This window comes from Glycine soja, chromosome 12 (genome assembly GCF_004193775.1).
Source record: "Glycine soja cultivar W05 chromosome 12, ASM419377v2, whole genome shotgun sequence".
Taxonomy (NCBI): Eukaryota; Viridiplantae; Streptophyta; class Magnoliopsida; order Fabales; family Fabaceae; genus Glycine; species Glycine soja.
This window is the reverse complement of record NC_041013.1, coordinates 6,440,797-6,501,744: the sequence shown is the minus strand read 5'-3', so window position 1 is coordinate 6,501,744 and position 60,948 is coordinate 6,440,797. Positions and strand designations below refer to the sequence as shown.

Here is a 60,948-nt window from a genome sequence, read left to right as displayed (position 1 = left end):
AATTGCAACATGCTAAGCTTTGGGACTATTTACATGAGTTAATAAGAAGCAATGAAGGATCAACTGTGAAAATAAATTGCATTCCCATACTTAGATCTTCTCCATAATTCCATCGAATTTATATATGTTTAGATGCAAGCAAGAAAGGATTCAAGGTTAGCTGCAGACCTTTCATTGGTCTTGATAGTTGTTTCCTGAAAGGGTACTATGGCGGTCATTTGCTTGCAATAGGAAGATAAAGATAACTGGAAGTGGTTCCTCCCTTTGTTACATGAAGACATAGGAGACTACAAGCAATATGACTGGAATTTCATGTCAGACATCCAAAAGGTGCAATTCAATATAGAAAGTTGATTTCATGCATGCATATGTGATAGTTTTGTGTCATGCTAGCAATATGATATAATGTATCATGGACATTTTTTGTGAGCAAGTATAATAATTTAAGGATACAAATGTCAACAAGTTATAAACATAAGGGTTATTTTTGACTCTGTAGTAATTTAGTCTGTGATTTCATTCAAATCATACTAATGTGTCATGCTAGCAATATAATTTGTTCTGTCTGCATTTAATTTTCCTTGCCTTTACCTGTTTTGATATTTAACATGTAATGTTTATTTATATGCTATGTGTAAGGGTTGTTTCCTGCAATGCAGGAAGTTATGCCAGGTGTGAAACACAAGTATTGTGTTATGCACTTATGGAGGAATTTCTCAAAGCACTGGAAGTGTGCACGATCTACTATTAAAGCAAAATTTAAGATTAGTATGGAAGCTGTAAAAAGGAAGAATGAAAAAACATGGTATATTTAGACAAGTGGCTTCGTGAATCATGGACCAAAGCTTACTTCAGTAAAAATTGTAAAGTTGACAGTATAACCAACAACAATTTGTGAGTCTTTTAATGCAAAAATTTTAAAGTTCAGAAATAAGCCAATTTTGAGTCTGTGTGAGGATATAAGGACGTATATAATGCACAAGAAGACAAGTGCAAAATTGAAAATGGCTGCAAGATTAGGCCCATTGGTACCTATACAACAATCAAGGCTAGAAAAAGAGAAAGTTGAATCCAACAAGTGGACTGCAAACTGGGTTGGTGATCCTGATGGAACTAGATTTGAGGTCTGCCATCATGAAACAAGAATTGATGTCAATCTACAAAACTAGTCATGCACATGTAGGATGTGGCAACTTATAGGTATACCACTGCATGACTTAAATTTGTCAATTATGGATTTTATGTATTGCATCTCTATGAAAATTGTGTTTATGCGATTGTTACCATCAGATACAATAACCACAGACCAAGGACTACACTGATGGTATCCTGACCATTGGATCTTACAATGCAACCTATGAAAATTACATATGTCCTACCAGGAGTCAACAATATTGGGAAACTACACCGTTTGATAGGCCGACACCACCTCATATTAAAAAAAGACTTGATCGACTCAAAAAATGTAGAAGAAAAGATCAGAATAAGGGCCAAGTCAATAACAGTAGACTGAAAAAATCCTACAAAGAGGTTACTTGTACTACATGTGATCTCAATGGTCATAATAGTAGAGGATGCATTAATGGTAGTGTTCCACTAAGACAAAAAAGTGGAAACCAACTGTTGAAGAAGATAATAACTCAAATGCAACCACAACAACACCAGTAAGATATTTCTAAACATATGATCAATTTTTTTATTGTTCTTAGGGCATGGTTGTAACAGATTAAGCACTGATTACTTGCTATCAATTGATTTACTTGTTGTCCACTTTTATTTTGTGTATTATGTGAATTGATTACTGTTGTAAATCCACTTGTATTCTGTGTATGCATTTCTGTCGACACCTTTTGATAAGATGACTACTCACTGTCAATTGATCTACTTGCTATAAATCTACTTTTATTTTGTGTATGTTGTGAATTGATCTACTACTACCATCGGATACAATAACCATATGACTTAAATTTGTCAATTATTTTGTGTATGCTGTGAATTGATCTACTGCTGTTAATCCACTAAGTATGCAATTCTATTAATCCAGTACATGATTAGTTTCTGTTGGATTTGATGCAGGTCTGTTATTGTTAAATGTAGTTTGTGTTGTACAGTGCTTTAGAATTTTGTTAGCAAACATTAGTTCTTAAATGTAGTTTGTGTTGTATAAGAAGGGACTAATCATGTATATTGTTAGCAACCATTTGGCTACTCTGTTTTGTTGGAAAAGGTTACCTTTAAAGACTAAATTTTCATGATCACTCCTTTCGGAGGATGCCACGTGGAATGTTAGTTGCTAATGATTACTTACTAAAATTAGTTCTCAATAATCTATTTATCTATAGTTATATTAAATTTGTGCAGATGCTAATGACTATTTTATATATATGTAGGATGAGATTAACTGCTCTCAATTTGCTCCACAAGTTGAACAACCTTCAACTAATTTTGGAAATTACTCCAACTCATAATGCTGAAAATGCTTCAACTCAAAATGTTTCAACTCCAAATCATGTGGGTGATTTTTACATTTTATTGATTAGTTATTGTTAAATTATGTTATGCATAACTAATCACTATTTACTACTGTTGTAGGAAACAATCTTCATACCTCTACCGACGTCAACTGCGTTTAGACCACCTCCACTTAGGCCTCCAGCACCAATTTGAATTATAATGCCAGATGGAGTATCTCATAACAAAAATCAACCGAATTACATGAGCTTCATACCTACACCAGGAATGCCTATCCGCCAAGATTTGAAGAACTAAAATATGAGATAAATTAATCTTTTATTTATAGTAGATAGTGACTAATTATTATAATTTGAATAAATTTGTAATGATTGATACATTGATACAATATTTATTTTGGTATTTTGATACAATATTTATTTTGGATAATTTATGTTGTGACAGAAAAATTATGATTCATAATCAATATTATTGATATTATGTTTGTTATAAATTATTTTTTCAAGTGATTATTGTGACGTTGTACTTGTAACGATAAAAAATGACGAAAATTTATTATAAAATTATATTTTACCCATAAAAAATGAAATTACTGACATTATTGTCCAAGATTGGTGACATTTTGGTCCACAAGAAGGTACTGACATTTAGGTCCAAATAAAATTACTAACAATTTTCTCTAAGAAAAAAATTACTAACAATTTTCTTCAAGAAAAAAATTACTAACAATTTGGTCCATAAGAAATTTATTGACATTTACGTCCAAAAATAATTTCTTATTGATATTTTCGTCCAATTTAGTCAGTATGACCACATTGACAATCAATTTTGTGATAAATTTATCCCTTTTGATATTTTTGTCGTTCTTTTAATACTTTCAAGGATTAAATTTTGCATTTACATATTTCAAGAACACATTTATCAGTTAATTATACTTTCAGGGATAAAAGTAATTATTTATCCTAGTTTTATTTTATTCATTCTGGAACTTATAAGTATAATATTTCTATTTTTTTCTTCAATATTTTTAGTATAATGGTTAATTAAAAATTATAAATAAAATTATAAAAATTAAAATTATAACATTTTGATTAACACACATGTCCTATACCCTTTATTATTTAAATTTATAATATAAGAGTAGATTTTATTGAAATAGAAATCAATTTCTTAGTAATTGACAAATTAGTAACTACGTTCATATCTAACAACAAAAATATTAGCCGTTTAGTAATTTATTAAATGAAAAATGAAATATTATTGAACGATTACTTTTGATATATATATCAAGCATATTAAATAAGTAAAAATTAATTTCTTTAAAGTAAAAATAAATAAGAACGGTGTACCTAAAGTGAATATAGAGTATATATATTTTTAATTAATGAAAAAATAATTATTAAGAATTTACTATTTTATACTTTACTAACTTTAAAGTAGGTTCAAAATGTTGAAATTTTAATTTTATAATTTTCAATTAATAATTATATTCTTTATTTTTAATTTTTAATTAACAATTATAACGAAAATATTAAAAAATGAAGTATTAATGTATTATACTTATAAGTCGTATTAATAAAAAAAATGTGTGATAAAAGAATATATATGACATATGTTATAGGTATCATGTAATATATAAACTTAAAAATTTTAACTTTTACACATAAATGGCACGAGGGAGAAAAAATAGTGTATTAAATATGATAATAATTACGAAATATTCAAAATAAAATAATTGTCTAAATTTTATTGATTATAAAAGATGGACCGGGATTGTTTAATTTCATTTTTTACTTGGAATCAATTAAACAAAGTTATTTATTATTATCAATTAAATTAATTATTTTTTTTATTTTGATCGATAATTGAATCTTATAAATAAAAATTTAAATCAATCCAATCTCATGAACTCATCTATTTATATATCCTTCACATATAAAGCACTATTATTTAGTCCTTAACATATTCAGTGATCGATATTCTTCCCTTTTCAATACACATACTTACATGGGGTCACATTTGTTGATAAAAAAAACTTAAATGAGTCAAATAAACAACATTTCACAATATCATCGCAGTCTAGTCGATCGGTACAAAATACCACAAAGAAATTAAAGAAAAAGAAAGAAAGCCAGATATTGAGAATGGTAAAGGCGCAGATTAATTTGAAGAGAATATTGCCAAGGAAGTGATACCAGGAACAATATAATGCACAATATTGCTATGGTCGTTCGCAACCATGCACAAAATCACACTCCCAAACGTACTGCACCTAAAAAAAAAACAGAGACAAAAATGTTAGCACAAGAACTCCAGATATAAAACCAAGAATTAATTAGGTAATTAATATTTCAGGAGAAGAATATTCCTTTCACTCGAAAATTAACATATATATTCCCATCGCTTAGCATTTTTCATACATTTTGTTATATGATGCTGAATGCATATAATTGATTAATGACAATATAGTATAAAAATTGAAGCTGGAAAGAGCACCTCTTCATAATCAATCTTCAAAGACATACCATCCTGAAACACTCACTGCAACACATAACACATGTAATTTTTAACAACATTTTTTTACTAATATATTTTTATAATATTTTATCAAATATTATATATAATCTATGCTATTAAAGGTTTTTAGTAATATAGATTATACCTAATATTTGATAAAATATTATAAAAATATATTAATAATATTTATTTATATTTGACAATATTTTTTTAAATATTATTAAAAAACTTTAATAATATTTTTACTAAATGTTAAATAAAAAAATATTATTAAAGTTCGCACGTGTAGCAATGACCAACAATGTTACAGTTGTTCTGATTTTCCTGAGTATGATGACAAGCCACTAGTAACTGGGGTGTGCCCTACGAACAAAGCAACATGGCCCATAAGCTTGTCCTTCCTTGAAAACGTAGTGCCACACGAGCACAGCCACTTGGGGTCCCCACAGTGCTTCTCGTGTGTCCTCAAATCAGAAATCACCGAGAAATGTTTCTGGTTGCACCTATTGCACACGTACATCTTCGGGCAGTGGCTCCTCTTGTAATGGTTCTTGGCACAAATCATTGACTTCAAGGGTTGAAACTTGGCATGCCTTTGGTTCCACCTACACCCTTGTTGAGGGCACGAGTATCTCTTTGTGGCACCACTTCCTTCTTCTGCACCTAATAACAACAAATTACTGTTCTCCTTGTTGTTTTTCATTGGGTTGCACAAGGCTGAACTTGTTTTGTACTCTTCCCCATGAGCTCTCATGTGCATCCTCAAATTGGCGTCACGCTTAAACCCTTTCCCACACACTTGGCAAAAATATGAGTACTTTGCCAACAAATCCGCAGCATCCAATTCAATTATGTCACTCATCTCCCCCATGATGTTGCTAATAATGTTGGCTGCTTCATCATCTTTAGGGTTACAATAATTACCACTATTTCTATTATTATTGTAGCTTTCAGCAAACCAATCCAATGCCTCTCCCTCAATACTAGATGATAATAAGAAACTTTGCCCTCTATTTATATCTGAGACTATGTTAATGTTGTTACTAGCCACACCCCTATTGTTGTGTACAAAGTTTGATTCATGATGTGGTGGTAATAATCTACCATGATCAATTTGTTGCTGCTGCAATTCATTAGTAGTATTAGTACCTGAAGAGGAACTAGGAATCATTTGTTGGCAGGTGAATCTCATTGAAGTGGCTGCCATTATGATTTCTTGGATTGCGTTGTTGATTGTGGAGATTGCCGTTGGAGTTGACTCGGGTAGGTTTTGTTGAGGGGAGACAAGAACATCAACTAGGTTTTGGAGTTGACCTAGCTTGTCCTTGAGAAGTAAGAGGTGGAAGAGGAGAGAGTTTGAAGAGTGTGAAGCTGAGGAAGAGCTTGCTTCAAGAGAAGGTGAAACCAAATATTCATTCACTGCCACAGGAAACATGTGCAGTTCTTGAAAATCATTTGTGGAGCTAGATATTGTGGCCTCATTAATTGGCATCATTGTTGAAATTGAAAATCCTCCTCCAATACTAAACTTGTAAGCTATGTATCTAAGTTTTCTGTGTGAAGATTGGCTTTGACTTGGATCATAGATGTATAGATATATGGAAGGTGAATGTGGAGAGGGACGTTCTTTATATTAAGTGGCAGAAGCAGCCACATTATAACTTTGGATTTTTCTATGTTATGACTTATGGATGGCAATAGATTAATCTTTGCATATACTGAGTTTACCACTTTATAAAATCCTAGCTTTTTAATAAATTTTATTAATGCAATATATTCTTATTATAAAATTGATGAAATTCTAAAATGTAAATGGTAAGATCTTGATATATTTGATATATATGGTCAAGTTTTATTTTTTGCCCCTACATAAAATGATCCATTTCCCTTATGGATAGGTTTAGGAGTTTAAAAAGGTAAATGATGAATGTAAACTCCAATTTAGTGTGGATTGCAAGAAGAGAGATAGAAAGAAAAAAAATATAAAACATAAAACAAAAGATGTGATAAGTGTATGAATATTATTATCTTAAATAAAATAAAACCTGATTTGAACTAGAGAAATAATAATATTTGTATATAATTATCTTTATTTTGTATTTTTTTTCTATATATGCATATTTTAAAAATATATTTCAAAATTAAAGAGCACAATTTTTTGTTATCTCTTTTAATGTTAAAAAAAACACTTTCTTAATTATCTTTAACTTAATTTAAGTATTTTTTTAAGATCAAGACTAGACACCATTTATGACATTTTTAAAATAAATTTTACATCTTAAGTATTGTAAAAGATGATTTTTAAATAATTTTAATAAATTTTAAATTTAAAAAGGTTTCATTTAAAATTGTTTTTAAATCTAGACAACAAGTCAACTGGGAAGGTATAACCTAGAAAGTAGAAACTCGTCCCCACTTAAGACCTCCCTCGTATGAACCCAATATCACACATAGCAAATGAGAGAGATAATCCAGTTTCAGTTACAACTTTCATTGGACTGCGCTCATCATTATATTTTTTGCACGTTAATTATTATATTAAATCCTTCTGTGGACCTTTACTATTTTTTGGTTTTATATATATATATATATATTGTCTTGTCTAGACTTAATTTTCAGGCTGTGTTGTCATGTATGCCCAAGGTTTGAACTTTGAAGGGTTCGCATGGACAATCTTTGTTCGTGCATGTGACAGCGTCAATGCGTTTTGTTAATTTGATTTGAATTTATGAAGAATAAGTTTATTAAATCTTCTTTTATTATTTCTCTTATTAGTTAAGTATAAATATTAAATATGTGTATATATATATATATATATATATATATATATATATATATATATTAAATCTATTTAGATTTTATTTAACAGTACATTCTTTTGTGTAAATTATTAAAATATTTATAAGAAGATTGAGATTATAAAATTGCTCATCTATAATCTATTAAATTAAACATCTAGGGTGGCATATATATGCATGACATCACTTGACAGGAACACAATGACCAACAACCTATACTCATGCAGCCTTGGCTTTTTGCTTGGAAATGGGAGTGTGATTCTTTTAATTTCCGAAATCCTGACATTGCACTAATATATACTAAGTCAATTTTTTATTTTGTTAGGATAATGGCCTTATGAAGCACCTCAGTAAGAGCGTGATTGGACGAGGAAAGAGAATGGTGATCCTTGTTGCAAAACACGCACTAATCAAAATGTTATACTTCTTTAAGTAATTATTCTAATAGTCGGTTTTAATCAAATTTTAAACTGACTTGTATTAGTGTAATGTCAGTATTTAACCTAACTACTCATTAATAATATAAGTAAAATCCTTTTTCTATGCATTAAAATAATAGATAACTTGAAAATTAAAGATTATCCCTTGCGAAGGATAAATATGACTATGGAACGAGTTGATGACAAGTTTAACTTATTTCACTTCAGAAAAGCAAAGCAAGCCAAGTTCACACTTGAGTTTTGAGTTTAAAAGAGATGGTTTCAAAAATTTTAAACTCAACCTCATCCCTATATATTCAGTTATATCAGTTTTGGGAAACCGGTGCATTACGTCTTATTTTTAACCATTTTAATTTGTTTATACATTTTTAGATAAATTATGAATTAAGTTATTAAATATATTTTATTCCAGATAATATATAAAAATAAAAAAAAGAATAATGAACTTACAAATAATTTTTTCAAAATCAAATTACATTTTTAGTAAAACCTATAATTTTGAGTTTGTTATTTAATTATTATTATTATTATATGAATTAGTTACCAATTTAAAGAATTAATTTATATTTTTAATAATTATAAAATAAAAAGAATTCTAACTCTAATTATTTCACTGTAAGTATCCGTTTGATTCTCAAAATTCCAAGGGATAGGACATGACAAAAATAATTGTGCTTGTGTTTGATTTCCAAAATGGATGTGGTACAAAACAAAAAGAAGAAACAAGAACAAAACAAAAATTTTAAATTTTGTTACTCACTGTATCATGAGTACCTTTTTGTTCTAAGTACAAAATACTCGAAAGATATCCATACCCTCTCTTATTTTTCGCCCATATTTTCTCTCCCCCTCATGTATCGTCCAATATCTCTCTCTTACACAACTGTATCAAAACCATGCTTTTGCTTTTCTACTCGTTTTTCTCTATGATTTGAAAAATTGGAAGAGCTGCATGTTTTCCACCGTCAACCTCTCTCTATGCCAATAAAGTGAAGCAATAGAAGGATTCAAATTAAATATTCAATTGAATGGGGTATTGGAGTTTTTTCAATTGCAAATAAGTGATACTGGTACCAATTCTTCAATTGGAATTGAAATCCTCTCACGTTAATTTCTTATATCTCTTTCCTATTCATGGTAATTGAATTTCTTGAATTCAAATTAACCCGAACATTAAATTAGTGAATCCAAATGCTAATGATATATATTATTTTACAATATATAATAATAATGTTAAAATAAAATTATATTTAATTAAATAATTAATATTAAAATAGATATTTTAGTAAATTTTATATTATTTTATTTGTGATTTCCATTATTTATCAAACAATGCACAACATAAAAAAGTGTTCTATAATTCAAGGGTTTGTCCTGTAATGTTCTTCTTGTACTGTAACATGTATAACTTCTCTTTGTAATAACAGTAATTATCTATTATATTAACAATAAAAAAATAATTAAAAAAGAAAAAAAATCTCTTTCACAAGAATTTTTACATAGTAGATGTCACAGATGATGAATTTTTTTTTAAATTGTGTCATTCTATTTCCCTTTTTTTCACTTGTCTATAATAATTTATTGATGAATCATGAATCTCTAATTTTCAATTGTATCCTTTAAGTAATATTTTTTCTTATCTTCTTTTTTTTTTCTCAAAAATGGAAATTTGTGGAAGTACTTTATAAACATAACATATTTCATTTAGCTTCTATATGCTTACCACAACTAGTTATTTCAATTTTTTACTATCTGTTTTAATTATAACTTCATCTCTATTTATTGGTGTGAGTAAAATACGGCTTATTTGATTTGTAATTTTGAAAGGAATAGTAAATTTTGGAATAAGACTTTCTATAGTTTCTTACTATGTCAATTTACAATTCTTGGTCATTGAGATTCATGATCAATACACATTAATGGTTAAGGAAAGATATAGCTTTCTTTTTACCTTTCAAACAAATAAAAATGATTGAAAATTTTCTATTTGGAATGTGTTAGGTTTAATTTCCATTACTTTGGCTGGATTATTTGTACCTGTGTATTTACAATACCTACAAAGTGATTAGTTGAATTTTTGATTAATTAATGTCTCTTTTTTTGTGGATTTCCTATTTATTTTGTTTTAATCCTAATCTACAAGGATTAAATTCAGACTTTTTAATGTTCAATTATTTCATTGTAATTATCATTTGAACAATACAAGAATCATGTTGTGTAGGATTTGAATCATCACACTATGTAGGATTTAAACCTACAACATTGGAGACCCACATTCTATTGAATTGAAAGTGGACCTACTTTGCTATCAGGAAGGATATGAAATAGATAGTTGAGCTTGTCTTTGCTTAGAAACTCTATGCCCCCTATATATATATATATAGTAAGGCATGCTCTCAAAACTAGATTCACTCGTTCTTGACCTTGGCCATTAACCATCTTAGACTCCAAGTTCGCTCCCTTTCCAAAAAAAAAAAAACAATACACCTATGATTACACTAAGATTTATTGGTTTTGTTGCTAAAATATAGGTATTAAATCCAAAACTTTCAATGACCAGATCAAAATACTAGTTTTATTGTTCATATGTTATGATTTGAATATATCACACCAATTTGTTATGTATGAATGATGAGATTCTATTGGTATAGAGTTACTCTTTTTTTTTTCTCTGACAAATGGTCAGAACTTCATTTGAAACCTTTTCCAAATATGATTTCTATATTATATATTGTTGTGCCTAAGGGTATATATGTTGGTTGAAATAGATTTTTCTTTTTTTATCAATCAAAATCTCTTCCCAAACAACCACTCAGTCATCTCTCTAAAAGCTAATTTATATTTTCTTTATTCCACTAAATAGAACATAAACATATAAATTGATATCCTTTATATTATCTATCCAAGGTAAAGATATCCCACGTGAATCTGTTTGTTGAGTTCTTTATCTGGTATGTATATTGGTGAATAATCTAGCATGACTTTTGTGAGGTAAAAAAAGTACCCATTTTTAAGCTGTTTATGGCCAAAATCCCGAGAGTTCTCTGGACCTAGCTCCACTTCCAGCTACTCACAACTTTAGTGGAGATGCTGGAGAAGAAAATTAAGAAGTTGCATGAGCGCAACACACCCTAAGTGTGTGTGAAAGACAAGGGCGGGGTAGGTCATATACATGTGTAATGGATTCAATGACTTTGGATTTGTTGATTTTGGTGACCTTCACTTATTTTGAACTAATAGATTAATCTAATGGTTCAATTTTTTTACTTGTTATAAAGGTATTTTAATTTAATTATTAATTTAAAATTTTGTATTATTTTAACTTTAAAATCATAAAAATATTACTAAACGTAAGGATTAACTTATACAAAATATTATTGGGAAAAAAATTTACTATTCATAGTTATCCTACTATCTCAAGCGAGATTTGTCTCTCATAAAAGATATCAATGGTTAATTTGTATAAGAAAATCCGTCAAACAATTTGTAATAATTCTTAATCTGTTAAAAATTCTATCACTAATAAATTTTCGAAATTTCTGACAATTTTATACTGTGATTTCCTCCCTCTCCTTACAACAAATTAAATGACAATTTGGACAATATTTGAGATTCCTGATTAAAGTGAAATAACTTTGTATCAGTCCATCTACATGCTCAATAATATTTTTTATAGTTTTATAATAAAAAATAAATTATTAACTACATTAAAAATATCTTTTATAACAAGTGAGAAAATTCAGACTATTAGATGATTTTAATGGTCCAAAATAAGAAAAAGTCCCAAGAGTTACCAAATCTAAAGTCACCGAATCCAAATCCATGTATATGATCCCGACTTAAGTTAAACTGAGGTTTATTTATTAAAATCAAGTCAAGGTCGCTTAAATATTACGAGTTTAGATTTACTTATCATACTACATGTCATCTCTAAAAAATATAATAATTAGTAAATAAATCGATAATGATATTCCAATCATTTAAAACAATGTTTCAAGAATCGAGAGTGAGAGTAATTATCCAACCGATGGAGACATTGAGTTAATGAATCACCGATCGAATTGAAGTTTCATTGGTCAAATTGGTTTGAGTGAGTGTATTTTTAAAAAATAACTAAGCAACTAACCTAATTTAATCATTCAATATCCTAAATTTAAAATAATTGTCATTATAAAATACTTAATATCCTAAATAATAACCAATGTTCATATCAATACAAGTCCATAAATAAGTTTCAAACACAAACAAATATCCAATATCTTAAAAATAATCAAAAGTTCACAAAAAATAGCATAAAAATAATTCATAATTTTTTATTTTTTTAAAAGAACACTATTTGGTTCAACCAAAGATCCACCATGTTTTAACCAAAAACTCGTTCAGTTCAACCAAAGATCTATTCCAATTCAACTTAGACACATTTGTTCTGATCCATTTCTTATCCGCTTAGCAAACTGAACTGGTATGGTTCCAATCAAACCAGTCAGACCAATCAATTCGATTCAATTCTTAAAACACTAATTTTTTTTAAAAGAAGGTATAATGATAAACAAAAATCAAATTAATTGTTGATCCGATCGTGACAATGAGTTAATGTTTGTTTGGTGGAAGTAGTAAATAAATAGTTGAATCATATGAATCAATATAAATAACATAAAATATAAGTATATTAAGTATGTTATAAATTTAATAATTAATGATGAGAATTTGGTGGTAAGTTGATTCACTAATTAAATTTGAGGTCTTGGTTTAAATTTTGAGTGTATAATTTTTTTTTATAAAATAATTAAGTTTACCTTTTACATTATTTATTTATTGATCATTCTAAAATCTAAAAAGTTCTCATTTAATAATTTACTGCGTGTAACACCGGAAAGAGATAAGAAACACAGAACGTTGTGCTTGTTCGCAAAACCATCAATGGCGTCAGCATTATCTTCTCTCTCTTCCACGTCTTCTTCACTGTTGCAGCACAGTTTCACCGGTAACTCGAAGGCTCCTATTACTCAATTCCCCAACAAAAGTGCGCGCTTTTCGGTCTTCGCTCAAAAGAAGGCAAAGAAACTTCGGAAGGTTGCATCAACATTCTATCCTCTAACGCCATAAATCAAACATTTTCCGTGTTTTTCATCATTACTTGGATGTAAATTTTGAATTTTGTAGCTTCACAGCAAGTGGGTACACTTGGTTTTTTCTATGGTGTAATGTATTTGCACTTTGCAGCATGTATGTGTGTATATATTCACTTGGTTTAACTATCTGTGAAATCAGATAATTTTGAAGGAAGATGTGACTGATGTAGGAAAGCAAGGGCAACTTCTTGATGTGAGGGCTGGCTTTTTCAGAAATTACCTGCTTCCCATGGGAAAGGCACAACTTGTTACTCCCCAGCTACTCAAGTAATGTATAATTAAACCATCTAGGTTTTATATAACTTTAATTTTTATATAAATACTTTTTACATTTCAATATTTTTGGACCAGTGTTTGGAATTTGCATTTACATGACCCTGTTAGTGGTAGAAATAATGGTTTTGAAACCCGAGTAGGTTGCTTGGATAAGTTACTGTGAGGGCTTATATGTCATTGTAGTGACATGGAAAGTAAACTTTGTCTCTGTGAAGAGCTCGTTTGAACATATGATTTATATGTGTGTATAATCTGAGGAAACTTTTAAGACCTTGTGGATTTGATTGGAGATGAACAGAAAGATGGCTTAGAGTTATTCATTAAGAATAAATAGGAAGTTATTTTTATTCCATCCATGGGCTTTGATGTTTTGGGTTGGACAGGGTTTTTGTGTTTTCTGTTAAGTGTGGTGGTTCCTGTTGTATGAGTTCAATAATAAATGCTCATGGATTACCAAAAGAAAAATTTGTTGTTCTCTTTCACATGAGATTGCTTTTGTGCGTTTTTGATGATGAAATAATAAAAGTTCCATATTCGTGAGTGTGACAAATCTTTCTTTTAGTAATTCCTGCGTTTCTTTGTTTCAGACTCTTTCTGTCTGTTTCTATTAGAGAGATGATAGTTGGAAATTCAGGACTAGCTATTTCTATGTGCAGTGAGTGACATATAAAACTTGTTGTTTGCCACAGTTTTGGACTGAGTTTCCCTTGCATTGTCTTTTGAACTCTTCATTTTAACCTTCTCTCCCCAGGGAAATGAAGATAGAAGAGGAAAGAATTGAGGCTGAGAAAAGACGGGTAATTTTTCCTTTCCCCCCAATCCCTACTTGGGTAAAATTTGTCCTCTGGTAATGTGCAGATAAGGTTGTCATCAGTGAATAGGATTAGGAATGAATGCTATGCTGCTAAGCTCCATGTGTAAGCCTTACATCAAATTCTGTAAGCTTGTAACAATGAGTTCAATATTGGAGAATGTAAATTCCTTTCAATGGTTATCCCCTTAGTAAATTTGCATTTAGTAAATTGCTTTCTTTTTCATATTGGGTTATCTGCCTAAATTTAGGTCTACTTTCATACTATCTTCTGAATCTATTAAAGTATTTTTCCTTCTACACAATTTTTGTAGTCATATCATGGTAACTAGGTTTACGTTTCTGTAGGTAAAAGAAGAGGCACAACAACTTGCTCTAATTTTTGAAACTGTTGGGGCTTTCAAGGTGAAGCGTAAAGGTGGTAAAGGAAAACAAATTTTTGGAAGGTAAGATTGTCTTGCACAATTATTAAAAGTCAATTTATGTCCTTGTATGGATTTTGTGTCTAATGTTTGCTTGATTTTTAGTGTAACTGCTCAAGATCTTGTTGACATAATCAAGGCACAACTTCAAAGGTACAATCTTTTCTATGTACAGAAATCTTTTACTATCCTGTACAATTACAGTTTATGCCTTTTCTCTAATGTGGCTAAAATATGTTGAGTTTCTACAGTTTGTGACAAATTTCAGTTAGATGTTTATCATTTCAACTGGCTAAATGCAGTATGCTTAATGCGGATGATTATTTTTTATTCTATTCTACAGCCTTTTAAGATTTTTGAAGGTTAATATTGAGATATTGTCTTGGATTGAGTATTTGATATGATTTATTTATGGAATATGAACCAAATTGCCAAAATATTAATGCACTCATCCAATATCAGATGCTAAATTTAGTGAAATTCCTATTATTTTGGAGCATAATATGCTCTACATGATACGTTGGTATCCTCTCTGTCATTATTGAAAATGCATTTCAGTACTGTCTATGATGTTACTTTTTCTTTTCCCTTTCAAATTGCTAGCACAAAATACAACATAATTGAACTTCATACATGTAAGTGATCCTTGCATAATTCTATGGATTCCTTTGGATGCATTTCAATTTATACAATTTTCTGAAATTTTAGAAGAAATTTGGAAAGCTTTTTAGCTAATTTCCAAACTGGCTGGACTCTTCAATTCGTAAGCTACTTGATTGCCTTTTAGGTGATATCACTTGAGCACATCTGATTTATCATGAACTTATACGTGGTTCAATGTTCACATGTGAAATGATCATCCTAGTTCTCCGAACCTGTTGTCGGAGCCCTTATAAGTACATTCCACAAACCAAAATGAGGGAAATGAATTGTTTTTCCCATATTTATTTCATATCTGTGATTTGAAGTCTGATTGATTAATTGCTCTATGATATATTGTCCATTTTCTGTGATTCATTTCTAGGGAGGTGGACAAGAGAATTGTTGATCTTCCAGAGATCAGGGAAACAGGAGAATATATTGCAGAGTTAAAGCTTCACCCAGAAGTTACAGCTAGAGTGAGGGTGAATGTTTTTGCTAACTAAGCATTATTATGTTCTAAAGTTCCTATATTAAATGGACAGTTTGGAGCTAGCAACTTGCATTGGTTCAAGATGCATAACATCTTATGATAAATCTTCAGACTTCAAGCTTCAAGCAGTCTGTATCCTGTAGTCTTGTAATCATACCCCAGGCTCGGATGAGGAAGGATTCCTAATGGGAACTGTTGCTTATTTGAACATTTTTGTTTTGTTCATACCCAATTCTTGAATATCTATTCAATTTTTAGGACAATGTTTGTAATGTACTATGTTGGTGGTAAAAGATTTTTTTTCTTTTCTTTTGTCCTTCATTGGCCTGGTGAGTAGAAAAACGGAATATAAAATTAACCTATGGTTTTCCTGCATCTTGATAAAATGATTAGATTTACATAAAATTGTGAAGGCCTTTGATAGACTCAACATTTTTGCCCGTTGTTGGAGAATGGAGATTAACAAACATGCTGAAGATTGACATTGAGTGAATGACTGGTTAAACTATGCATTACCACAGCGATTGTCTATGTTGTTATGCTCATCCGAAAAAGAAATTTCTCTTTGAAATTGCATCGTTTTCCTTTCAATCCGGGTGATTTGGAGCAAGGAACAGGGACACCATTTAGTTGGTCATTTTATTAAGCAACCAATTCATTTGATTAGAAAAATAAGAACGCTGATTACTGAGGTAAATTCCTATTTTTGTTGGAGAACAGTATCGATGTAGCATTGAACTAAAGCGCCAAATATGTGTATAGCAATGAAAACAAAACAAAGTAAAGAAAGCATTTACAAAATATGTATAGAAATGAAACAAAAAATAATAAAAAAACAGATATGTTGCTGCCCAGGATCGAACTGGGGACCTTCAGTGTGTAAGACTGACGTGATAACCACTACACCACAGCAACTTCGTTGAAGGTAAACATTTTTTTTTAGTTTTTAAACTTAAATAAAAAAATTCATTGTTTCGAGGTCTTAGGATCCCTAATGAGACCATGAAATATTTTTATAAGTTTTGATTTTTGTACTAACTTAGGAACTAATTCTCATTCTAGTTTGAAACTAATCACACTTAAAACTCATTTTCCTACAAACTCAACATATATTATCATAAATATTTGATAAAGGTTGTTGTGTTGAATTTAAACATTAATTTTCAAAACGAATAACTTATATATCCTTCAAGAATGACAACAAGTATATTTAAGATCCATATTTTTAACACTTGCTAGCAATTTTTTATGTATGTCCTTATTCATTATTTAATCAGCACTTGACATGTTTTTCTTTGATTTTTACCGCCACAAATATCTCAATGCGTACATTCTTTCTTCTTCAAATCTTATCCAAATTTTGCCCAACTCTAAGAAAACTACTTTATGTTGTTGGTATATCCATAATTTTGTCAGCAATGTCAAAAACTACGTACTCAACAGTCATCTCACTTCTGGTAACTACCTTATAAAAGCTAACCAAACCCCAAACCAAGGAAGTGGATCTTTAGTATCACATATTCCACAAAGAAACACCACCAACTTAATGAAAAAGAATGGAAATTAGATTCACATTTATTGTTCCGTCATGGCATACCAAACACCGATTGGCATCTTAATGAATGGTTTTGGTTGTGATATTTGGAAACTATAAAACCTTATTGATGGTCAAGACTGAACACCAATAGGGGATTTGATTAAGCAAGTGAATTGAAGCAATTGATTGGTCTAGTGGAAACTAATTTAACGCTAGCAACGACACATAGAATTTAAGGCCGGCCAAATGTCTACTTTTTCTGGTTATGGGGTTACAAGTAGGGACAACAAGGCCACATAGTAAACCAACTCATGCATTTGAGGCATTTGTCTCTATCACCAAAACGTGAACAATGCTATCGCAACACGTACACATCTTGTCCAAGAGAAAATGATATCAACTTCACATAAATAACACAATGCATAATTGAGTCTCTAGTTCAGTTAATTTCCTTCACAACTGGATCTGTTAATTCCATCACAGCCATCCAGCTGCACGTGTAGTTTGGAAAGCATGCAGGCCAAGTCATTTAGATAAAAAATATTCTTAAATCTTACCAATATACTGTACATCAAATTCTACAATAAAAAGTTATTTAAGTTTAATTAGAGTTTTGAATTCAAGTCTCAAATATATATACAAGTATATCTACCGGCAAAGAACTTTACTACTGAGGCACTCATAAAATCTCATCCGACTCAAATAAGATTGTGTTTCATAATAAATATCAGATATATATTATAATCTTCTTTTGTATTAATTATTTTTTATTATCAAAATATCTTTATTTTTTTTACAATAAATGTTATAAGTTAAAAAGATAAACACATTCTCTCTTCTAAGGATTGAAGTAAAAAACTAACACATGTTAATCAATTAGGTAAAAATAATTAAATAAAAAAAGAGAGATGATATAAGGAGTTCTAATCATTTTAACGGTAATTTTAAAAGAATAATATAAATTGCTAATATTATTAAACATGTGATTTTTAATCATATATTTATATCTAACATTTGATAAAAATGTCATCAAATATAAATAAATATTATTAATATGTTTTTATGACATTTTATTAAGTTTAATAGTGTAACAAATAAAGTTACTAATTAAATTAATTATCTTTTTTAAAGAAAAAAAGAATATAAATTAGTTAATATATATATACATATATATACACACACGGGAGAAAAGTAGTACATGGTGTCTATTAAAAGAGAGTAAGTAGCAATGTACACACTCTACAAAATTAATAAAACTAATAATCCTCATTCTTTTTCATCAAAAGGACACTGACATCTCAGCAGATACCATGGCCTTGTCTCGTCGTGCCTGGTATTTGAGTATGGCCTATTAGAGTTTAGGAAATTATCTCTTATATACAGAAGAAAAATCGTAGTTTTCTTCATTGAGAAAAAAGGGGGAAAACGGTGGGTCCTATTAATTAAGATAAGGTTCATGCGATTACCGCTAAGATAACATGAATTGTTGAAATGAAGATTACTATTATAAGTTGCGTGGCCAGAAATTAAAACTGGCCTTTTAGACTGCAATCAAAGTAATGCTTTGTGATATTTGAGAATAATTAATATGATAAATAAAGTACAATTTATATAAAGGAGAATACAAATATAAAATGGCAGGTTACAGGACATAAAGGGAACCTCCCCAACTACATGTGCTAATGTCAATGGGTGATATCTTCTCTCATATTTCTTATGCATTCGAACACCTCACGCAATATACGTGTCCACATGCTTCGCTTACCAGAATTCACAAAAACGTGCACATAACTAACTTTAGATAAGTGGCCACTGCATGTGACTTTAAAGTCTTCCATCTCTCTCCCTCTCTCTGCTTAATTTAAGTTTTATCTCTCGCTCACTCATTAATATATATATATATATATATATATATATATGCCCCTCTCTTTCAAACTATAATACAAATTAGACAAATACCAATCAATATGCTTATTAAGAATTAAAAATATTATCAATAAATATACTAACATGATATAATTATAGATAACTTGTCCTTTAAATATGTGATCATAATTTTAATCTATCACTTATGCGTATGGTAAAACATTTCATTTCTTGGGGAGGTCAATCCCTTGAATAAATCTTAGTATTTGAAAAATTAATCATTTACTCTTGACTTTCAATCCAGAGAATCATTTAATTCATAAAAGAAAAAATATATTATCAATATAATTTTTTTAATAAAATGTTTTATTATTCTTGTTTTTTTTTTCGCTATACTACTGTAGGCAGTCAAAAAGATCATTTATTTATTCTTTAACCAATGTCTTAAATACATTATACAATTTAATAGTAGAACTATTTATGTATTTCATTTCTCATTAATTATTATTTTCTGTGGAAGAAAGAAAATGAAATTGATGCTACTGATACTGTCCTCTTCTCATCTTTCGTTATGTGAACTACATAAATAAGGGTCATGAAGTTTATAGCTACAAAAAAGAGTAGATAAACAGTACTAAACGAGTGGGTGATGGGTCCATCTCTAAGCAGTGGACCATTCGTATAAGTCCAAATCAAATACGCTTGTGGCTTGAAAGTTAATACTGTAGTATATATCTTTCTTGAGAGCATCAACTTTGTATTGGCTGGAACTAGTTCCCATCAGATAATCCCAAAGCTAACTATTGATTAATCATTATATACGCATACGCAAATAAAAAAAAAGGTGTAATAATTTATTAAATTAAATTTGATTCAGTTTATAGTAGTATATCAATATATTGAGTTTAGTGACATGCAAAAGTAAGAGCAAGTTAGTTTGTTAATTAGGTGAAACTAATTAGTTCAAAAGCTAAAACTAATGAGAATAAGGTGGTGTGAAGTAGGAAACATATATAGTAAGATATATATACTTGGCTTATTCATTAATGTATTTTTTTTAAAAAATAATAATAGTAATTAAGAGACAGAGAGGCAGCCTTATAAATTGAAAGATACATGGTAATGGGTATGCATATGGCAGTGGCATATTTATCGAAGCCAGTTTTGTCAAATCCTTTATTCTCGTCATTAATGAAAGGAGTGGGAATGTGGTAGCAGTGTGAGTGAGAAAGAGATTTTTAGCTTTATTATAATAAAATCGAAAGCACACAAAGGGAACCTAATCCACGACTTATGGTTGTGGTCGTGGTGCTGCCAAACCCAAACCCTAGCTAGCCATGCCATATTGCCATTGCACTCTCTCTCTCTCTCTCTCTCTCTCAGCACATCACTCTCGGTTCTCCTCTTAGAACAAAAAACTAGAACTCCACACTCCACAGTGTGCACACATAGACCCAAAAAAGAAAACGAATAAAAATAAATCAAAAAGGAAAAAAGAAAAACGAAAGATGCCCTATGAACTATCACTCACTTTTCGTGAATGAAAGGCAACCATGAACACTAACCACTTACTTACTCAAAGTATTCCAACTGGAACAAGTAGATCGATCACATATATCATCAAAATGGCAATTATTAATAACCCGAAGGAATAGTCAATAATCCAAAGAATCAATAATTACGAATAATTGTAAATTAAAAATAACGCTAATAATTCACATTGATGAGATATCAAAATAATAATAATAATTCTTTGAAATTAATTCCAATTCCCACCCTGGCTTAATAATGACAATCCACCAAAGCCGGAGTACCAACCAGCACCTGACTTGTTGCTGTAAATTGGAATTTAGCCTCTCGGAGATCATCCTCCGGTGCCGGGAGGTTAAGATCCAATTGCAAAATATTCCTCGGTGGAACCGCGGTAATGGTGGTGGTGATGACAGTGTTACATCTTGTTGTGTCAACAACATTGTTGGCGTTTGTGGATGCCCTATGCCTCCTCATGTGTCCACCCAATGCTTGTCCTGATGTGAATTCAGAGCCACAAATGGAACACTCGTGAATCTTACCCTTGTTGTTGTTTCCATTATTACCCAATTGAAGGGAAATTGGAGGACCACTTTTAACGCTACCCTCCTCAAACCGATCATAATTGGTAACAATCATGTGTTGCAATTGAGACGGTGTTGGCGGTGGTAGCGGTGACGGTGGCAGTGGTTGTTTTTTCTCTTCAGCCGCGAGTTTGGGCTTCTTGTGACTCGCCCTATGTCCACCCAGTGCTTGAAACGAAGGGAAGGTTCGGTTACACGTTTTGCACTCATAAATATAGAAACCAACTTTGGTATTATTATTAGCAGCAGTTGTTGTTGCGGCGGTGGTAGTGTTAACGTTGCTGCTGTTACCCTTTTCTTCTGTCTTGATGGCACCATCATCACAATTCTCAAGACCATGATCTTCAACTTGTTGCTTGTCGTGACGAGGATGATGACGAGATTCCCCTCCTTGGGCCAAGAGAATCAAACAATTCGCCATGTCCTCCTCTTCGCTCTCGTAGGTTGTGGTGGACGAGGCACCCGAATTAGCACTCGAAGTGCTCGAGGTGACGGTGGTGGTGGTGGTGGTGATGGCAGCAACGATGACACCGCAAGGGGACAAAAGCCTCATCCTCTTAGTGCGTTTGCCCTTGGCTATGCTGTTGTGGGTAGAATTATTAGAATCCAACCCTTCCATCTCTATATCTCACACAAACAAAGGTTGAGCACGAAACGATTTTATATGTGAATTAAAACAATGCTAGTTAAGGTAATTGAGAGAAATAGAGATGCTCATATACGTAACTATGATGAAGTGAATTGAAGTAGTTAAATATATATATATATATATATATATATATACATGTGTATGTCTATGTGTAATTTGGTAGTGAATGGCAACAAAGGACTTCGAAGCCGTCTTATAACATGCCCAAGTGGTTCTGCCACCCAAAATCTTCCTTGCGTTTCCAACCTTCGAAGTGTTACTAACAAGAAAACTAACTTCTTTCGCTTTCTCACGCGCCTCATTAAGCACTTCTCTCTACGCTTCCATCATGGCCACACTTTTTGCTCTCTTTCTGTTTTACTTCTACTACTACTCCTACACTACTTTTTTATATTTTATTTTATAATAATAATAATATTGTTGCTCAGGGTGTTACTTTTATGAATGAATATTTTATTATCCCATGGTATTGCGTATGCCCATGTTGGGTTGGATGTTGTTCTATATACTTCTATTATTCTTCCATGATTAACATGGTTTTTATTTCGTAATTAATAATTTGTTGAGTTTAATTAGTATGAGTGTAGTTAACATATTGTGTATAACTTAAAGTTTCGCTTGCTAGTATTAAAGCATGTATATGTTAGTGTAAAGGAAAATTAGGTTGGAATTAGAGATGGAGATTGATCTAAAAGGTAACTGATAAAGTATGGAGGAGTTAAAAAAGAAAGGAAGGTTGGCGTTAACGTTCAGAGTTGGTTTCAACGCTCTCTTTTGTTCACACCTTTATGCCAACCTAATTAAGGGGGGGTAACTATTTACACTAACCCATTCAAGCAAAGTGAGATTGCACGTTAAAAGTATGTCAACTTTCATAAGTGATCACATCCTTAGCCTGTTTCAAGAAAAGTACTAATCCAAGTGTGATAGAGATTCGGGTGGCTTTCAAGCAATACCCCCCTTGATCGCAAAGAAGAGAAACTTAGGTAGTATTTGGTAAGCATGTCACAATGGAAAAGAATGTGACAAATGGATCTTATTTTATGTTTACTGCATTTTAATTAAAATGAATCAGAATATAATATTGAATTGAAAAATTGTCCATTTTAGTTTCATTAATGAGAATAAAAAAGAAAAAAATGTTTCAATTGGGGCAAGCTTTAGGTGTAAGGCAACTAATTAAGGTATATGCTTAGGTCCTGCGGAAAAGAAAAAAGCATATGCATATACTATACATATTTTTAAAAAAATGAAGTTTAATATAGTAAGTTTATAGAAATACATTATTACTTTTAAAAATTAAATTTTAGAATTTTAAGTAACTTTTAAGTGTAACTTAAAATAATAGTTATTGCTATTAATTTAATAAGTATTGTATATGTTTTCAACAAAAAAACAATAATTGTTTTAATAATAGCTATAATTAAATTTTCTAACAAATTTTCATCGACAAAAAATGTAATGCGAAGAAATTTACTAGTATTACTTGAGTAAAAGATTATTATTTTATTACTATTATTATATCTTTTTGTTCGCAGCAAAATGAATTTCATTAAAAGGTAGGTATAAGTGGTACTATTATTATATCTTGGTTGTGGGAATAAGAATTTGTGTATACAGTAGTATAGTATATGGCAGTAAGTGAGCAATCCAAACAAGAAAAGAAAGGGACATAACATAATAAGTGGTTGCCTATAGGATTCGGTTAATGTGTGTGTATATACATGGACTAAGGAAGGCACATGTAGCATACAAGTATACGATGTAAGAACTTTAGGACGGTTCCTACTAAAGAGTACGATTCCTTATATTTATTCCTTTTGGTTAAACTTCATCTTCTGCTTAAAGGTACATTGTGCTAGCAGCTCATCTGTCACGATAATAAATTATTATTAAACTTGTTAATGATTTCATGTTTCCAAACGGGAGTTTAAAACATTTTGACAAAGATAATTTTTGATGAGTTTTAATTAAAAACTAATCATCATCATTGATTTGATTTAGCTTATAAAGAAGTCCTTTTTAGTTTCATTTTCAACGCACTACAATATTTTTTGAATTATACCATTTATTTACTGACAATATAAGTATAAATGTTAAATTTGTCTCTAATAGTATAATTTTTAAAATTAATTAAAATGATGGTACAGTGTAAAGATTTTTTTTATTGTCATCAAATTATAAATTATCAATGTAACTTAATTTTAAAAGTTATTGGGGTAATTTCTAATTAATTTATAATATAATTTTTTTTTACAAAGGTAGAGTACTAGACTCTCAGTTTGACACCATACTATTAGTATACGACATTTATTAATAAACAAATGCTTTTTAAAATACGCACCCAAATGCATTTGAAAATGTCATCATAATGCAAGAATATAAGCACCCAAATCATAATTAACTAGCAATATTAGTGAGTAAAATGGACCAAAAGATGCCACATGGTGATGCCACCGTAGGTCTATAATAGAAACTGACACTAATTTTAGTTATATAATTGGATATGTTAATTAAATGAAAGATGAGCACTAAAGAAGACCAAGGGGATCGCGGAAAAGCAAACTGCAGAGCAATTAGGAAGCAACGGTGGTTAAGAAGGCAATTGAGATGTATATTATTTTGATATTATCAGAGAGAGAGAGAGAGATTGAAGCATTCCATTCTCATGCTGTGGTCCTATAAAATTGATTAATAAAATGTTAATTACTGATTAGATAAAATCATTGACTTAATCGATCGTCCACTAGTAGGTGAGGTATATATTACCCATTAATCTATAATATATACCAATCAAAATAACAGTTGAACAATATGTAATCTAGAACACTAACTGTGAAAAAAATATACTCTACCAAAAATAATAAAATAAAAAGTCTCGGTGGTTGTTGCATAGGGTTCTAAAAATGAATTTCTACTTTACTGTTATCGAAATCGCAAATCTCGTTTAATTACAATATGCATACGGTTTCTGTTACTTTCGTGTATGTATTATAAGTTAATATATACATTATTATTTATACTAACACTAAAAATTAACAATTAATAATTAATATTTGTAAGAAAAACACAGATACTATATGTGGGTGTCATTATTCTAATTGAAAAAACATCCAAGACCCATTTCTCTCTTTACATTTTGACCACCATTCTAGCTACAACCCTTCTTTTGGTACGTACGTGACTCGTTTTTTCTTTTTACTGTTTTTGGCTTAGATCAAAAGTAGTCCATTTTCTGGTTCATGCATCGTTGACTCACCTCTTACGGTACCATATATTAGGGGTAGTAGGTATGGGTGGATTTAATTCGTGAATTTTTTTAAATCAGAATTGATTAATTTTAATTATTTTAATCTAGATAGGATTTTTTTAGTTTGAATCACCAACTCAAATTGAATAAATCTAATTATGATTAAATTTGTTCAAATTGGGTGATTACATTTATTATTAAAATAATAAAAATTGAAAAAAATGAAATAAATTAGGAAATTGACTATGAAGGATGAAAAAAAATAAATGGCTTAGTCAAAAGCCTAAAAGCTAAAACCCAAAACTCTAACAGATTAATAAAAAAAATTATTTTAACAAAATATTACGCAATTGTGTGGATCGTATCGGATCATATCAAGTCTTTAAACTCAAAATTCAAGACCCGAGCCGAACTTATCGAATTTACATTTTTTAATCCGATTTGAATCAATTCAAAATTTTCCGTTTGATTGAATTGTGTTATCGAATTGATTCACGTTCATGATCAACCAGTCCACCCCTACCATATATATCAATCTACATATTGAATAATAGTTTGTTTTAAAGAAATAATCAACTATTATTACTAATTTTTAATAAAATATTCAAAAACAAATTATTATTTCTCTAAATGTAAAAGTTAATAAAAACATGCTATTAATATGCATTTGGAACCCATTTTTTTCCTTTGGAAAAAAAAGTTGTTTACCTTGAAAAAGTTGTTACAAACACTGTTTAATTATTTGATATGTTTTAAAAATAATGGATTAAAATTAAGCTTAAATTATTTTCGCAATTCGATCACGGGGCAGTTTTCTTAAGGTAAAAGTTGAGCATTTTTTTATAGTGATTCTGAGTTAATGTTAATTACCTTGAAGCGATGTTACCATCTCCTCATCCTTTACGTTTTGTTTGGTTGTGAGAAAGAAATAGAATGAATAAAAATAGAAGAGGATAACTAGAGTAAAAGGACATATAAAATGAAAATAAAATAAAATGTTGAGTTATTTGATTTAAGGAAAAAAATGTAAGAAATAAAATAAAACAAAATAATGAAATTATAAAAATGCTGATATATCCTTATTAATATGTGTGGGGTTTTTTTTTTTTATCAAATGTGGATAAGCTTTATTTGTTAAATAGGCAAAAGAATGATGTAAACATAAATGAATGCTTCTCACCTTTAAGAAGGATATCGGAATTTTAAACCTGGAACAGAACCCATCTTCACTCAAATTAAATTCCTCACAAATTAACTTTAACAAACCTCCTAAAGAAATCTATCGTTGCTCATTGCCCCAAAATCATCACTTACAAACACGTTACTTTTCAAACAAAAATAAATATCCTTTTTCATAAATTAACATATAAAAGTATTTTTTTACAATACAAACAAAATATGTTTTTTTTAGAGGTACAAACAGAATTGTTAAAATAACTTTTTAGTTATATCCAAGTTAATATCAAATTGATTTTATTATAGTCGAATTTTAAACCAATTATACATATAAATTAATTATTGAAATAATTTTTTGATAATTAATCCAAACATATATCAATTAATTTGTGTGATATATTAAACACGTATTTTCTACATGTATGGTTTGATATGTTTGAGATCTCAATGTGTTTGGAATGCGTTAGTGCATTACTAATGTGTTTAAGGTGGCTAGCTAGTTGGTTAGGATTTAATTTTTTTTAATGTTATTTTTAACGTACTCTAAATGGACAAAAAATCAAGATATTTTTTTATCATACTTTGTGTTAACACCCAAAATTTTGCAGCAAAATTCTTCAACAACATAATAATTATCGACTAAGGTGAAATTCATTTAATTTTTATGTTAGCTGAATGAGGTGAAGACTAGTCTTATTGAATATGAAATTGATGACTTATCAATATTAGTTAAACAAAAAGGTTAACCGAACATGAACAAAGTTAATATGCTATCTACAATGTTAGTCAAATGTTAACTGAATGGGAAGGAAGTCAATTCATTTGAATGTGAAGTTAATTAATCTTCAATATTTGTTGAACATGAAGGTTAACTAAATATGGATAAGATCAATATGATTACCTACAATATTAGGTGAATTGGTAGAATTCGACTAATTTTAAGGTTAATTGAATGAGTAGAAGATCAATTCAGGTACGTTTAATATTAGCTGAGTGTAAAATTTAACTAACTTTAGTATTAGTTGAATATGAATAAGGTCATTTCGCCTACTTACAATGTTAGTCGAATGAAAAATTTCGACTTACTTTAAACATAAGAAAATTAGTTGAATTAAGTCATATTTAATTTAATAAAAGATAATGTGACATTTTTTATAATTTTCTAATATTCAAATGACTTATAACGATTAAAACTAATTAATGATAATACTCCATAAAAATAAGTGGTAGTTGTCATCTTCTTCAACGTTTAAAATAATTGATCAATTAGCTTGTAGAAAATGAAAACATGCTTAGATTTTTGGAGCAGTGATCAAAAGATAAATCTGCCTCAAAATTATTCAACTGTCAAAATTAGTTGAATTGGTATAATATTAACCAAATAATCCCCAAAATTAACTTTAGGAAGTTATCAAGTAAAAAAATATGATTCAAAAAGGGATGGGAGTTTGCAACCTATAAATAGGTCTTTACTTCAAATTTTAGAGAAACAAGCTTATTTTATCTTTAACATTTTTAGCCTTTATTGCTTTTTTACAGTCTTTTGTTTACCACTTTGATTTATTGCTTTTATAGTCTTTCGTTTACATCTTTCATTCTTTGTTTTTCACACAAAATCTTATCTTCTTCTTTCTTCATTCACTTATATCAAATGTTTCTCAGAGTAATTTGAGAACTCATAGTCAAGAAGTAGATTCCTTTTCTTGACACAAATAATTTGATTATTTTGAAATTTTATTAAAATAAGACTAATCAAAACGTATTTTAATTGACTTTAAATTTGTATCGATAACACTTTAATTAACAGGATTGAGATGTCATAAAAAATGAATGAATACTTTGAAAAGATATTTTGACACACAAGTTGTTTTCACACACAAGTTAGTAGAAATTCTACTGGAGTAACGATGTATATTAAATACATATCTAATACGTTGATATTGGTTTTATTTGTATGAGTCAGACATAGAGTGAAGCCTCTAATATGGAACCCAAGACCTCTTGAAGACAGTTTAAGCATTTATCTTAAGCATATGGATTCGGGTTAACTTTGGTTAACACTTGAAATTTTGAGTCGGAATATTCTGAACTGAAATAAGCTTTTATACGAGTTGGGCACATGGTAGTCCAATTCAGAACACGTTTGATATGGCAGAGAAGTTAAATGAAACTATATGGAGAGTTATTAACAATTGGCTAACTGAAAAATTCATGAGCTCAAAAACCAAATTAACAAATAACTAGTAAAATTCACTCGTTGTCACACTTTTGCAATTTTGCTTTAGAATCTTTAGATACATCAATCTGTACGCTACCCACATATTCCTTTCGTAGTTACGTAACGTATATATTGATTATATCAAACAAAGAAAATGGGTTATACATGTAAAATTGAAGGCTGAGCATAAACCACACTCCAAATTAGGCTGACGAAACTTTTTTGCCATAGGAATATGCTATCCAATTTGACTCGGTTCAGTTAGGCACCAAATATGATATTTCAGTATTGGTAATCTTAGACCAAAAATTAGGCTAGTGAAGTTTAGCCTGCCAATCTCAAAATTTTCTCTATCTAAACATGTCATAAGGTTTAACCGTTAATACAATTAGAGATTCATGGTTTGTTAGGAGAAGTTTTATATATCCACCTCCATCGTAAACTTTTACCCTTACATTACACGGATGAAATTGAATATGTAAATTTTATAAGATTTTAACATTGACACTATAAAATAGTTTTACGCTAGTACATTATTATTTAAATTACTTTAAAATAATTATTTCAAAAATTAATAAACTTATCATATATAATGAATTATGATTAAATAACTGTAAAAAATTTTATATTGTCAATATATAATAATTTTTCCCATTTTATAATTTAATTTATTATAAGAAAGTAAGTTTGTTTTTCCACATCATATAAATAAAGTAAATATATATCAAATTATTTCAATAAAATTTAATATATTTATTTTAAAAAATATTAAAAACATCTAAATATAATAATTGCAACATAATAAATTGAAATAATTTAAATTAGACTAATAAAGTTTAATATGCCAATCTCAATTTTTTTTCTAGCTAAAATAACACGTGTCATGAGATTTAATCGTTAATACAATCAAGGATTCATGCTCTGTTTTTTATCCACCTCCATCTCAAAAAGATGTTAGTTTTGAATTGTCAACAAATCTTTTATGTGTGTGTATATATATATATATATATATATATTTTAAACTTCTGAAGATTTTGTTTTTGTCAAGGTCTAACGTGCCACTTAATTCATATGCAAAAGTCATTTGGTCTTTAATTGAAGGATAGGTGATATAAAGGATCAAATTCTTAAATTATTTTGGCCATCAAAATTCTAATAACATGTAATCATAACTCTCCTAAAACCTAAGCTGTTGCGTAAAAGTATTAAAAAATTAGAGAAGTGACATAGATACAATGATTAGAGAAGTGATTTTAATTACAAGCTTGATGATTAGAGTAGTTAATTACACAAACAAATGGTTGTTTTACAACAACAAAAAATAAAAGTTACATAGCTTGATTTTTTTTTTGCACAGATCTCATTTTTTAGAAACAATCTTATTTCAGAGACAATTATATATATATATATATATATATATATATATATATATATATATATATATATATATATATATATATATATATATATATATATATATATATATATATATATATATATATAATGTTGACACCTCGATCTCTCCTAACATAAATTCAAACATTAATCTACGTAAGAGACAATTCATTCCATTAGATCCAAATCACGTTAGTATTATTATACAAATTTATTTATTAAATATATAAAATTATTTATTAGTTAAATCATATAATATTTTATAAATTTATTTATCAAATTTGATTTCAATATAACTACCCACAAAAAAGGTAGAAGATGTATAAATAATTTATAAATAATAAATAATTTTTGTAATTGAATAAAATATATTTTTATAATTAAAGTAAAAATATTTAATAAATCAATTTATAATCTTAATTTTAATATTTTTCATAAAAATATAATTATGCAGTTAGCGAAGCAAAAGAGTAATCAAGCAAGTCCAATGACTTAGACGCCTTTGGTTGTATAGAAAGAAGAGGTCAAGGTTTGGATCCCACCTCAAATATTTTTATCCTTTTCAAAACGCTTAATTAATTGCACTTAGAGGCAAAATGCATGAAATTATGTAAGTTTGGATTAAAAAATGTGCGAGAAAAATACTTTATGGGCATAATTTGTTAAATTTTAAAAGTTAGGAAAATGTGTAATTATGTATTTAAATTTTCCCAACAACTATAAGGATTTAACAATAATAAACTAAATTAGACTGCTTTAATCTCGAGGAATTAATTAATTTGACCAACTATTATGATTTAAAGGACCAAATCTATAGATAATATATATCTTATAATATTTTGTGTTTAATTATTAAAGGCTTACTTAAGTTCTTCATATCTAAAATATAGGTCATTTTTAGATTATTGCTTAACATTTATAATTTTTCAATCAATTACTTAAAAAAAATTTCAATTTCATTCTATTACCTATCGTTAATTTCATTCTATATATGATTTAAATAATTTTTTATGTCATATATTAAATAAGTTTTTCATACTTGAAATATAGGTCGTTATTATATTACTATCTAAAAATTTATTTTTTTTGTCAAATATCTACTTTTAAAAAAATAGTTTTATTTTACTAATTGTTAGTAGTCACCTTCCGTTAAGTGATGACGTGATAACACAGAGTGTTATGTCATCATCCACAATTGTTGACACGTCAATGTCATGTCATTGAAGATGATGACGTGACAATGAGGTGTCCGTGATAAAGCGTGATGACGTGACACTCCGTCTGTTACGTCATCACTTAATGGAAGTTTACCAACAATAAATAATAGAATGAAACGAAATATTTTTTCAAACACTTAGTTGAAAAAAATATTAAATAGTAATTTAAAAACGACCTATATTACACACGTATGAAAAAGTTAATTAAACCTTTATTATATAAGTAAATTAAGCCCAAATGACCGGCATTCAAAATACTTCCCCATTATAATTGCTATTTTAATTCCAATTAAACTCAGCTACATGTGCCAATAAGTGGCAATAAAGATTTAGCCATTTAACCGAGGGATATATAAATATGCAACATGCTTTTCAGCAGCCAGCTTAAGGTTCAATGTACAGTCTGACCGCTGAGGACTGAGGAGTGATGAATAAAAAGAAGAAATAAAATGACGGCAGATTCTTAGCGTATCAAATTAAATGTGGTAAGTTGTGTGGTGTGAGGCACGTATTGTAATTATGTAAGGATTGGAAGTTGTCATAATTCTGATGAGATATAAGATGAATTAGATGGTTAAAAAAATTATGAATTTAATTAGTTTTACTAATAAAAGTTAATAAATTAACAATTCATATATCGATAAAAAAAAATGCAAACCTCATGTCTCTACATATATAAATTGCTCTCCTCTACCCTTGTTACGTAGTGTCCCATCCCTTCGAAATTTTCTCTAGAAAATGAAATGGGAAAAATACTATTAATTAGGAATAACCAAAAAAAGAAAGAGATAAGAAGGGTAAGAGGATGGTGGATCAGAAAAATACAGCATTTATCACTTTATCCCATATAAACCCAATGTGAATACGCAGCCTTTTTCCAACCAAGGCCACGCTACAATATTTACTTTATTCGACTTCTCAAAGACGTTACTTGAATAAATGTTGGTCTGTGGTTGCATTTATTCTTCTGAAAACTATATATGCACATTTTCCCTCGCCATAAGAAAAAATATACCTTTGAATGTAAAATAAGTATGTTTGCAGCTTATAATTACAATATATGAACAAACGGTAGGATTAGGACATAATCCTTATTAAGGAAAGGGAAATAAATAAAGGAACCCACCAAATGCAAATGCAAGAAATTAACCAATCAAAACCAGTTATTAAAAAAAAGGGAAAAAGTCCATCTTATATATATATATATATATATATATATATATATTATCTCGGATCCTCCTAGCAAGCTAGTTACCTAATTAGATGATAAGGACTGCTCAATTGTCAAAGAGAGAGTTCTCATTTCCTGAGAAAAAGAAAGATGACAAGAATCTCATACTGCACTTAGATCACATATTCAAAACTAATTACATGCGGTTATAAAATAAAATAGATCTTATCTCAAGTCCGCTTCATTGTTAGATTCAACACATTTGAATTATTGTTTGTTTAATCTTTTGTATGAGCACCAATATATTGTAAGTTTAAGTAAAACTAAATTTGAATTTTTTTAAACAAAATCTAAGATTCAAATTTTGTGGATAAAAAAAAGGAGAAACTCCATACACTAAAGATAATAAATCAGATTGCTAATTAAAATTAATTATTTATAAAATTGATGAACAATTTGCATAAAAAATAAAACTAATGTGTACAAGCTTTAACTGATTTGTCCAGACACTTAGTAGGTTAAAAGAGAAAAGTGTTTATAAACCATCCTTAATTTCAATTGCTGAACAATGTAAGATATTTGGGTATATTAGAATAGATGGATTTCATTTATTTTGTTAATTTGCAATAAGACAATAGTTAAGGATATTTGAGAGCACGCTCTGGAGAAGGGAGTGGGGGACTATATGCCGGTGTTTGAAGGTTATGCGGAGTATATTATAGTAAGTGATAAACTAGCTAGAGACACTAACCCACACTAGTAATCAGCACAGAGACACTGAAAGTAGTGGAATTAATACTCCAACTCCACTTTAAGTCTTTAACAGTTCACACGTCACTGAGTGAGAGAAGCTTGTGAACCACTCATGAGAACAAACAAGTTAATTGGTTGCAGCTAAAGCACCTACATGTATACATAACATTATCACAAACAAAACATATTTATATATTTCGTTATTTTTCCTTGGTCAGAAGTGAACGGAACTGCCTCTGAAAACGAAAATTTTCATACCATCCACAATAATAATATTAGTTAACCATGCCAATCCCATGCGGTCCAAGACAGTGACATGCCCTAAGAAAAAAAAAAAAAAACCACTTTATTTTCTAGTTGGGAAAATTCCCACTTCACTGGCATATAGTAGCTTTGTTCTTTTTCCTCTCACCAATTTTTCCGGGGCAACCAGAACGATGCTGTTTTTTGCTACTTGCTTAACTCAATTGCTTGTATACAGAATTCTTGCACTATTTAGGTCTAGATAGCAGGTATTTTTTATGGAAGACAATCATATAAGTTGGATAAGACTATTGTGAACTTTAAAATTCTTTATTAAGTATTTAATATAATTGTATATTTATAATTTGATCCGAGATTTCTGATCAAGCCAAAACAACTTTACACCAGTTGATAAGGTGCTTGGGTATTCTTGCACTTATTTAATTAATGAGTTTAGTTTTTCTATAAAGATAAATAATGTAAAAAAATACACAATATATGACAACTAATAACAAACTATAATAAACCTGACTTTTAAATAATTTTCATAAACATCCATAAACATATATATATATATATAATGATTTCTATTAAATTTATAGTACAGCAAAGACATTTGAAAGATTCCCTTAAAAAGGGATTCATAATTGAGTGACTTATCCAGTTATATAAGCACTTATCAAGTTTGTTAAACATCCGATATGAGACTATTCTTAACAATTCCTGATTAAACAATTAATCACAGTGTAAAAACTCTTTTTATTAATTGTTAGGTTATGAGACTACTATTTTTATTTGCTGGTGCTGCAGATGGGTGAAGAAAAGGGTAAATGAGAAGACGGAAGGGTCGATAAAGAAGCAGATTACAGCTTTCAACAAAGGGGAAAGTCAAGTTAGCCAATACTTTCCTTCTCTAGTGGCTAAGAAAAATATAACAACCTAGCTAGAATGATGAAACTATTAAAAAAAATGTTCATATATATATATATATACATATATTAATTTAGATATATCCTCAATATGATTGGATTTGGAGGAATAATCTAAAAACAAATTAACAATTCCAGCACTGACAAACATATATATAAGCAAATATTATATTTAATTACGTGCTAAATAAGGTGTGTGCAACTCATGAAAAGTGTACTTGATTGATAGCTAGCTAGGTACTAGTTGTGCAAGGGCAGGTACAATGGAAGCAGCTTGGCATTGCTTATAACCAAAGTCAAATTGAACAGCACACAGAAAACTGGTAAGTAAACCTAACACTCACTCCACCTCCTGACGAAAAAGACAAATGGTTCGTTGCAACTAAGCATACTACACCACTATTTTACATTATTAATTATTAATTATAACAAACTAAAACTATGCATTATTCACTTTGTTTTTATTTCACAATTCCTATATTCCCGGTTGCACTCAATAATTTCATAACATCATTTCACGGTAGAAGTATACAATAATGTTAAAAGTTTTTTATGAGTTCTGAAATTGCTGTACGTTTTGAGAAAGATTTTAGCTAATCACTATTCTCACTCAAAATTATGTGAATAATTAAACATAACACAATAATGTTCTCGGTTGTCTGTGAAGCAACCGGCTTCGACGGCAAAATTGTAATTTACTTAAGACATTCTATATATGTATATGTGCATATAAAGAATATAGCAACAGGCCAACAGCTGCCAAAACAAATATAAAAATAAATTATACATGCATAAAGTATTATTTTTGTCATCAAAAGTTACTTCTAATTTATTTGTTATAAAAATATTGCTATATAATCCACTGAACAAAGAATATAAAGATACATACTTGCAATTTTAATTGCCTGAAAATGTCATAAACATCTAACTTCAAACATTTTTTAAATTATTCAATATTATATTCAATTTTTTTTGGTCACCAAATGAAATAAAAAAGTGAACTAATATAATTTATTTCTTGCATCAAAGGGAAATCTTACAAATTTTTAATAAAAAGTTACAATGTCTAGATTAAATTGTTATCATAATCATTTCATATAAAATTTAATTAATTAAAAATTCTTGTTCTTTTTACTACGTATATAGAAATTTTGTTTGTATGCATTTTTAGAAATGTAAAGACTTAAATGTACACTTGACTTTATAATTAGCTCAATTTTTATTTTGGTCTTTTGTAAAAAAAATTAAAAAATATTCCTAAATTATCATTTTTTTCTGTTAATCCTTATTATCACAAGTTAGTAACACGACTAAAATTATTGATGTCAACAAGTGTCGTATCAACAAATAATGATATTATCAAGTATCACCTTAGTCAAAATATCATGTCACTTATGTCATTTAGATATTAGAAAGTATCGAGTAAATAATGACTTAAAATAAAATTATGATAATTAAAACTAAAATAAATATAATTTATAAGATTACAAATATGAAAAATATAATTTACTTTAAAAAAATTTAAAAGAAAGTAACGTATTTTCAATGATGACAAAAATTGAAGTCTTAAATTAAATATTAATATAAAATAAATTAATATTTACATACAAAATAGACTTATCTAAAATCTTTAATATGAAATAAACACTTAGGATTGAAATGAACCGTATTAATACCTAGGCTTCGGTAGGTCTAAGTCTGACTTGATTCATAGTTACAAAGTTTGAGTTTTGTCTTGTTTACCTAGCCTAATTTTTAAGTTTATAGTTTGACTTATTTAAATATCTAATCCCTAATAGGTCATTCGACCTATTTTAATCCCTATAAGCTTGCTTTAAGTAGATTAAGAGATCATGTTAAGCTTTTAAAAAATTTGGTGGGATTGGCGGTTGGGTCATGTTTATTGTTGTGGCGTTGGGGTTTGGTGATCTTTGATAACAAAGCATAGGACAAAGACAATATGGTCTTGACATTATAATTTTTTAGGATTTATATGATGATAATTATAGAGTGAGTCCTTTAACCGCACAAGTAAGTTTTTAGGTCAAATCAAGCATTCAAACAAGTAAGACCCTATTTATAATTAGCTTATAGCAAGAAAATAAGCGAATTACATATTCATAATTATGAACTAAGTCAAGTTCAAGTCTAATAAATATTAAAAATTTAAAAATATTAATGATACAATTAGAAATATATCCGTTATTGTTAAATGTTTAGGTCAAAATCTGTATGAAAAAATATTAGAACCCATTCAACAAAATTGTTAGATTTTTCCTGTTGTGCATATTATAAATTTAGCATCCACTGTTGGATAACATATATATAGTTCTCAGGTGTTACAAAAATTTATGTTTGTTTTTAACTCTTTAACAGTTTAGTTTTTTATGGTAATTCACTCAAGTCAGTGGGTGATAAGACTTAATTGGTTGTTGTTGATAATTAACTCTCAAGTTATAATGGTGGAATCATAAAGAAGTGATAAAGTTTACTCTTTATAATTTTCATTCGTTGAAATATAGATACATAGATAAAATTAAACTAGTAAATCCGCACTTGAAACCAACCACTTATGATCTTAATTTGAAAGTTACAATAAATTAATGAGTGAATTAACTGATTCTAGCTTGATCGGTGTTACGTTGGAGTGGTACTTAATTGAGTGGAAGTGGAAGTCTCAAAACTGGAGAGTGATCAAGTGAAGTGGAGACAAGGGAAGTAAGTCACGGGTCGGCAAATCCTTTCTTTCAACGACATTGACTCACTGCCTACTCCTTTAATTCCTTGTGTTAGTTTACCATTTACAGATTTTTTTTTTTAAATATTGAAGGATTCTTTATATTAATAATTATAAAAAATTAATAAATTTTTTAAATATATGATTCTTAAAAATAATATATCAACATGACATATCTTGTTTTTATACTAAAACTTCTTTTCAGTATATTTTATTTTCTTAAAAGATCAAAGAAATAATATTTCGTTTCTTTTATAATTCTTTATTTTTTTTACTTTTCTTATGATTGGGGGATTAAAAAAATATTTTTTTATCATCTTATTTTATATTAGTGGATATTCATTTTTTTTTATAATCACTAGTCTTATTACATAGTAATTATTTATAAAAATTTCTTTTATTTAATTTAATTATAATTTAATTTTTAACTATTAATTATTTATTTATTAGTTCATACATAAATCATATATTAATTTTTACATATCTTCCACTCTTGAACCGAATGAATGCTAACCTCGTGAGAAAACCCTTTTTCTCCATCACACCATGCATCAATATCTAAGTGTAACATGCAAACCAATAGCCATTAGCCAATGTCCATACCTAACCATAATTTATTTATTACGGACAAATAGAAATTGCTTTTTACCAAAAATAAATTGCCAGACCAGTTGCCTCCTGCTCATGGTGCAATGGCACGTGTACTTCTCTCACTTAATTTGATATAATAGTATACTCTATATATGTAAGAATAAGATAAGGTGCGATAACGCAAGTGTTAATAAAGGTGAAATCAATATGAGGCCACAAAATGGCCACATGGCATGCAGATGTTCCTACTTCATAGACTGAACATATGGATCCATTTATTAAATTTAGGTGAAAGATAGACTGCGAGTAGATAGGTTAAGACTTTAGCTGGAGAGTGTTCAATAATTTTCTTTTTTTAAAATGATAAGGATTTTTAATTATAGACAATCATGTTTCATTCAGACAGAATTATTATCCAAGGTGAAACTCTATTTACAAGTATTTAATCTCATTATATATCTATGACTTGAATTTGAAACTTTTAGTTAAACTGAAACAATCTTATACCAATTCATCCATACATAAAAGTTCAATAATGTGTGGTTGAATTAATTTTGAAATTAAAATACAATACAAATTTCTACCCAAAATTTAACCAAGTGGCTCAATAATGACGATGTTACTTGTGCAGTTCAATTTTTTTTTTCAATTTGTATAGTTCATTTTTTACCCCCTGTATATGATTTTACATTCATAATTAGTTCATCTCACGGCTTACTTTCTTATTTAATATGCTCCTTTTATAAGCGTGCGTGCGCATGTGTAATTAGTTATCATTTTTTTAAAATAAAAAAAAAAAAACTTACACAAACTTCAAGCTGTTATACTGTATGTGCAAATTTGTGATTGTAAAATTCTACAAACATCACTAGTCCAACCGCTAACTAGAAAAGGTAGTCACTAGCAAAGTAGCGATGACTCATGATTAATAATGGGGAAAGACTTTGAATAAACTTTCCAAAGCCACATGATTTCATTTTGCTAACAGAGACAACTCTAAAGCCATAAAATTGATAGGCCTTTAACGTGAAAATTTATATGACATGCATCGTTAGGTAAAATTATGCTCACTCCATTCAATTTTTTACGAATTTAGCATTATGGAAAATTATGCAAACTCCAATTACATTTTTTTCTCAACCTTAAACAATGATACGCTACATTTAATAATTTCTCCCTCACCACGATAAATCTTTTTTTTTGTCAATACTCATCATGATATATATGAACAGAGAAGCAAAGACCGTCTACATTCATGCTACATAGAAACAGAGCCCATGAGGGCCACTTGTCCATTCGGGTTCTAACCATCCTCTCCTCTTTCATACTTTCGAAATTTTCAAAAAAAAAAAAAATTAAAGAATTTCTACTCTTGTAAATTGCTTTCACACACATACAAGAACCAATCCTAGCCAATTGTTAGTGACCAGCTAAAATTTAACATTGGATACACAGTAACTAGGAGGGAAGACGAATATTATAGTAGAAGTTCGGCATCTAGTCTTATTTCCTCAGGGAGGGCAATGCCTCCTGCTCCAACTTTAATAAAATTACAATTTTTTGTAGATCATCCAAACACATGCAGTACTAAGAAATTATTATATTCCAAGTATATTGGGGGCAAATACTAGTGAGTTGAAACATGTAAATCCTGAATAAAACAATAATTAGACGAGCACCCGTATTGGTTAGCATGTGGGATTTTCATTCATGCATCTTCACCTTTTCTGTTAGTTGGGGCTTATTGTTCTTCACCTGACGTGAACCATTTTGCAAGACAAGCAAGTTCCTGTCTTTATTATTTAATCATTAATATTATTATCGGGCTTAACAACAAGCTTCCACCGTCAAGAGAATCTAATTCAATTGGTTAAATATGATTGTAAATTATTATAAATCACTTAGCACTCTTTAATTCCTAAGGAAATTAAATAATAAAAAAAAAAACTTCCAACGATGGTCCATTTACTATTGGAAAGCTAGCCTAGCCTGCAAGAGTGCCAGTAAGATATGAATCCTAAAACATTTCACTCGAGTTCTCATCTACGTATCCTTACTCCTGTTTCGGTATGAAGGGAAAATCCTGCACCCCAACTGATTATATGAACATTAGAGTCCTTTGCAGCATAGCTCAGTGAGGAAAAAGAACAGTTAGACACAAGTAACCAGTTGTTGCACTTGCATAATTAATATAGAATATTAACATAGGTTCTTTCTCAAGCAGGCAACAAGGACTACACAAATCAATTTCGTTGGGGAATAAACATCTGACCGCATGATGAATTTTATTGGGGAGTACACACTCGACTGCATGATGAATCTCCAGTAAAGGACTAACATGTTTTCACGATTCATTTGCACACTCATCTTTAGAAGGACATTATGCTTTACAGTTTGCATTGGTAACTGAAGAAAGTAAGAACGTGAGTCATCATGCTTCACAGAAGACATAACATCAGATAAAATAACACGACTGCTACAAAAACATTTGCTTCACTATTTATGCTGGAGTCAAACCAACCACACCTGCAAACATGCAAGCACAACGCATTGTCATAGACGAGAAACATAAAGTTTATAGTAATACAGATCGATTGGAGTATAAACATTATAAAAATAGCAGACATATAAATCAGCTATAGCTTTTGAAAATTGGACTACTGAATAAGCTTGACAAGTTCACCCTGACCAGCAATACCCACCCTGCACATCGCAGGTTTAATCCCTTATCTAACTTAACATTATGCTTGCCTAAGTTACTAATAAAGGAAATTATATTAACTTATCTTCACTAGTTTAAAAACTATTCTTAATATTGTCATTTAACATGAAATAATAGATTAATTTTACAATTGTGGTTAACTATTGAATAAATATATAATTTAAAATAATCATGAGTGAGGGGCAGGGTAAGACAGGTAGGTTGCGGGTTTTAATATTTTTTTTGCAAGGCAAGTTCAGGTTTTAATCCCTAAAGGGGCAGTGTGGGGTTGGCTTGTGAAAAACCTGTCCTGGCAGCCTACCCGCCCCAATGCCAAGCCTAGCATTCAATGGGATAATCAATGCCCTAGAGATGATAAGTCTTCCTAAAGCTTTTTCACACCAAATGTTTTCATCACAAACTGCAAGTTTGATTCATAGTAATATATACATCAATCTATTAATAAGTTTAAATACAACCACTACTAAGCTGTCAGAAAACTACAAGTATTCAAGCTTGTAATTTCCTTTTTAAATGCAGGATACAGAAATCATTCAACATGAAATTTATCAAATTTGATTTCTAGCCTATATTTATATCTAAGGAGGCAAGAAAATGAGGAATTAGAAATATATTCCTTGCTTTAATTGGACAACCCTAGTTATATCGTTGTCATAGATCTGAAAGCAAATATACAAAGATATTCTAGATCTCTAGTCACCATTTCTCTACATCAATTATGTGCATGAACTAACATTTAGCAGCATATGCATGTCAATAAATCATGTCTCTGTTCAATTTGGTAGTTGATAGATAGTATTCATCTCCGATATAGATCATGACCCAGCTTACGTAGCACAGACTAAAGTGCACGACTTTCAAAAATTAGTATAGAGCTTGTCTGTATATTATTCAACATCGTGCATTATTTATCAAACCAAGTTTGTGAGGAAATCGTTGTGCTTTTTATCAAAAATGCAAATTGATCATGATGTTATAGACAATAGTTCATCTTGGAACATTGAGGCAAAGAGTAAATCAAATAACATATATATAATCATGTTGGAATGGATGAATAGGTGAATATGAAAAGCATAGAACTGATTGAATTTATATTTTTTTTCATACCACACGCTAATCTTCCACCAGCATTTCCAGTTGTCAAACTGAGTTCATGCCCACCTACAAAAGTATAAGCAAATGCAGATAAGACCAAAGTAAAAATACTCCAGTTATGATTAACACATCAATATCATACTACACAAGACTAAAGTTGCAATGATAGATATAAAATGTCAAGAAAAATGACCAATTCATGTCATTCCTCCCATGATAAGTTCATATTCATTACTGTTTACTTAGGTAAAATACAAGTGCTGAAGCTTGTGACAGTAATTTTGTCCACAGCACAGGATCTAAAGGCAAATATAAATAAATATTAAAATGAAATAGCTAACCCTTTCCAAGGTCATCCTCAAGCTCATGGACCACCAAGGCTCTTCCAACTACTGAATTAGGGCCAGAGAGTGGTATCTGCATGTTTGATGCCATACAATACAACATGATTAGCTACTTTCAAAAAGGAATTATAGTTCAAACTTCAAAATGATTCGGAATTAAGACCCACAGGCTTAAAACCCATGATTTGATAAATGCGTATCAAAAGAACAACTACTACTATTATGTAAAAAACAAATTAAAAAGAGCACCTGATTATCCACAATTGTAGCCTCTGCAACCCCTGTGTTTAAACAATTGACAAAATGATACATAAGCAGGTCCAGGATCCAGAAAGAAGTACATAGTAGAGGAAGACAAATGAGAAAGGAAAGAAGTAATACCCTCTGCATTAGCAACTATGTTTCCCAGGTCACCCGCATGACGGACTTCATCCTCAGGAGCACCATGTGTCAAGTTATTAGGATTAAAATGTGCTCCTGAAAGTCATTCAAGAAACAAACCCTTGTAACTTACTCTATTGAACCGAACCACGGCAAGAAAAGAAAAAAAAGAAGCAAAAATTGAAATTAAGGTCTGGCAGCCTTACCTGTTGATATACACCCATTTGTGGTATCACCATACTCATGCTGCAAGTAAAATTGATAAAAAGGATTTAAAAATAAAACATTTTAAAGGAAGGGGTATGAAGTAAGAAGGGAAGCAAACACTCACTAGGTGAAAACCATGAAGCCCCGGAGTAAGGCCAGTGATGCTAACAGAAACTGTCGTCGGGCCTACTCATGGCACACAGAAACAGCTAGTTAGTCAATAGTCAGCACATGAAAGCAACAATTGACACTGAAACATCACAAAAAGCTAACTATAAACACACACTTGGTTACTCACTTTCCCTTCCATCTCATTTCCATCCGGCGGCGGACCTATTTGGGAGTGAGGGTGGGCAAATGCACCCCCTCATTTCAATAAAACTACTAGTATTTGACTATTTGTCCTAAAATATTATATTTTGCACCCCTAATTTTATGTATTTGAACCTCCTTACCTGTTCACATGTGAGAGTAAGTACATGGACCCTCTTATTTTAGTAAAATGCAAATATTTATCTTAAAACTTTATATTATGTACCTCTTATCTTCGTGTTTGAACCCAACTATCACACAATGTTGTTAATGGCGGATGGCGGTTCATGGCGGAAAGTCAAAAATCCACCATAAAAATATGGCGGATGGCGTAGCGGAAAATGGCGGATGTCATGGCGGACAAAAAAAAAAAACATATATATAAACTCATTGAAATTGAAAAAAACAAAGGATTGCATTCAAATAAACTAAAAAAGTTTCATGAGTTCATACAATAATCAAGTACCAACACCAAATAAACTCATTAAAGAGTTCAAAATAAGAAAATGATAAAAACATAATGCAAAGTGCAAAGTGAAGGTTGAGGCTCTAATCATCTTCTCCAATCCCAATATAATCATCTTCGTTGTTATCATATGGTAATGGAGCATCTCCCTCTCCCTCTTCCCCATCAGACGCCTCAAAATTGACCATGATTTCTTCTTCTTCAGATTCAACATCAATATTCTCCTCAACATCTAGATCCTCATCATTTTCTTGGACTGCTTTTTGCTTCCTTGATGAAGATCCAACAACCATTGCCTGTTTTTTAGAAGTTTGGGCAGCAGCAACACTTGTTTTTTGCTTTTTCCGCCTAGTATACATCCTACACTCTCCAACCCCCGAAGCCTGATACACAGTTGCTCAATTTAGAGCATCATCATCTTCAAATACCAAATCATTTCCAGCATCATTATCATCATCTTGATCCATCTCTCCCACGAGCCATTCATTGCATACATCAATATCATTAAGAGAAATTGGATCAATTTCATCTCTTGCATTATATCTTTACTTCAATTGTTGGTTGTATTTGACAAACACCAAATCATGCAACCTCTTGTGCTCAAGCCTATTTCTTTTTTTGGAATGAATCTACAACATAATAAATAAATGTTGATTTCAATCTCAAATATACTCCAAATATAACTTGATCATCAAAATTAAATAAAATTAAAAAGTATAGTTAGAGTTTTGTCACAATTACTTGCTCAAACACACTCCAATTTCTTTCACATCCTGAAGCACTGCAAGTCAAACTCAAAATCTTAATAGCCAGCTTCTGCAAATTTGGAGTTTGTGACCCAAACATTCGCCACCAATATGCTGCAATACCAATTACCAACCAAGAGCATAACTTAGAATTCTGAATTATAACACTAAATCACTAATACATAAAAAAAATAGTATGATAAAAGTTTCTTACTAGGAGAATGGGTTTTCCTTTGAGCCATTGCAAAGTCGGAACCAAAGTGGTCAGCACCAATCTTGTAAAGATGCAACTCGGTTAGAATTTTCTGTTGCACATCAAATTGTGGAATCAACTTCTTAATGCACTCAAACAAACCATTGGTGACCTCAAAATCAAACTCTAAGTCAGTGTTGTCATAAAAGAACTCTGGATTTAAGAAGTGGGCAGCTGCATGCAATGGCCTATGAAGCTGACAATTCCATCTTTTATCAATGATTTCAAACACATCTTTGTACTTGCTTTCATTGTTGTTGAAAGACTTGATAATTGTTTCTTTTGCCTTGTCCATTGCTTCATAAATATAGCCCATGGCTGGTTTCCTTTCACCATCCACAAGACGAAGCACTTTCACAAGTGGAGCCATGACTTTAAGAGTGTAAACCACACTATTCCAAAAAGAAGGCATGAGCACTACCTTTGCAGCTTCTTTTCCCTTAGGCTCCTTAGATAGCTTGTTCAAGGTCCATTCATCAGAAGTAAACATTTTTCTAATATTGGCTTTCTCTTTGTGAAGCCTTTCCAAGGTTAGATAAGAAGTGGCAAATCTAGTGATAGCATGTCTCACCAATTCCCTCTTGTTTGTAAAATTTCTCAACAAACTTAAGGTACTAGAATGGGCATAGATAAACCCAACTAGATTAGTTGCCCTTCTAATTGTCTTCCTTATCAAGGGAAGCTTCCCAATATCTTCAAGCATCAAATCAATACAATGAGCTGCACAAGGAGTCCAATAAATATGTTTCCTTTTCTCCTCCAACAACTTACCCGCTAAAACATAGTTGCTCCCATTATCGGTTACAACTTGAACAACATTCTCTTCTCCAACTTCCTCCACAATGGCATCAAGCAACTCAAAAAGCTTTTCACCTGTCTTTACAAAATCAGAGCCATCAACAGACTTCAAAAACATGGTACCAGCTTGAGAGTTAATCAAAAAATTAATGATGCATCTTTGTTTCCGATCAGTCCATGCATCGAACATAATAGTACAATCATACTTGACACATTGCTCCCTATGGCCTTTCATCAAATTTTCAATATATTCAACTTCCTTCTTCAAGAGTGGAACTCTGATGTCATGATAGCTAGGAATGGGCAAATGTGGCCCATATTGACCAATGGCTGCAACCATGTTCTCAAAGCTTTTCAATTTAATGAGGTTGAATGACAAACCTGCTTGGTACCAAAAGCGAGCAATATGTTGATGCACCTTCAATACTTCATTCTTATCCATTGACTCTCTTATGTTCATTTGCCTCAGCATCTCCATTTTTCTCCGATTGATTGCATTTTCTGAATTCTTACAGAATTTGTCCATTGGTCCTTTTTTAGTCTCACACTTTGTCTTTGCACTTGCAGCAGCATTACAAGAGTCCGCAAACTCATCTTCTTCACTTCCATCACATCCAATCGGTTCACCAAATTCAAAATCTCTTATATTTGCCATATTACCACTGCCAGAAGTACTGTAAGTGGTCCCACTTTTTTTTGTAGCCATATATTCCTTCAACTCTTCGATTACATTTGGGGGAGTTTTCTTGCAAGCTGCAACGTTGCCCGACTTCCCAATCAGGTGTTGTTTGGCTCGAGTTATTCCTCCCTTAGTGATTTTTCCACAGAAATTACAAACAATGGTGTTTGTATCTCCTTCCACTAGTGAATGGCAATATTTCCAGCCTAGGTCTGCCTTATTTTTCCTCGTTGCACTTGCAGTAGCAGCATCGGATGATGGTTCAGCCATTTAAAAGAGGACTGAACAGAAAAAAAAAATTATGGTGTCAAATAGGAAAAAAAAAAAAGGGACTGTTAACAGTAAAAAGGGGTGTCAAATAGCAAAAGGAAAAAAAAGCTGTAGACAGAAAAATGGGAGGTGTCAAACAGCAAAAAGCCCAAAAAAAAAAAAAGCAGATCAGCTGACCCAAAAAAAAAAAGCAGATCTTCTTCCTCTCTTCGTCTTCTTCCTTCGCGAGACAGAAAGAAGGGGTGGTGTCACGCGTTGCCGGGGCTCGTCGTCGGAGCACGTCGCCGGCGTTCGTGCGTTGCGGGCCTCGTCGCGGCGGCGGCTGGGTGCGGCGGGGTTCGGGAGGGACGCAGGCAAGGGAGGTTCTGTCGTTCTGAATGCAAGCTGTTGGAGGGACGGCTAGCTATGACAAACGCAAGCTGTGGAGGGTTTTTAGGTTAATGAATAACCGGGTAGGGTTGGGTCGGGTCGGCCCAACTCCTACCGCGGACAAAAGCCAAACAGATTTCCGCCATTTCCGCCATCCCGCCACGATCGCCATGGCTATGGCAGCCGCCATGGCGCCGCCATCCCAAACCCGCCACGCCACCGCTATTCGGTGGCGTTTTTTCGCAAATCCGCCATGGAAAACCGCCATGACCGCCATTTAACAACACTGCTATCACATATTCTCACTCTTATATCTTTATTTATGTAATATGAATTCATCTTCATATATGTGATAATTTTTTTATTTTTTTAAAAATTGCCCCCACTCAGAGTCCTAGATCTGCCACTGTTTCCATCCTATTTTTCTTCAACCTTTGTGTTTTCTTAACTTATCACATGTTTACTTTTTCTCTCTTCCATACACCTATCCACTCCAAAATTGGGACGACTTTTAACATTTTCCATAATGAAAAGAGTTACATTATCCATACTTCAATTTTCGACAACACTAGCACTACTTTTTTCTTCCTAACTCTTTCCATCATCATTTCAACTATCTTATCATACACTTTCTCTCTTCTCTCTCTATTTTGCAAAGAAATTATAAAATTTCAATTTCTCAAACGAAAAAGCAGCAGTTCTCTTGTAAGTAGAACAACTTAACACATCTACCAAACAATAGCAAAGAACTAAGTAACCAGTCCCATATCCTTAATTACAACTATATAACTAATAAGTTTCATTTGAAGATACATTAGTTAGTTCCATTATTGTGCATTTGGCACCATTTTATAATTAAAACTATTATTGCTAAGGAAAGGAGAGGACGAACCATCGTCTTCTTGGATGAGAGTGGCGACGCCTTCGACGGCGGAGGTCCCCTTGAGGACAGCGACGGCCTTCTTGGTGGCGGCGAAGACGGTGAGGGGCTTCAAGCGTGAAAACGTTATGGATTGGGGAGTGAGCTTAACGGAGACGCCGGAGAAGGATGACCGGAGAAGGGGATGAGGTCGGAACGGCGACGGTGAAACGACAGCGTTGGCCGCCACAGCTAGCTGCATTGTGACGGACGAGGTGTTTGTGATATTGCAACAAAGAATATGTGTGTGTGAATTTGTGGTTGGTTGGTGGTGAAAGCAAATTATATAATCCTCACTCACTCACAGAGCCACTGCTTACTCTCCACACTCTAGACCTTTTGCTTTTTGTCTGCTTCTTAAATTTAGTTTTTTTCTAGCACTGAGAAAAAGAAAAGAAAACTACCCAAACTTATAAATCTGTGCATCGCAAACAATTAGAAACTAAATTCTTTAAAGCGTGCAAAATTATATTAGAATAAATGTTTGCTTTGCTCTCCCAACAATATTGATTATTGAGGAAAAAGATTCAAACATGCGAAGGGAGAGAGCTTTCCCATTCCAAGGTGATTAAAATAGCATACTTTGGCATGTCATGAACCAAAAAAAAATTTATGGTAAAATATGTTTGGTTTCCATAAAATTTAAAAATAATTAATTTCGTTCTCATAAATTTTTTTATATTATTTTGATTTTTGTAAAAATAAAATATGTTTTTGTTTGTCCTTAATGATAATTCCGTGAAAAAAATTTACAGGTATAATTTGATTACAAATAAATTAAATAATTTATGGTACCTAAAAATTCTTCAAAAAGAATTAAATAATTTTTTACGGTTAAAAATCCTCTGTGGGACTTCTCCTCACTTATATTATACTTAACCTTTACACTTTTATTCGATGTGGGACTTCACCTCACACTTATAACCTAATAAAATATAACACATGAATTTTCACATAGAAACTATTTTTAATGTACTTGCGATAACAATTTTTAATACAAGTCTTGCAAAGTGTAACACTAAACTAACAATTTTAATATCTTTTGAGATAAACACCGGCGTCAACATAAAACAAGTGAATCTCTTTGCAGGGTTGATTCATTTTCATACACATTCTACTAATATTGGTTCTTAAAAATTGATACGGCTATTATCTGATAATAATGGCTCAAAATAAAGAGTTATATGTGACATGTCAATGCTCATAGTTAACCACTTACCATCACCTAGATACATGTATATATATTGTAGACCTTCATGTCTCATCATAATAGCTATAACGCAACCTTAATATTACAGTTTATAAATTGAAAGAGTCAAGCATAAAAAAGGTATGAATTCAAAGCCTTGGTTCACAAAAGCTTCAGTCACCCATAACTTCCAAGTTGGGTAAGTTAAATTCTGGCTCAGGGCCTTTCGCCTGGTTTCAACACATCATTGACAAAATCAGTAACCAAAAACCAAGACTATTAATTAATAAAATAAAATGAAAGATTGATAACTAAACTTCAAGGAGAGGATAACTTACATTCAATGAAAATGTAAGTTGAAAACTGTCAGAAACTGTGGCCAAGTTTGAACTCTGAACATTGAAGCCTGTCAAAGACTCGAGAGACTTGCACAGTGAGGCAGCCACCCCTTCTCCTTTATTGCACACTATTTTCACATAAAACCCTTTTTCATCCACTTGAAACATGTCCATCTACAAAGCAACATTATTCAAGTTGTTACAATAGGTGGCAGAGAAAAAACTAAAAACATTTTATGGAATTAACTAGGTTTGTTCCAAAAACCTTGATTATCTTCTTGCAGATTGAACGGTTGTTGTTGGTGAATTGAACCTTCATGGGGTTTTCAATCAATCCTTGGTATTTTTGGACTCCAATAAGGATGTTTCAAGTCCTTGAACTTCAGCCTTCAGCATGTTGGCTTGTGCTTGAAGCTCATGCATATATGAAACAGCATCTCCAATGATAGAAGCCTTATCCATCTGTGCATATAATTAATTTTATGTATTATATATCAGTTATATTAAACTTTCAAATGTAAAGCATGTCAGAATTAATTAATTTACTAATAAGCCACTTATCAAGTTTGTTTTGTATGAATCGTGAAATTTACAAGGGCAAGCTTTCTCAACAATGAAACTTTTGTAATTTTATAATATGCAGTAATAATAAGGACATACCAACCTTAGTTATGTTGGGAACCAATGACCACAATGCATAAAGCTTCTGCTTCATTCGGTCTCTTCTCCTCCTCTCAGAAATCAAAGTCTTGGACCTATCAGTTTTTGGTATTGGCTTAGGATTAACACTTTTAGTTGTTGTTGTGGTGGTGGTTGTTGTAGCAGAAGAATCCCCCATGTTATCTTCTTCTCCTCCTCCTTCTTCCTTGGCTTCCCCATCAAAACAAGAGAAGGAGCTATGTGTATAGCTAATTGGATGATAAACATTCACAGAATTACTATTGCAGTGATCAAATGGGATTGCAGGGTGTGACAAGAATGAGTTATCAACAATGAATGCTTCATTGATAGACTTAGAATTGAAGTTATAGATGGCATCTTTATGCTCCCAACGAATCAAGTCGATGAACTGATCTAAGTTGGGATCTTCAACAAAGTCATGCACCTCAAAGTCCTTAATGTGCACTAGAGGATCTTGATGAAAATTCATTTTGTCCATGGTTGACGTACACTTTGGTGAGTGGTCTAATTGTAATATATAATATATAGATGTTTGACACTTGGCAAGGCTAACTATATATTAATATGATTGTTTTGGTGTGAGTAGAATAAGAACTCGCTACACCAAGCTCTATCTTTTAAAATTATAATCAAGTTCCACTTGATTAGAAAATTACCTTGTATTCCTAATGAAGTTAATTGCAGCCGTTTCTTTTTTTCCTTTCTCGGTCATCATGGGTTTTTTTGTGTTACAAGTAATAAGTTATTGCTGTTATCACTAATGTGAGTTCTGTACTATGTATATAAAGTTTAGGAAATGTTCACCAGTTGTTAAGGGGTTCTAACTCAATTGTTTGAATAAGATGTATGAATTATTATAAATCTTTTGATATTCTTCAATTCTAATGGATAAAAAAATACCTAGTCACAGTTTTGGTTTACATTATCATATCACTCTGGTTAGCATAGAGATATATGTTGTTTTGTTTAATTTGCTGAGTGACGCCGCCGTGCATGAACACATTTCCGAACTGGTGTAACAATTAATTAAAATTGTGTTATCGCTTCTTCATTGGTATGATGGTCACTTTCTGAGCATGAGAACAGTTATTTCCTGCTTAATATGTGTGTGAACGGAATCCAATTGGAACATAATGACGTTATTCCTCGCGTACTTTAATAAATTAGATTGTATAAAATAAATAAGCAGAATGCTAACAGTGTCTTTAGAAGATGAGTTAAAGAATCAAATATTGAAAAGCTTTTTTTTGAGAAAATATTGTTAATATACTTCTGTTGTGATTTTGAATGTTTTTTTTTTATAGAAGACATCTAAAGACGATCATACTTGAGTGAATCACTGTGGGCCATAAAGTTCTACTTTCAAATATTTAATATAGTTGTATATCCAGAATTCAAATTTGAGATCTTTGATTAAATTGGAACAATCAATGTCTGTTGATCTACTGTGGTAACAATGAAATGTGAAGAACTCTGAGGGAAAGGAAGGGATAACAATTGAGACTAAATATAATACATTAAATTGCTGATACTACGAAATTGCTGACCTACATGCAAGCTGGACCCAAACGTTTAGCTTATATATTGTTAGCCAATGATCATGCTTTTGCTTTAAATTTGTTGGAACACACACTGTTCTTCACTCAATTGCAAGAGATGCAATTCACTCCCTCACACATTCACTTGTGTATCACTCACTGTTTTCTAAGCACAGAATTGCACACACACTAGAAATAGCACTAGAGACTGAAAATGATAGAATGAAAAACAAAAACTTTATTAAGATGTATGATTGCCCTTTTATACAAACCCTTCACTCTTAGGCTAGCACTTATAACAGAATTTTAAAATTCTGTTACTCTTTCTTATATACAAAGCCAAAACAGAATTAAACTCTCACACCCTCCCTTAATTCTGATCTCCTAAGTCCATCAAGCCAATTTTGTCCCTTAACATTTTAAACCTCTCCCATTTGAGGGGTTTGGTTAAAATATCAGCAAGTTGATCAAATGTGCAGCAGTACTCCACTTTCAATTTCTCTTTGTTCACTTGATCCCTAAGATAGTGAAACCTTGTTTCTATGTGTTTGCTTCTACCATGAGAGGTTGGATTCTTTGACAAGCTTATAGCTGACTTATTATCCACAAAAAGCTTCACTCCATCACTCTCCTTGATTTTTAATTCCTGTAGTAATGTGTCCAACCAGACAGCTTGACAAGCACTCATTGCAGCTGCAACATACTCAGCTTCACATGTTGATAGAGCCACTATGGATTGCTTCTTAGAACACCACGATATTGGTGCTGCACCATACATGAATATGTAACCTGTAGTACTCTTTCTGTCATCTCTGTCTCCTCCCCAATCTGCATCAGTATATCCCATCAATTCCTCTGAGTTGCTATTGTCTTTATTTGGAAATAAAATTCCAGCATTGATGGTCCCTTTTATGAACCTTAGAATCCTCTTGGCAGCTAGCAGATGAGGAATTCTGGGTCCTTTCATATATCTACTTACCAGTCCAACAGCAAATTCCAAATCAGGTCTTGAATGACACAAGTACCTGAGAGAACCAACAATCTGTTTGAACTCAGTTGCATCGACTTTGTCTTCCTTGCCCTCCTTTTCAAGTACAAGACCTGCCTCTGTTGGTGTTGCTGCTGAATTACATTCAACCATGTTGAATCTCTTCAATATTTCTGTTGCATACTTGCTCTGGTGCATCAAAATACCTCTCTCAGTCTTCTTGAATTCAAATCCAAGGAAATAGGATAGAACCCCCATATCAGTCATTTCAAACTCACTCATCAATTCCCTTTTCAGTTCTGCTATCTCACTTTCATTACCACCAGTGATCAACAAATCATCCACATAGAGGCATATAATAATGATATTACCTACTGATTTGGATCTTACATAGACTCCAAACTCACAGCTACACTTATCAAAGCCAATTTTCATCATAAAACTGTCAATTTTCTTGTTCCAAGCTCTTGGGGCTTGCTTAAGTCCATAAAGAGCTTTTCTCAACCTGAGAACCTTTGACTCTTGGCCAGCTATAGAGAATCCAGGTGGCTGAGTCACATAGACCTCCTCATCAAGAGGACCATTTAAGAAAGCACACTTCACATCTAGTTGGTGCATTGTCCAATTCTTTAGGCTAGCAATTGCCACTACTGTTCTAATAGTCTCAATTCTAGCAACTGGTGCAAACACCTCTCTGTAGTCAATCCCAGCTTTCTGTAAAAATCCTCTAGCCACAAGTCTAGCTTTATACTTGACCACCTTGCCTTCTGGAATTGTCTTAATCTTATAGATCCACTTCACATCAATGGGCTTCTTCGATTTTGGTTGAGATACCAGCTCCCACACTTGATTTTTCTCAATAGATTTAAGCTCTTCTGTCATAGCTTCAACCCACCTTTGATCAGTCATAGCATCTTCAAAGTTTATTGGTTCTGCTTCAGAAAACAGAGCAAAATGTACAAGATTCTCATCTGCACTTACATCAGCATCAGACAACATCTCAAAACCCTGAAATCTAGCTGGTTTGGGTGCATTTCTCTGGGGTCTCACTTCTCTTTGAGTGGTATTACCATTCCCTTCACTTGTTTCTTCCTCTTCTGACCTTATCATTATTGAAGGTCCCTTCATTTCAGTATTCTGCTCCCAGTTCCAGCTTCTAGATTCATCAAATATCACATCCCTACTGATTATTATCTGCTTACTCTTCGGATCAAACAGCTTATAGCCTCCAGTTGAGTGATATCCGAGTAAGATCATTTGTTCACCTTTATCATCTAGCTTCCTTCTTAACTGATCTGGGATATGCCTAAAACAAAGTGATCCAAAGATTCTGAAATGGCTCACATTTGGTTTAGCACCACTCCAAGCTTCTTCAGGTGTTATTCCTTCCAATCTCTTTGAAGGGCTCCTATTCAAAATGAAGACAGCTGTAGACACTGTCTCTCCCCACAAGTACTTGGGCAGACTCTTGCCTTTCAACATGCTCCTTACCATATTCATTATGGTTCTATTTTTTCTTTCTGCAGCTCCATTATGTTGAGGTGTGTAAGGAGGAGTCACTTCATGAATTATGCCTTCTTGATCACAAAATTCTTGAAATTCTGTAGAAACATATTCACCACCACCATCTGTTCTCAATATCTTGATCAATGAGCCACTTTGCTTTTCTGCCATATTTTTGAACTTCTCAAAGACTTCAAAGACATCACTCTTCCTTCTTATTAGGTAAACCCATACTTTCCTAGTCAATTCATCAATAAAGGATATGAAGTATTTGTTTCCACCCAGAGATTCAGTTTGCATAGGGCCACACACATCAGAGTAAATCACCTCAAGTTTCTCTTTTGCCCTGATTGGTACATTTTGTTTGAAAGTGCTTCTTGATTGCTTACACTGTAAACAACCATCACATACTTCACTAGGAGGCTTGATCTGAGGCAAACCCAGCACCATTTCTCTTGAGTTTAGCTTAATCAAATCTCTAAAATTTAAATGGCCAAATCTGTAATGCCAAAAACACTCTTCACTGTTTACTGTAGTAGTAAAACATTTTTGTTCTATCACATCAATCTCAATTTTGAATGTTCTATTTTTTGAAAGAGGGGACTTCAAAATGAGCTTGTGATTTCTGTCAAACACTCTCAACATCTTGTTTTCAAGCTTAGTCATAAAGCCCTTTTCTAATAATTGACCTAAGCTGAGTAGATTACTTTTCATACCTGGTACAAAGAGTACATCAGTGATGCAAGACTGACCTCCATCCTTTGTTTTGATAAGGACCTTCCCAATTCCTTCAGCAGTCAAGATTCTATCATCAGCAAATTTGACTTGGCTCTTCACAGATTGATCAAGGTTGAGAAACCACTCTCTTCTTCCTGTCATATGAGTGGAGCAACCTGTGTCTAGGTACCAACAATTATCACTTGCCCCTTCAATTTGAGTAGTTACCATTAGCAGTACCTGTTCAGTGTCATCATCTTCTTCCTGAGCCAATTTTGCATCATCACCTTTAGGTTCTCTTTTGTTATTGGGTTTGTTGTAACACTCATCAGCAAAATGCCCAAACTTTTGACAGTTAAAGCATTGAATACTTCTTTTGTCAAACTTCTTTCTATTTGAAGAGTTTTCGGAATTGGATCCCCCTCCTTTCTTGTGGTCTTTATCACTGTTCTGATTTCCCCTCCATTTATTGCTCTTCCCTTCAGTTTTGTCTTTCTTCCATCTATCACCATGCTTCTTTGGATTAGACCGTGCTTGCAAGGCTTGTTCACTTTTCTTCTCATTTATCCTTTCATTCATTCTCTGTTCATGAGATTCCAAAGATCCCTGCAATTCCTCTAGGCTAAGCTCTTCAAGATTTTTGGATTCCTCGATGGCTACCACAATATGGTCAAACTTGGGTGGCATGGTTCTAAGCACTTTCTCTACAACTGATTGCACAGTTATCTTTTCTCCATAGCCCTTCATTGAATTCACCACTATCTGCACTTTTGTGATGTAATCAGCAACTGATTCATTCTTTTCCATTTGTAGTAGTTCATATTGTCTCCTCAGAGTTTGTAGCTTGATCTTCTTGGTTTTTGTGGCTCCATCATGAGATTTCTGCAGAATGTCCCATGCTTCTTTGGAGGTTTGAGCCATTGCTATCTTTTCAAAGTTAGCAGCATCTACACTTTGGTGCAAAATGAAAAGTGCCTTGCAATCTTTCTTTTCTTTTTCTCTATCAGCAGCCTTTTGTTCCTCTGTTGCTCTCTCTCCCACAGGTATATAACCTTCTTCTACGAACTCCCAAACCCCTTGGAATCGCATCACCACCCTGATCTGAATCTTCCAATTTTCATAGTTCTTTCCTGTGAGAACTGGTAGATTTGCAGGAATTGAGCCAGATACTGCAGCCATCAAAGAACTCCTTCAAGAACACCTCCAAGAACCTTTTTTTAGCGATTCTTGTCCCTTCTATCGAAACCAATGCTCTAGATACCAATTGTTGGAACACACACTGTTCTTCACTCAATTGCAAGAGATGCAATTCACTCCCTCACACATTCACTTGTGTATCACTCACTGTTTTCTAAGCACAGAATTGCACACACACTAGAAATAGCACTAGAGACTGAAAATGATAGAATGAAAAACAAAAACTTTATTAAGATGTATGATTGCCCTTTTATACAAACCCTTCACTCTTAGGCTAGCACTTATAACAGAATTTTAAAATTCTGTTACTCTCTCTTATATACAAAGCCAAAACAGAATTAAACTCTCACAAAATTAACTACTGTAACACTGAAGATGTATTGTGATACACCAACTCCAAAATGCAAGTGAGATTGAATAATTGAACGCTGCAGATACTGACTCTAACTACTTGCAGTGTTCTTATTTCTGTTGCTCTCATTGACTTGATCAATGCAAATTGCTGAAGCTTTAGATTCTCCATGTTTGACTCTTTTTAGAGAATCTAAACTGAGATAAGCAAGCACGGTTTTGGTCTTAATTTTGCCTTTCGTTTTCCCTCACAATCAATATCATGGCACATATAGCAACAGAGGAAGAACAGAAGTCCTCTGAACCTGAGATGAATTCTGTTTTCTTCAACTTTGCTATTTTATCATAATTAGTTATGCGAAAAATATGGATGACACGCAAGGGTGTGTGAGACACAATACATTGACCTGACCCTTACACGTGCCTTGAACATTTATCTTAAGTTTTGTTTGCCCCAAATCATATTCACATGCCAACAATTTTAATAACATATTTTTCTCATGGGTTTACCATATAAGCCACATATATCAATAGTCAATAATCATCGTCATGTTTTAAATTGTCGTTGTGATCGCAATTACAGTTTCATTGTGATCTTAGACATTACAGAAAATTGTAAAAAATGGATCCAATGCAACTACAACTACAACTACAATCCTAATACAGATATAATGAGTAAAAAAATCTTTTATGTTGTGACCACAATTGCAGTCGTGGACTATAATTTAAAACCATGATCATCATAAACCACTAAATATAGATTCCATAGTAAGACAAGTTTTATATTTGTGTGCGCCTAAAATAGGAAATAGGAATTTTGTTTCTATTTGCACTACAATTATGTATTAGTTTCTTAATCTCGTGTATGTAATTATAGGAGAAAATATTAAATGATTCTAAATCAAATGTATTTATGATCTTAACTCATCTACATGATATATATTCAAGTTTTAAAATTCATTAAGAATAATTAATAATATTTAATAATGTATCATGTAACAATTAAAAAAGACCATCATCTATTGCATTCTTTTTTACTCTTGATTAAAGTTTGTTGGAAATTAATTTTTTTTATATTGATAGTTATCATCGTATGTGTATTGTTTATATTGCGTAATATTTTGGCAAGTGCTATTTTCACTCCCCTTTTCCTAATTCACTTCCCTTTTAAATTTGTTTACCCAAAATACCCTCTTACCAGAAAACATATTCTTAAAATTATTTACACTCCCCACTGCGTGTTTTGATTAGGATTAGCATTTCTTTGCGACCTCATTATAGTTATTGCTGTAATTATACATGTGTATTCTCTCTTGGCAATGGTTAAATAGTACTTGAAAATTATCATATCCTTTGTCGTGTTGGGTTTATGCTCCACACATCGGGGTCTAGAATAATGTTAAGCGGCTAGATAAAGGTTATATTTGGTGGTTTCAGATTTAAGGGAATTTGGTTGGGTGTTTCTCTGTAAAGGAATCATGATATGGTGGTGTGTACCTTGTAGATATTGCAATTCAGCCTTTTGAGAACGTCGTTAGGGATGATGAAATAACAACTGTCGATATGGATAATGGGGAGCAAAGTCTGATAATGGTTAATTGCAAGTGTTGTATTTGGAAGTGTAAATAAGTGACACGAGAATTTGCAAAGTTTAAGTCTTTTGGATTTGGTATTCGTTATTGGCATTTTAATGAATGATATGTATGCAAAGTGTGGATATAAGTGTGCTGGTGTGGAAATCAATACAATTCAGGATGAAAAATTCAAGGTTAGTAGGCACAATTGTGCTTAGTGGTTGGAGGAGCTTCAAGACATTGAATTGTAATCAAGTTAGACTAGATTCCAAAAAAGAGGGGAGTGTAAATAATGTCTAAATCTATTTTTGGATAATCAAATTTGAAAGAGGAGTGTATTAGCAAAAAGGGGGAGTGGAAATAAAAATTTCCAATATTTTTCCTCTTTAAATGTGAGCCCATTGGGCTTCCCCAGTGGATGCGTACTAGGTCTTGCCTTAGGCCTTTATAGAATTGGGCTTTTTGTTACTATATATAGAGTTGAATTGATAATTGATAATACTGGACATAAAATAAAAGAAACACTGACGAATTTATTGTATATTAATATTGATTATTATAACTAGAAATTGCAAAAAAAAAAAAAAAAAAAATAACTAGGATGATTGCATAGTTCGATTCAGCTTTAAAAATAAACTACTAGTTAGTAGCTTTACGATGCATGAGTGTTGACACTAATAATTATTAAGGCAAAAAAGTATAAAAATAATAATAATAATAAATAAATAAAATGATGGAACAAAATTGGGTGTTGAAAGTGTGCCATTAAAATTAATCTAAAATAGACACTTTTGTTCTCACATAAGACCTTTGGAGAGCTCTTAGAGGTTATTTACTACAAGGCAAAGGCTTATCTTTAAAGGTGTTGAATGCTCCTATGAATGTTGTTTCTTCCCGAATCACTTGGAGAATGAATATGGCACTTTTTCATTGCATGTGATAAAGCTCAAGAATTCTGGCAATATGCGAATTTGTCTAACACTATTCAGCCTTTAATGAATTCTGAAAAAGGGTTTCGTGAATTGACATTCAAACTCTTGGAGAATCAACCTGACCATCAAAAGAACAAGATAGCTATCATTTTATGGAGCATATGGAAAAGCCGCAATCAATTTATTTGAGAGAATATTAACCCGCATCCAACAATTGCAATCAACATTTAGCCACCACCTGGTCTCCTCCTCAAATAGGGTACATCAAATGCAATCTTGATGCGGCAATTTTTAAGGAGCATCTATCTTTTGGGATTAGTATCACCTTATTCTTTCTGGTATCCCTCTTCCTCCAGTAGCCGAGGCAGGTGCACTACAAAAAAAGCCTTGAATGGATTCAATCTTTGCGCCTAAGTAATGTGGTTTTTGAGACGGATCGACTGTAAAATGATCAAGGACCACTTGGATTTTGGTAGGATTGGAATCTCAAATTTTAATGACATTATGGAAAACTGTAAGCATATGCTTTCTTTTGTAACCAACTCTGAGGTGAGTGTAGTTAAAGAGACAAATTAATCTTGCAACTCATAAACTAGTTAGGACGTCAAGATTTCATGTTGATTCTCGTGATTATCATTGTATTCCTTTCCATATTCACCCATTATCATTGGTGAAATGAAATATTTTTATTTTCTCTTAAAAAAAAGATATTTCCTATATAGATAAATTTGTAATGATTAATTAGCCTATTTTTTCCTTCTCCCCTTCCATTGTTTCTCAATGCATTTTTTGGAAAAATATATCACTAGTCATCGAAAATTTAAGAATGTGTTTAGTTTGCATTTTCATTTTCTGAAAACTATTTTTATTATTAAAAGATTAGAATTTTGAAAACATGTTTGATTTGATTTCTTGTTTTCTATTTTCAGGAAATAAAAACACTGAAAATTTATGATATATTAACTTATTATTTTTTTTGTATTTTTAAATTTGCTTAAAATTACATTCCTTGTCATCGTATTTTCATTTTATCCAAAATGAGATTTTTGTTTTGAACTGAAAACAAAATTTTATTATTTTTATTTTCTGGTTATTTTTTGTTTTCATTTTCATTGAAAATGTTTTCAAAAATTCAACCAAACACATTTTTATTATTATTTTCTATTTTTACTGAAAATGAAAACAAAAAAAGTTAAACTAAACACCCTCTAAAATATCAAATAATAGCAAACGGTTTCCTTCATTATTGAAGCTCCAAAAATATTGTACCCACCACTACCATTTTTTTTTTCCTCTTAGTACTCATTTTTCTTCTACGTCTATTTTATCCACTATCACAATCATCATCATTATTTTGAGGCATCCTATTCTTATTCCTCCTTCTTTTGTTGACTTTTTTATTAACCTTATCCGTAAATCCCATCACTTTCTTCACCACCATATTCCTATTTGTTCTTATCTTTGTGCTAGTATATTGAATATGAAAATGCTTATCCATTTTTTACTTCAGGGTGCGTGAATCTTTCCTTATTGAGCTTGACACAATGAAGATGGACTATGAAATGATTTCTTATTTATGATAAATAGTTTTTAAGGTTAACTGAAATATATAGTTTCTTCTTATTACCTTATATAATATATATTTTTCCTGATTATATATGTAACTTAAGTTACTTAGACAGTTAACCCCCCATACATGTATCTAATATTTTTTTTGGATGGTGATGGTCCCCACTCCCCACGGTGGTCGATGAAGAACGTGCGCTTTAGGGTGACATGTTAGAGAGTACAGAATTACCGCCACCCTCATCATTCTTTCTCAGCTTAAGAATCACCTGCATCTTTAAAGTTGAAACCACTTCTTATGTGCCACGTTTACTGTTTGTGGATAGCTTTTTTTTTAGTTTTATGAATACCATTAAAAAATCATAAGAAAGTATCAGTGAGTAGATATCATCATCTTGACCTTCCATCCAATCATACATTTTATCAATAAATTATTAATACGTATAGTTATAAGAGTTTAATGTTAATGTTTGTACTGTGTAATTTTTATTTTATTTTTGTTGAAAAGTTTACCTTAGATGGATTTCAGAACAGATCTCAATAATACTTATAAATATACTTACAAGTTGTTCATATTAATAATGAAAATCAAACTCATATCTTTTTTATATGTAACTAGATTAACTTATTTTGATTTATATTTATAAAAATAATTTTATATCATCATTTAATTATAAGTTATTGTTTTTTAGAAGGCTATAAATCACTAAAGTTAATATGACTTTTAGATAACTATAATAAAGTCAACAGACATAATATATATGATATTTAAAAAAAAAACATATATGATAATTTATATTAGATTAAATATAAAATTTAACATTAATACGGTGACACAATACGATTTCAATAGACGGCGGATTAAAACAGGAGCTAACCTAATCATAGAACAAGGGGTTAATGTAGGAACTGAAAAAAAAAAAAGGAGTATAACAAATTTTTTTTGGTATTGGAGTATAACAATTTC

The 60,948-nt window shown here is 31.3% G+C and overlaps 5 protein-coding genes, 1 long non-coding RNA gene, 1 other non-coding gene and 1 pseudogene across 7 annotated transcripts; 1 reads left to right on the top strand and 7 right to left on the bottom strand.

Moving 5' to 3' along the window:
- Positions 1 to 4,513: 4,513 nt before the first annotated feature.
- On the bottom strand, positions 4,514 to 5,082 carry LOC114378494. Its single transcript, XR_003659343.1, has 2 exons — positions 4,969 to 5,082; positions 4,514 to 4,744 (listed from the first exon to the last, which is right to left on the bottom strand). It is a non-coding gene; the product is annotated as an uncharacterized LOC114378494 (long non-coding RNA).
- A 188-nt stretch (positions 5,083 to 5,270) lies between these two features.
- Positions 5,271 to 6,602, bottom strand: LOC114377972 (protein SENSITIVE TO PROTON RHIZOTOXICITY 2-like). Its single transcript, XM_028336463.1, has one exon. It carries the CDS (start codon positions 6,482 to 6,484, stop codon positions 5,294 to 5,296), a length of 1,191 nt encoding a protein of 396 aa, XP_028192264.1. The 5' UTR covers positions 6,485 to 6,602; the 3' UTR covers positions 5,271 to 5,293.
- Positions 6,603 to 13,086: 6,484 nt separating this feature from the next.
- LOC114378076 (50S ribosomal protein L9, chloroplastic-like) lies at positions 13,087 to 16,321 on the top strand. The gene is made up of 6 exons (XM_028336592.1): positions 13,087 to 13,300; positions 13,499 to 13,626; positions 14,387 to 14,432; positions 14,795 to 14,892; positions 14,974 to 15,021; positions 15,893 to 16,321. The coding sequence occupies exons 1-6, from the start codon at positions 13,148 to 13,150 to the stop codon at positions 16,011 to 16,013; spliced, it is 594 nt and encodes a 197-aa protein (XP_028192393.1). The 5' UTR covers positions 13,087 to 13,147; the 3' UTR covers positions 16,014 to 16,321.
- A 521-nt stretch (positions 16,322 to 16,842) lies between these two features.
- TRNAV-UAC lies at positions 16,843 to 16,915 on the bottom strand. The gene has a single exon. It is a non-coding gene; the product is annotated as a tRNA-Val (tRNA).
- Positions 16,916 to 21,016: 4,101 nt separating this feature from the next.
- Positions 21,017 to 22,329, bottom strand: LOC114378368 (zinc finger protein ZAT5-like). Its single transcript, XM_028336951.1, has one exon. It carries the CDS (start codon positions 22,134 to 22,136, stop codon positions 21,186 to 21,188), a length of 951 nt encoding a protein of 316 aa, XP_028192752.1. The 5' UTR covers positions 22,137 to 22,329; the 3' UTR covers positions 21,017 to 21,185.
- A 17,668-nt stretch (positions 22,330 to 39,997) lies between these two features.
- Positions 39,998 to 47,912, bottom strand: LOC114379759 (superoxide dismutase [Cu-Zn], chloroplastic-like). The gene is made up of 8 exons (XM_028338459.1): positions 47,381 to 47,912; positions 42,720 to 42,781; positions 42,595 to 42,634; positions 42,389 to 42,484; positions 42,257 to 42,288; positions 42,005 to 42,080; positions 41,676 to 41,729; positions 39,998 to 40,372 (listed from the first exon to the last, which is right to left on the bottom strand). Exons 1-8 carry the CDS (start codon positions 47,607 to 47,609, stop codon positions 40,347 to 40,349), a joined length of 615 nt encoding a protein of 204 aa, XP_028194260.1. The 5' UTR covers positions 47,610 to 47,912; the 3' UTR covers positions 39,998 to 40,346.
- On the bottom strand, positions 43,384 to 46,232 carry LOC114379758. The gene is made up of 3 exons (XM_028338458.1): positions 44,334 to 46,232; positions 44,115 to 44,233; positions 43,384 to 44,002 (listed from the first exon to the last, which is right to left on the bottom strand). Exons 1-3 carry the CDS (start codon positions 46,117 to 46,119, stop codon positions 43,919 to 43,921), a joined length of 1,989 nt encoding a protein of 662 aa, XP_028194259.1. The 5' UTR covers positions 46,120 to 46,232; the 3' UTR covers positions 43,384 to 43,918.
- An 857-nt stretch (positions 47,913 to 48,769) lies between the features above and the next one.
- Positions 48,770 to 50,092, bottom strand: LOC114380319 (annotated as a pseudogene).
- Between the last annotated feature and the right edge of the window lie 10,856 nt (positions 50,093 to 60,948).

Excerpts from the sequence above, each read along its gene's own strand:
- LOC114379758 (XM_028338458.1), bottom strand. The coding sequence starts at position 46,119 with ATGGCTGAACCATCATCCGATGCTGCTACTGCAAGTGCAACGAGGAAA. Across the intron at positions 44,234-44,333 it reads AAGGAAAACCCATTCTCCTA|CATATTGGTGGCGAATGTTT; the intron begins GTAAGAAACTTT and ends TTGGTATTGCAG. Across the intron at positions 44,003-44,114 it reads ATTGGAGTGTGTTTGAGCAA|ATTCATTCCAAAAAAAGAAA; the intron begins GTAATTGTGACA and ends ATTATGTTGTAG.
- LOC114378368 (XM_028336951.1), bottom strand. The coding sequence starts at position 22,136 with ATGGAAGGGTTGGATTCTAATAATTCTACCCACAACAGCATAGCCAAG.
- LOC114377972 (XM_028336463.1), bottom strand. The coding sequence starts at position 6,484 with ATGATGCCAATTAATGAGGCCACAATATCTAGCTCCACAAATGATTTT.
- LOC114379759 (XM_028338459.1), bottom strand. The coding sequence starts at position 47,609 with ATGCAGCTAGCTGTGGCGGCCAACGCTGTCGTTTCACCGTCGCCGTTC. Across the intron at positions 42,289-42,388 it reads CATAGTTGCTAATGCAGAGG|GGGTTGCAGAGGCTACAATT; the intron begins GTATTACTTCTT and ends GTTTAAACACAG. Across the intron at positions 40,373-41,675 it reads TGGTGGAAGATTAGCGTGTG|GTGTGGTTGGTTTGACTCCA; the intron begins GTATGAAAAAAA and ends GCATGTTTGCAG.
- LOC114378076 (XM_028336592.1), top strand. The coding sequence starts at position 13,148 with ATGGCGTCAGCATTATCTTCTCTCTCTTCCACGTCTTCTTCACTGTTG. Across the intron at positions 13,301-13,498 it reads AGGCAAAGAAACTTCGGAAG|ATAATTTTGAAGGAAGATGT; the intron begins GTTGCATCAACA and ends CTGTGAAATCAG. Across the intron at positions 14,433-14,794 it reads TTGAGGCTGAGAAAAGACGG|GTAAAAGAAGAGGCACAACA; the intron begins GTAATTTTTCCT and ends ACGTTTCTGTAG.